Source organism: Hydra vulgaris, chromosome 02 (assembly GCF_038396675.1).
Source record: "Hydra vulgaris chromosome 02, alternate assembly HydraT2T_AEP".
NCBI lineage: Eukaryota > Metazoa > Cnidaria > Hydrozoa > Anthoathecata > Hydridae > Hydra > Hydra vulgaris.
The window spans coordinates 12,600,568-12,672,656 of NC_088921.1; the positions used below are offsets into that span (position 1 = coordinate 12,600,568).

Consider the following 72,089-nt stretch of genomic DNA (forward strand, 5'->3'; position numbering starts at 1 on the left):
GATCAAAAATATCAGTTTAGAAATCCAAACTAATAATTTTTACAAAACACGCATTAGACTATTTAATTCAAATTAACCCCCCCCCCCTCCTTCATCATTTATTATATTTAAAGGAATGTAAATTTGTTTTAGGGTTTTCTTAACTTTAAAAACCACCTGTTTATTGAATTTTAGAATTTTCTAGAAAATTTCTTGTTACTAAGATCCCCCTGCTTATTAGCATCAAAAACGTTTCTACTGCGTATTATTTACTCTAAACAATATGCAGTAAAAACATTTTTATTCCAGTTTTTAAGTAAAAATAGGATATAAAAATAAAGTGTACCTATGAATAATCAATGAGTAAGAAATAAACTTAAAAATACTATTAACCTTTTGACTATTCACCCCCTCCCTCTCCAAATCTATGCAAATTAAAACATATCTCCGCCCATCAAAACAATTACAACTTTCTAAAGCTATTTAAACACACTTTAAATAGGTAGGTGACATAGGCAAAGGAGAGGGAGTCAAAGCCATAGGTTTTCTATTATTCCTGATTTTAAAAATTATATAAAAAGCCCTTCCAAAAGAAAAACCCAAACATTTTAAAATTTACAAAAACTCTGTAAAATATATATTTCAAATGCATATTTAAAGTTAATGCTATTATAATAAGAAATTACATTTTTAATAATATGTGGCTATGAAAATAGCTGTTTTTAAAAGTTGCAATTAACTCAACATCATTCTTGATTTATGATAAAGTAAAAATAAAGATAATTATAGGTCTTATTACTATGACAATTTAATATAATAAAAAAAAACTTTTAAAACTAGTCTTGATGAATTTTCAATTGCTTTTTTTTTTTTTAATTGAGAAAATTTAAGGATTTCAAAAACAAGATTTACATAAACTAAAATAATAATTAAGAACGACTTTATTATATATTTAAAATAATAGTAACAAATACGTACATTATTTAAATAGTATACATTCTCCCAAATTAGTAAGAGCAGCACAAACCATGATAACTTTATCACAGCTTGCTTGAATCGAAGATAATTTTTCCTCTTTTATATTTTTAACAGTTCAAATTGGCAAAACACTTTTTAAGATAGTGTATCGATTTTTTATGAGTCCAATTACTCTCTCAATATGAATTCTAACTGAAGCTATTTTCCTAGATGATCTAACCTCATCTGAAGATATTCTGTAGTTTATTCTTTGTGAATGCTGGAATTAAAAGCTCAGAACTAGAATTTGCAGCAAAATCATCTTGTAGGGTAAAACCTCTATTAGCTAAAATTTGATCACCCGGACAATGGTATTTCAAAGATGTAAAACTTGATTCACGGACAATCTGATTGTCTGAAGCTCTTCCACCCCAACATATTGAAACAAAACTGATAACACCTAATGGTGTACATGAAATAAATACCTTTAAAGTACTTTGTTTTTTATAGTTGCTGTAACATTGAGCTTTTGCCAAAAATGGCCCAGGTATATATCTTAATATATATCTCAAAATAGTCAATAACACAAGTTAATCTAGGAAACTTTGACTTAAATACTGGTGGGATTGTTTCAAAAATATGCTCCCAGCACTCCATTTTAATTAAAAATAATAATTTCTCTACCATTACATCTAACCACTTCCAATAATATTTTATTGCTGAAGTTTTGCAAATATTACATATATGAGCTAACATTTTAAAAGTAATATTGAGGCGCAACTTAACAATAGCTAAAATTATTTGGTCCTCCATATTTTCTCTCCTAACCTTTGCAAAGATAGTCTGTTAAATGTATGAAAACTTTAATTTTAAGACCAGTCAACATAATACAATTTTGAGGGTTCGCTCTAAAGGCCTGAGAGGAACAGGAAGAATGTTATTAGATTGTTGTCTGTCATTTGATATTTTAATTTCAGCTCAATTTTCATTTTCATTTCAACATCAATACCTACACGCTCATTCTCCATTAATTGAGATTTTACAAAATTATTTGAAAGTGACGAGGAAACAAGTGGTATTTCATTAACTTCCATTAAGGAGCATTTTGATGTTGAATCCACTGAAAGGGAAGAAACAATTTTCTGCTTTTTATTAGACGAATAGTTATTTCAGGATTATTGAAAGCTGAAAATAATGTAGTAATGTAATCTGGATCATTTAATGCATTTTTCATTTCACTTAATAGAAATAGTTTATAAATTATATGTATATATATATATATATATATATATATATATATATATATATATATATATATATATATATATATATATATATATATATATATATATATATATATATATATATATATATATATATATTATATAAGTTGTTTCAAACATACCAGAAATAAAATGTTTCGAGCTTGCTTTTAATAATATTCTTTGTCAATATCATTACGACTGATTTCTTCAATCCAAAGTTCTCGACGTAATTAATCTTCTTGGTATCAAAGATTATTTTAGCTCTGGAGAAATTTTAATATTGCTTGAACATTCAAAAGCACAGTAACTCTTTTTAAAAAAATATTCTCAAAAACTTGACTCTAACACGTTTTGCTTAGTGTTTTTTTTTATTTTAGAGCCGGGTCAAGCCATTAAACAAAACGCGCTAATAAGAGTGGAATGCAAGAAGCGAACTTGAGTCAAGTTCGACTTGAACTTTACTTTGTGACCAATAGCGGCAGGGTATTTTTGGATAGGAAAACCCTTACTCTGCCGCTATTGGTTACAATTTAAAGTTCAAGTCGAACTTGAATCATGTACGCTTCTTGCATTCCACCCTAAATGGCTTGCTCAATGTTTTCCCCCTACAAAAATGGTAACACGTTTTGTGACGCGATCGCGACCTCAAGGATACATTCATAAGTTTTTATTAAGTTATATAATCATACATAAATGCAATATATATATATATATATATATATATATATATATATATATATATATATATATATATATATATATATATATATATATATATATATGTATGTATATATATATATATATATATATATATATATATATATATATTTATATATATATATATATATATATATATATATATATACAAGTATTTTTATATTTATTCTACAAAACAGAGAGCTCAATATTCTTAAAAAAACAGAGCAACTTTATTATGTGTTTTATTTAAAAACTCATTAGATACACAGTGTTGATAAAACACAGTTTTAGATGTAAAAAGTTTGATAAGTGGTGTGGTCTTCTCATTGAAGACTTTTTAAATATAATAAATATTTATTGACTTTAGTACGTACATAATAATAAGTATAGTTGAGTTAAGAACTAAGTTTTTTTTATAACCAATGACTGTTACTACTTATTTCAGTAGTAACAATAATTGATTATAAAAACTTGAAGAACATGTCTGTATAATAGGTAGACGAGTACAAAAATATTTACTTATTTATAATACGCTTTATTTTCTCAATATAAATTATACAAATAAATGTAATATATTATAATATATATACAAATAAATATAATATACAAATTATAAAAATAAATATAATATTGACAAAACTATACCTTGACTAAAGTATAATAGAAATGTGTGATATATGAATAAAGTTTGTTTCAAAACTTTAGAATCTTTGAGTTCAACTTATTCAAAAAACTTCAAGTTTTAAAAACAGTTTGTTTTATTTGTATTTAGTTCACATATATGCAAACTTATTGAAAAATTATATATATATATATATATATATATATATATATATATATATATATATATATATATATATATATATATATTTTTTTTTTTTCTGCCCTTTTTAGCGATGTATCATTTGATAGTATTGTCAAAGTATTTTTAGCGATGTATCATTTGAGAGTATCGACTAGTATTGATGCATCATTTGATAGTATTTGATAGTATTGATTAGTATGGATTAGTATTCGCGATTTCCCTTATTAGAATGTAAAAACCATCTCAAGCTGAGTTTTTTTACTGAAAATGGTTTTTAATTATATGACTAAACTTAAAATTATTCGCTTGATTAAAATAATATTTAAAAAAAAACATTTTTAGTTATTTTTAACTAATAGTTGATTCATTTAATAAATTATATTCCCAATTTTTGACTTTAAATCGTAAGGAAAACGATAAAAATAATTATTCCAATATATTTTTCACTCAAAACATTTTATGCAAGTTCAAGTTTATGGCAGTTAATTATGCTGTTATAATGCAATTGTCAATTATTTTATTGTTAAATAAATCATAACTATTATAACTAAAAATATATTATTCGTAATTGGTTATAAACTATTACCGGTTAGGCTTCTTAATATGAATTTAATAAGCTGAATATAACTTTTGGGAAATATTTCAAATTCTTCAGCTTAAATGAGTTTTGACATAATTTTATGTCTGAATTATTATCTGCTGACATAAAATATGTCAGACATATTTTCCATTGACATATTTTGACATTTTTTTATGCATGAATTATTTAATTTGGCACGAATTTTTTGAAATTCTGTGAACCGTTTTTTTCATAGAATCTTTTGAATTCAATTTTTCATAATGAAATTTTTTTCAGGACCAACTAATAATTAAAAATAACTGAAAAGGTTTTTTTTTCATTATTATTTTAATCAAAGAAATAATTTTAAGTTTAGTCATACTAATAAAAACCACTTTCAGTAATAAAAACTGAGCTTGAGATGGTTTTTACATTCTAATACGGGAAAGCGCCAATACTAATCAATACTATCAAATACTATCAAATGATGCCTCAATACTAGTCAATATTAGTCAATACTATCAAATGTCAAAATTAGTCAATACTATCAATGTCAATACTATCAATATTAGTCATAATATATAAATAAGTCATAATCAATAAATAAGTCAATAAATGCAAAATATTAGTCAATACTATCAAATGATACATCGCTAAAAAGGGCTGAAAAAGACCTTTATGAAACAACTGATGTTTGCTTACAGGGTTTAAAGTAAAAGTTTTATGAAGCATAATTGATTGCAAAAAAGCAACAAATTTGTTAAATTATTTTCACTTAACTCTGTAAATTAAGTTGAAATGCGCAATAAATTTGTTAGATTGATTTTTTTCTTCAAGAATATCAAACAGCAAATAATTCAGATATAAAATTATGTCAAAATATGTCGATAGAAAATATGTCTGACATATTTTATGTCAGCAGAAAATAATTCAGACATAAAATATGTCAAAAAATGACGACAGAAATTATGTCTGACATATTTTATGTCAGCAGAAAATAATTCAGACATAAAATTATGTCAAAATATGTCATTAGAAAATATGTCTGACATATTTTGTCAGCAGAAAATAATTCAGACATAAAATTATGTCAAAATATGTCGATAGAAAATATGTCTGACATATTTTATGTCAGTAGAAAATAATTCAGACATAAAATTATGTTAAAATATGTTGATAGAAAATATGTGGGACATATTTTATGTCGGCAGAAAATATGTCTCAGACATATTTGACAGATAACAACCCTGAATTTAAAAATATTTTTGAGAATAACGGTTTATCTAATATATAGTGGGAAACCATTACTTTGAGGTGTCAGTTAAGACATTCCTTTAATTTTGTTGTGTTGAGAAATTATATAAACATAATATGAATTAAGACAAATAAATTAACTTAAAGACATTCATTAAAATTTATTGTTTTGAGGAAATTTAAAATACGTAATATAATTTGTGAAAATTAGGAAATAAAAATATTTTGTTTATACCTAGTATTGCCCCACATTTTCTTTTATTGAATTAAATAAAAATTGGTTTGTTAGTAAAACAACTCCGCCAAAAACAGCTGATATTTTATACCGAATACATAATTAGTTATTAGCATTTTAACAATAATTTAAAAAAAAACAAAATTAAGAGTTGAACAAGATATATATTCAATTACACAATATAGAAATATTAAAAAACATTAATTGCGTAACAAATTGTTACGCAATTAATGTTTTTTATTGATTCTATATTGTGTAATTGTTACTAAAAATTACAATCATATTGTCGTCACTGTAAAAACTGCGTTTTATGAGTGTAAAACCAAATAAATTAGGTATTATTACCTCAAAAAATGATTGCTGGTATTATATAAAAGAAATCCGAAAAAGCTTCTGCATACAACACCTTTCAAAAATATGGCACCATTTTTCTTTCTAATAGTTTATTATTCATTTTAATTAGAAATTGAAAAAATCCAGATTTAAACCGCTTTTCATTGAAAGTTAAAAAAAGTATTTAGTAATAAGGGGGGAGTAACTGGATACAGTTTTTTTACTATTACAAAACTCCAAGTGTATATCTCGCAAACTTTAGAAAAAAATGTTTTCTCCAAAAACTTGAAAAACTCTGAAAATCAACTTTGAAAAAGATGCCATGGAGATCTAAATTGTAACTTACAGCAATTTGTTATTAAAATAATGGCGCTCAAACCACTTCACAACTAACACATAACAAGATTTAAAAAAAGTATTTTTTGGGTAAAAGTAACAATATATTTTTCGCAAATTAAAAACTTAGTCGACTAAATTTAGTTAGACTAAAAAGTTAGTCGACTAAATTTAGTTAGACTAAAAAGTTAGTCGACTAAATTCAGTTAGACTAAAAAGTTAGTCGACTAATTTTAGCTACGCTAAAAAGTTAGTCGACTAATTTATTTACGCTAAAAAGTTAGTCGACTAATTTTAGTTACGCTAAAAAGTTAGTCGACTAATTTTCATTAGACTAAAAACTTAGTCGACTAAATTTAGTTACGCTAAAAAGTTAGTCGACTAAATTTAGTTAGACTAAAAAGTTAGTCGACTAAATTTAGTGAGACTAAAAAGTTAGTCGACTAAATTCAGTTAGACTAAAAAGTTAATCGACTAATTTTAGCTACGATAAAAAGTTAGTCGACTAAATTTAGTGAGACTAAAAAGTTAGTCGACTAATTTATTTACGCTAAAAAGTTAGTCGACTAAATTTAGTTAGACTAAAAAGTTAGTCGACTAATTTATTTACGCTAAAAAGTTAATCGACTAATTTTAGTTACGCTAAAAAGTTAGTCGACTAAATTTAGTTAGACTAAAAAGTTAGTCAAGTAATTTTAGTTACGGTTTTTTTAGTTAAGTTAGTTACAATTTTAAGTTTTGGTCACAACACTATAAGAGATATGATTGTTTTAAGACGTAATAAAGAAAAAAAGAAAATACAAAAAAGGTATTTAACAAAAAATATAAGTGATAATTGTTGGAATAATCTTTATGAAGCTTGTAAGGACGGAAAGTTATTTCTCAAAACATACCAATTAGATGAAAAAAACCACGATAAATAAATTACCTGGTACCTTTAGGAGAAAGTTACGCAACTTAACGGAACTAAGTACCTCGAAAAAGCAATAAAAAAAAGACAAAGCCATAATTTTGTATAACAATGTTTGCAAAATGCTCCCCAAATTTCTTTTGCATTATTTTATAAAAGGAAAACAATGAATGAGTTATGAAAATAAAAAAAAGTTTGGAAAAGCAATCTTGATTCAGTTTTGTTACAAGTTGACTTTGCAGAAAACTTCTCTACTTTCTGGCAGGATGAAGTTCAGTCAGCACATTGGAACAAAAAAATAGTAACATTATTTAATGCTGTTAGCTGGCATGGTGACTCTTGTAAATCTGCCGTTTTTATTTCTGATGATTTGAGCGATTCAAGAAGTTCAGTTATTTATCTTAGGGCCTGTTTATATGGAAAAGGGCTGGCCCGTTTGCCGAGCTAGCGCGGAAAACGAGCCAGTTTTAAAATTGCGTTTATATGAACTTTTGCCAAAAAATAAAAAACGATATCGAGGTTAGCCTAGCTTTTTCTAGCAGGGCTAGCCTCTTTATCGGTAAAATAATAACTTTAAAGATGGCGGCTATCGACAAAAAAACACATTGCATTTTAACAATATGTTTAACCGGTGTTATAACACAAATAATGCTTCTTAAAAGCCTAATAGTATTATACAAGCTTCACAAATTTAAATTTGATAATTTTTTAAATATTATTCTTTTACGAAAACGGTCTCAACCACTTCAAAAGATGAAACAAGCAAGAGAGAGGCGCTTTAAAAGAAAAAATCGTAGTTGCTGGTTTAAAACTGGCAGAACTGATTTATGGTGGGATAATATAATAACTGGTGTTGCTCCAATTGATGTATGGAAAACAAATTTTAGGCTTTCACGGTTTCTTTTCATGAATTTGGTTTCAGAGTTAAGCCCTTATTTATCTCCTGACCCTTTTTCGCCTAACTCTAGAGCTCTATCAGCAGATAAAAAAGTAGCTATTACTTTATATTACTTAAAAGATACTGGATCTTTGGGAATGACTGCAAATACTTTTGGAATTGCAGTATGCACTGCTTCTGCCGTTATAATTTCAGTTTGTAAGGCAATATCAAAGTATCTTGGGCCAAAGTATCTATTTCTTCCAAGAAATCAAACTGAAATGCGAAATAAAGTATCAGAATTTGAAAGTAAATTTGGAATGACACAAGCCTTTGGATGCATCGATGGTACCCATATCCCTATTCGTCGTCCATTAACTAACTCACAAGATTTTTTTTGCTATAAGCAATATTTTTCTCTTAGTGTTCAAGCTGTATGCGATTACAAAGGCTATTTCATGGATGTCGAGTGCATGTGGCCAGGAAGTGTACATGATGCTAAAGTGTTTGCAAACTCATCAATAAATATGAAGTTAAGAAATGCTATTCTTCCTCAAACGTTTCAAAAACCAACAAAAAAAGCAGAGAAGATACCTAATTATCTTATTGGTGATCCAGCCTGTATGAAATGATCCAGTCTGTATGAAAGAATATGAACATTGTTCAAATAATGAAGAGGTAATTTTTAACAACATGCTTAGAGCAGCACGAAATCCTATTAAGTGCGCTTTTGGTCGCCTTAAAGCTAGATGGGGTATTTTAACAAGAAAGGTTGACCTTAAACTAGAAGCTGTTCCTACTGTTATTTATGCTTGTTTTGTATTGCATAACATATGTGAAAAAACAAATTCTTATGTTGACGACGACCTAGCTAAATTACAAACAGATCTCATTAAAAAAAACGAAAAAGAATACAAAAATGTACCAAACTCAATATATTCTATAAATGAAGCTGAAGGATTAGTTATACGAAGAACTCTTACAGACTTGATAAATTAAACATACACACAAACACACACATATTTATGTATATGTATATATATATATATATATATATATATATATATATATATATATATATATATATATATATATATATATATATATATATATATATATATATATATATATACATATAATAAACATCTTAAACATTATATTTATTAGACTCTTTATAAAATTATTTGTTTTTATAAAATTATTTTTTCTCAATATTTTCGAAAGTGTTTTTATCTAGACAAGTATTTGTTGGTAACACTAAGGGACTAAATTGCATTGGTGAATATACGTTAGGTGAATGTTGATAGAACTGATTTTGGTTTGATGATTGTTGTTGAGTTTGTACTATCATAGCTTGTGCCAAAAGCTCAATAGAACGACTTATGCCATTTCCCAGGTCAGTCATTGATTTACTTACAGTGTTAATACTTTCTGTGAAGCACTTTGTCGATTCTCGCATTGCTTCTGCCATTTCTTTTCTAAATTGAGCATCGTCTCTAGCTTCTTTAAGCAGTAGTTGGTCGCGTTGGGCGGCGCTTAAATTTCGTTCCATGTGCTTTCTTTTGTTGTCAATAAGTTGTGGTACACAGCTTTTTCTTTTTTTAGGGTTATTAATACTTTCAGCAGTATCACTGTTGTTGACTAACTCTACCTCTTCTGATAAGTCTTGATCAATTGAAAAATGAGTTTCTTCGGTTTCAATAAAATCATCCCCTTTAACACCAAATATAAGTGGTTCAATATTGGCTGAACTACCCCACAAGGAGATGAGCTGGTCGTAAAACTCAAATATAATTTTACCACTTCCACTTCGACTTCCACTAACAACTGCTTTCGAAAACTTTTGTCGAATTTCCTTCAATTTTTCTTGAACTCGTTTAATTCCTCGTTTTATTACTTCTTTTGAGTCCTTTTCATTTAAAGTATCAATGGCAACAGGTCCAAAATACAACTCTTCATTTTTATTATAGATCTCTGCCATAGATAAGCGAACTTCTCTATATAAACAAACTTTATCGGCATCAAAGTCAAGGTTTTTATAAAGCATCCTTGCTTTATAGCTGATAGCACAGTTTATAAGGTTCTCTACCATATTATGATCCCATTTGAAGTTTTTTCTTTTTGTTTTATCAATAAAATCAGCCATTTTGAGTGAGAGTTGCAGCAATATAAATAAAACTGCAACTAATAAAATCGAAAATTAATTGTAAATTATAAAAGCAAGACAACTAAATTTTTAAGTACACGGAAATTGCCAGTTTTATTATTAAATTTATCATTTTATGCGGAAGCTTATAAATTTAAAAAATGTAAGAATTTGTACGCATGCGTACAAGTTTATATATGAAATAAACCAGCCCGTTTGCCGAGATCTCGGCAAAAAACAGTGAGATATCGCTATCCGGGCTAGCTCGTTTATTCATATAAACGCAAAATAAAATTAAGTTAAAATATTGATGAGGTCGATATCTCGGCAAACGGGCTGGCTCGGCAAACGAGCCAGCCCGTCTTCCATATAAACAGGCCCTTATTGACTTGTTACCCAGTAGGCACGCAACGTTTTATTCACGTTTCAATCACGTGTATTTTAGGTGACTTCGTCCAGGTTACTATTTTACGTGAAAGTCACGTGAAAGTTACGTGCCAAAATATCTCGTCTTTCGGAACTTTTTGTATTCTCAAAAAAACCTGGCATAAGAAATGTGAAATAATATTTTTTATTATATTAATTATTTTTTTATATAGTATAGCTTTTGTATTCATTATATTAGTTATAATTATTTACTCCTATGATAATATAATTAATTTTTATTGTAGTATTATCATAATTAAAAAAAAAAATTGGTCTATATAATATCTTATAACGCAATGCATTTAAAACAGAACTAAAAAGAACAATATATTTTAAGTTGTAATATCTAATATCCAAATTATATCAAATTAAGTTAAATAAATTAGTACCAAGCGTCCCTATTTGCCACACAAATAAGATTAAACTCAAATACAAGGTATGCTTTTTTTTCTACTCTATGATATAATATTTTAGACTGGCGAATTTGTCCATTTTGCTTACTTAATTTAGTACGAAATAAGTTTTGTTATAAATTTAATATTAAACTAAGTAAGCTACGTGGACTAATTATAGATATAATTATAGCAGAACTTATTCTTGATTCTTGAGCAATAATAATGTCTCTAGAACTTCTGCATATATTATTACTCAAGAGTCGTTTAGATAAAAACTCAAAATAAATTTTCTTTCTTTATTTGGTTTTTATCAACAAGGTTAAAGAATTTATCCAAGATAATATCAATAAATAAATGTGTTATGTTATTTATTATTGATATATGTATATATTATTATTAAATACTATATCTTTTTATAATATATGACATCTTGATCTTGTGCTTTACTTGTTAAAAAAGGTTAATACTTATTTATTTTCTTTTTTTATATTATTTAAATATTATATGATTAATATATATATATATTTGAGTTATATGAAATTATTATTATATATATTGTATGACTTTTATTACTATTGGTTATTAACGCAGATTTGTTCGATGTTTTTCCCACAAAAAGATGATTATGATGCTATTGTATTTGAAACTGCATTTTACTTATCTTTCAATGTTGACGACCTTCCAATATGTAAAGCAAGTTTCTCTCAAGTATAGCATTGCTTTTTTAAAAAATTGTTTAATGATTTAGATCAAAGAAAGAGCAACACCAGAAAATCTTGTTGCCAAAACAGTTGGTGACTCACCATGTAAGATTTGTGTTAAAAATTTGTGATTTAAGATGATTATTTAATAATCATATTATTATTTAAGTTTTTATTTGTTTCTTTTTAGCTAAATTTGGTGTTGTGAGCTATTATTGGAAAAAATATAGACTTATTCATTAGATAAAGTTTGATGTGTGCTTTTACCCCATTTCCTTCTTCACGTTTCAATCATGTATATTTTAGGTGACCTTGTCCAGGTGACAATTTTACTTGATTAAAACGTGAAAGTTACGTTGTTAAAATATTGTGTATTTTGGAACTTTTTTTATTCATAATAAAAACCTGTGATTAGAAACTTGGAAAGATATTCTTTATTTTACTTACTATTTTTTTATAATTGAGTTTCAGGGATTATCTTATTCGGGATATTCCCGGAATACCAGATATTTTTCTGAAATTTATCTTTCTCCAAATATCCGAAAAGTTTTCCATACATACAACTTATATTACAATATATAACAAGTATATATTATTCATCTATTTGTTTTTATGTTGTTTTAGTCATCATTCATACAAAAATTAAGAAAAGTTTTTAAAAAATTGAGAAACAATTTGGCTGAATGCAAAATTAAGAAAAAAATGAGGGGGAAAATATTCTGAATTTTTTCAGGATATTTTCCGTAAACAATTTTCCAGACATTTTAAATATAATGATTACATGAAATATGTAGTTTATATATTCATTATTGTAATTACTTTTTATTTTACTTTTATAATAATGTAATTATTTTGCATTGTAATTTTATAATAATTAATTAAAAATGTAGGGCGTAAGATATCTTATAACGTCGCAATGCATTTTTGACAAAAATAAAATGTCACATATATAATATTTTATCTAAACGTATTATATTATCTTATAACTAAGTTTTATCAATTTAGGTCTAATAAATATATTATAAAGCTTAGTTCAAAATTGTGTAACGTTATGGCAGATAATTCTCATATTGCAACACGCAAAAGATCAAACCCTACTACAAGGTATACTTTTTTTTCTACCATATTGTATATTATTTTAGACTGTCAAATTTGTCGATGTAATTAATTTGATAATAAATAAGTTATTATAACTTATTTAATATTAAATTTATTAAGCTACATGACAAATGATAAGTTCTGCATAAAATATTATTGACTAGGAAGACCCAATGGTATTGTTATGTTATTGCCTAGGAATATCATTCTGTAGTAAAACCCAATAACCTTTTAACTTTTAAAGTTTGAGAAATTTCACTTTTCCCTCTATTTGTCTTCTTTTGTGATCGCACTCTGTAGTAAGAATTTGATTTAATTCATATCTTGTTGGAGAATGCAACTTGATTCTGAGTTGAATTTTCAGCACTCTGTATTTATTGGTGACCTAATTTGACAGTACTTTATTATACATATTTTTAGTTTTATACTTAATAGATGAGGCTCCTTAGCCGTGGTGAATGTTTCCACAGCAAAAGAAGCCTCAAGGTGAAATCTCACCATGGGTAAGGAAAATCATGATATAAAATCCCCACTATAATGCTGTGTGGTTATGTGATAACTATTACATTTTTATAAATTGTTTTAATTTTTGTGTGCATTCTAAAATGACATTTAATACTGTTCAAAACTTTGTAGATTACTCATTTAAAGCAACTTTTTGGGCTGTCACCTTTGCATCTAGTGAGTTAATGTATGAACAAGTTAATGCAGAAACAGATGCAAATATAAGAAGATGGAAAACAAAGAAAACAAGTTATCATGTTATCACATAGTACACAGATGTTATCACATAAGGTGAGTACAGATCTTTTTCTAATCGCGCCCATCAGTTATTAACTTTATATATAGATATAGATATAGATAAATCTATGGATAAATATTAGATATAGATATATAGATAAAAAATATTTTTTTAAACTTGTATTTTTTATTTTGTACTTCTTTTTTTTAATCATCTGTCGACTTTTTTGTTACATCTTTTTTTATTAAATACTTATTTACTTTTTTAGCAATCAGAGTATAAAATTAGAAGGCAAATGACTTTTATTTTTTTACACTGTATGTAGTATTGTTTTCTTAAATTATTTAATGATTTAGATAAAAGAAAACAAATAACACACTAGAAAATCTAGTTGCCAAAAGTAGTTAGCAACTCTCAAAGTAAGATTTGTTTTAAAAGCTTGTGATTCAAGATAATTATTAAATAATCATATTATTATTTAGGATTTTATTCGTTTCTTTTCAGCTAAATCTGATTCATTAGATAAAGTTTGATGCGTGCTCTTATAGAAGAAAATATCGACTGATTCGTTAGATTATGTTTGAAGCGTGCTTTTATGGGAGAATAGGTATATAAGTTTGAAGTGTTCTCTTTGTGGATTGAAGCGTGCTCTTCGTAAGTTGCAGATCTACGACTTTGTACTTATTACTTATTGGATATAAGGAGGATATTTTCACAAAAGTGCAGCTTTTATTACAAATTAAAAATTTTTATGTCGAGAACTAATATACTGACTTATAAAACCATGTAATTTAATACGTATTAAATATTTCCTCGACGATGAGTTTTTTTTCTTTACACGAATCCAAACACTTAAAATTGTAATTATAAAGCATAATTATTGCTTAAATATTACGTGCCAAAATTAACGTCAAAAGCACGTCTTTTGGACAGTTTATGGGGACCAAAAAGTCACCTAAATATCACGTGCCAAAAGTAACGTGAAAAACACGTCCATAAATCACGTGAATTGGTCATTTCATGGGGACCAAAAAGTCACCTAATTGTCACGTGCCAAAATAGCGTGAAATTCACGTTTTTGTCACGTCGCTGTGCCTACTGGGTAATAACTAACCTTATTAGAAAGGATGTAAAATACTTGCAAGTTTGGTCTGATGGTCCTAGAAGTCAATTTAAAAATTGATATATAGTAGCTTCAATTCCATGGCTTGAAAGCAAGTACATAATTAAAACTTGCTGGAATTACTTTGCAACCTCTCATGGTAAAGGATCATGCGATGGTATAGGAGCAACCATAAAATCATTAGCAACACAAAAAACTGTTCGAAGAGAAGGTCTGATAAATAACGCAGCAGCATTTTATAAAGCCGTCAGAGATGAAAGTCAAGTAAACGTTTTCAAGGTTGCTGCTGAAAAAATTAAAACTGCTTTTGATGACACATCATTAATAATGCTTGCAAAACGCCTGGAATATTTAGTGCCCATTGCTTAAAACAGTTTAATGATAAGATGGAAATGTATACTTAGTTAACTAGATAAAATTTTATAAAAAAAAGTAGCTGAAGTTTACAAGAGTTTTTTTGAAATTGTTGTAAATAAACTGTTTTGTTAAACGTTATTGTTATACCAATCTTATAAAAATCCGAATAAATTGGTTTCTTTTGTTTCAACTTTTGATGATGATATTATCTTAATATTCAATAAATTTTGTACTGGTAACAACGTGACGTCACGGTGTGACTTAAACTCCGTTGATATATATATGTGGTGTCTCCATTTAAATTTATAAAACATTTTAAAAGTGTTATGAAACTATTATAACACCTTTTAATTATCCAAGGCATAACAAAAAATATTTCAAAATATCCACTAGAGCTGAACTACTGTCATTTCTTCTAATGACGGAAAATGCTAGATAATTATTGTCACGTCGTGACGCAACCTTTAAATGCGTTTACCTAAAAGTCTATAAAATATTAAAGTTAAATAATTTTGTTTTTAGAAACCGTAATGTATATGAAAATTTTTTAGTATCTTTAGCTTTTAAATTTTTAGATTTAAATGCGCTCAAATCTAATGTTTTTCCAAAAAAAAAGTCAAATGTCACGGCGTGACAACGTGGAATAGCCATTGTTTACTTTTAAACATTTGTTTTTTGTAAATAAAAGGTAATACATTCCATTTGTTTTTTAATATTGAATTTTTTTCAGTTTTTTTAATTTGAAATGTTCAGTATATAAAAATCATTACTCGTAATCAAAAGAACTAAACAGTATTTATAAATATATCGTTTTTTGTAAAGATAAGTAACAAATATGGAATATTTTATAACAAATATGGAGTATTTTATTGCTTCTGATGCTGATAATCCGATTTTAATAGTGTTGGAGCCTAACCACCAAATGGAGGAAGAAACTCCTAAATATTTAGTGGAAGACCCTACTAATTCATCTTTTTTTTTTCTACTATCATTTCTCCTAACAATGAAAAGTAAATATAAAATACTTGTGTACAAATATTTGATTACAGTACGCCTTGTGCTCGAATAGTTTTAAAGAGATCATTATTTTTACATTCACAATAAGTTCTTGAAATTTCTTTTGTTATCATTATCTTTTATTTATTTATTTTTACATCAACTGTATTTATGCATTATTTTTTTATAATAGTCTAAATTATAGTTTTAATAACATTAACTTTTCTACTTTTAATAGGCAGTTTAATAAATAGTTTCCAATACAATTTTTGTTCTTTTTTGTTCTTCTTGATTTATTGTTACTTTAATTATATTTCGCAGAAAACCCACAAGAAAAAGACAAAGAAGTGTTAACAAGTGGAAAATAAATGTCAGAAAAAAGCAAAGGCAGTGTGGCAAGGCCTAAATAGAGAGAAATGGTCAAGAGAGACCAGAGAGAAAAGTAGGAGAAGCTTGTTTATCAGTGTGTAAACTAAAATGTTTTGAAGTTTTTAGTACTAATGAGACAGTTGAAATCCATTCTTATTTCTGGAACTTAAGTGACACTAAAAAACTTAATTTTTGTACTCAAAATTAAGAAAGATGGGATTATAAAAGAAAAAGTAAAAGTGGAGGAATTGAAAAACATAAGAAGTATGTTTAGAATATCATTTTGAAAAGAACGATGTTAGAAGCAAAGTTTGTAAATCATTTTTTCTTAAAACATTAGATATCAGTGATAGAATAATTTACTAACGGGTGACAACAAAAAATCTGGACAAAAAGAAATTGTGTGCAAGTCATATTCAGTTGTTAAACTTTTCCACTTCGTTACATTATCGAATAGTGTATGATTCACGTAACAATTTTACATAGTTTTTGTTTGACAATTGTCAATTTAGTTGTCATAAAATGTCGTCTAAAGAGACGCTTCTTCGAGAACGTAATGTACATTTTTATGAACGCCATAAAAGTGATGGCAAAATGTTTACTGTAGAACATTTTTTGAAAGAAGGTATATCAAAAAGTAAAATTTACGATATTTTAAAACGTGGTACTGTTGAAAGAAAGCAAGGATCCGGACGAAAACCCACAATAATGACCAAGAAAAATTTGAAGAAGTTAAAAACTCGATTTAACAACAAAGGTGGCATTAGCCAGCGCAATGCTGCTAGAATATTTGAGTGTTCCCAGCAGTATATCAGAAGGGCACTCAAAAAGCTTCAAGTTAAACCAAGGAAAAAACATAAATCGCCATCCTACACCGAAAGTCAAATTACTAAAGTAAAAAGAGATTGTCGTTATCTTGTGAGACAATTTGGTAACAAAAATTTCATTTTGGATGATAAAAGTTATTTTACTTTAAATAAGCCCCAAATGCCTGGTAACAAAATTTATTACACAGACGATTTTTCTGATTCACCACCTGATGTTAAATTCAAAATGCGAAGCAAATTTGAGAAGAAAGTAATGTTATATATTGTTGTCTCCGACAGAGGAATTTCAGAGCCATTTTTCAAGGAAAGTGGTCTAGCTGTCAACCAAGAAGTTTACAAAAACCAATGTTTAACTAAAACTTTAATCCCATTTATTAATAAATATCATTGAGATGATAACTACTTATTTTGGCCCAATAAAGCATCGTCACACTATATGAAAAGTGTTACTGAGTTCCTCTAAAGCGAAAATATTCCTTTTGTACCGAAGAATGTTAACCCCATCAATCTTCCTCAATGTAGACCAATTGAAGATTTTTTTTGGAGAACTAAGTTCTTTAGTGTATAAGGGTGGTTGGAAAGCTCGAAATATTTCACAACTCAAGCGTAGAATTAAAAAATCCTTGAGAGAAATGGACACAAGTGGTGTAAAAACAGCTTGCGAAAACATTAAAACAAAGTTGCGCAGAGTAGCGGATAAAGGATCCTTTGTGGAAAACCTTAAAGTTATTGTATATTTTAAGTTGTCATCAATTATATATCAACCATATGAAATTGTTATAAATAAATTATTTCATAAAAATTAACATTTCTTTTAATTCCGGATTTTTAGTTGTCACCCGTTATAATTTTAATAACGTGGTAAATAAAGTAAGTGGACTACCAAGGTCCCCGAAGAAAGGAAAAATAGAAAAACTCTTAAACAAGTCTTAGATAAGATCAGAGAACATATAAATAGTCTTCCAACAGTTGATTCACACTATTGCAGACAGATATTTAGAGCTGTCATTAAGTAAAATTAAAATGTACAGGTTGTTTACACAAGCTTACCCAGAGTTCAATGTAAAAAATGGTATTTATTAATACAGAGTTTAATTTGGCATTCATAAGCCACAGAAAGATTTGTGTGATTTATGTCAGGAGTATAAAAACAAAGAAGATGATCAAAAATTACTGCTGCATAGAGAGTAAGCTATCAACTAGACAAGAAAGAAAATGTGACGTAACTAATGTTGCAAATGGAGAATACAAAACCACAGCAGTTATAACTTTTGATTTAGAAAAAGTATTTCCCCTTCCAATTGCTAATATTTCTGCACTCTATTATAAAAGAAATTAAATGGTTATAATTTCACAGCCAAATATTCATTGAATAACAAAACTTGTTGTGCACTTTGGAATGAGTCTATGGCTGGTATAGGTGCAAATGAACTTGCAAGTTGTCTGTATAAACTTTTAAAGTTATTTATTCAAGACTGTCCTAATACATCAACTAATCAAATTATTTTGTAGTCTGATTCTTGTGTTACCCAGAATAAGAACTCAATTGTGTCTAGGGCAATAAAAAAATTTCAAAAAGAATGCGGAATATCACTCACTGAACAGAAGTATAGTGAACGTGGTCATAGTTCAGTAAAGAATATTGACACTGTGCATAGTGTGATTGAGATAAAATTAAGACATTTTGAAACTTACAGTCCTCCTACCTTATTCAAATTACTATCATCTATTAAAAAAACTTCTGGAGTAGAATCAAAAGTCATACAAATGTACAAAGACTTCAAAAACTTCAAACTTGCTTCCAATTCTTTATTTCCATAAAGTACCTTTTGCAAAGGTAAAACTAATGTGTCATGAAAAACATCTGCCTTTTCATATTAACTTCAAAAAATCGTTCTCTGGTCCGTTAATTGAAGAAAGATTGACACAAGGTACCCCTCAGAGAAAGAATAAACTGATAGTTAAAGTTCTGAAAGAATTTCCTTCATTAAAAAGTGATTCAACACGTTTTTTGCTCTCAGATAAAAAAATTAATGACCTTAAGTCAATGGTAAAATATTTTTGGTGATGATCTTGAATTTTATAATACTTTTAAAGTCACAAAGTCTGAATAATTAAATATATCATTTTGTAAAATGCTTTAATAAACGTATATATTTATTTTTTTATTGTTAAAAAAAGGAACAATAATGGAAATGGTTGTTTTTTATATTTAAGGTTTAACTTATTTATATCATTTTTCACAGACAAATCAAAAGATATGTGTGATAAATTAGTTATTTTATTTTTAATTATTCGAAAATAAATAATATAAATAAAAATTGATTAATGTAAAAAAAGAAGTATAAAAAGCTTATTAATTTCTATATAAGAAGGTTGAAGATTAAAAACTGTTTCCAAATAGAATGCCGATAAATTGGTTACCGGGAATGAATTAGAGAAAAAAAAATGTGAAGGACAGTGAAAATAAAATTATACTAAAGTTATAAGTCATTGTTAGTTATAACATAAGCAAATTTAACCTTAATTCACCTATCAAATTAATTGCATATATTTCAACAAAATGTTCTTATTTCGAAATACATTTTTCGTATTTGAAAAACTGTGCTCTTAGTTACGGGGGAAGTTTTTATTTTTTTATATTTTTAACAAGTTAAGCAAAAATTTATATTGATTTCAGTCAACTTTGTTAAATTTCAACATGTAAATAAATTTACATAGAGATTTTGTACTTTAAACTTTGAATGAAAATTTCTCAATTCAAACACCACGTCCCTGGTAGTACCGCGTCAACTTGTTTCTCCGCGCAGCGACCTTGTTTGTCAAGGTTCGTGTTTTGAAGTCATAGAGTTAAGGGAGGGTTATAACTACTATTAAGTAGCCTCCTCATCTGTAGTGGCCTTCTCGGCCTTGAGGAGGTGAATAGCAAAAAACAAAACAAACAAGAAAACAAATCAAAAAAACACAATTTCGTATACGACACTTGTAATCCAGGCTGACGAACTGACGAATACGCAACTATACTTACGTAATTGCGTATCCGATAGTAATGCTGGTTGCATAATTATTGCGTGAAGCATGAAAAAGCCGCACCCAAATGGTCAACGTTCTTTAGGATAATTCAAAATATAATTTTGGAAACTCAATAAAACGCAGACCAGAATTGTTATTGAATTAGAATCTTAGGATAATTAATTCGGTAGTCTGCGTTTTATGTAAAAGTTAAAATCTAACTTGTGCAACCAAAATGCAACCAAAAGTTAGTAATATACCATAATTAGTAATATACCATAATATACCATTGCCTCGAAAGTATAATAAAAATTATAAACATTCTTTTAACGCAAATAAAAAAAAGAAGGGGTGTTGAATGAGTGTTATATGAATGATACGAATGTAAGTTTATTTTTATCAATAACATTGATTGTCAATGTCAATTATAACATTGTCAATGATTGACAATGTTTAGCTTGTTATTAGCTCAATATTGTTAGATATATTTGTTACTAGCTTATTATTGTTTAGTCAAACATATTTATAATATCTTAAATATAATATTTTACTCAATTTTCAAATAAAAATATTATTTAACATATTTATTTGACTCGAACAGCTTTAAAATTATAATAGAAATTTTTATTTATTTTTTGACAATAGATCCGACCTGATATCTCTCAAATTTTTATTCTAGAAATTATAGTAATAGCATTTAATTTTTAAAGTTGAACTTTATGAATTTTGGTTTTAAGTTTTTAATTTTAAGCTAATCAGCTATATCAGCTAACACATATTTTGGAAACTCTTCTACCTACTTTCTGAAGGTAGCCATTCCAGAGGATTTTTTCTTGTCAATATATAAATATAAATATGATTAACATAGTTGTAAAGAGCTTAATAGTTTTTTTTTTTAATAAACCGACCTTAAAGTTTTTAAACGCTGAGAACTTGGAAATTATGTATAAATGTTAAAAAGGTTCCCCGTTCCATTAGATTTCTTATCCCTTTTCACTCTATATGTAAATTTTAAAACAAATTTGATGTGTTTTGGTTCTTAGGAAATCTTAACTTCTAAAACTACCCTAAAAAAAATGTGTCCTGTGGCAAGTTTTTTCATTAATAGTGGTCTTAACCCTTTCGCCACTGAATTAAAAACAGCTATATGACTGCGCGTAAAATAACAAACTAGGATCATGATGAATTAAAAGAGTATAAAATAAAAACTACTAGTCAGAATTTTACAAATAAGACCTTGTTTTTTTTGTCGTAGAATTGGCTTTCAGAATAATAAAAAGCTTTAAAATTTTTTTATTATCTTAATAACATGATCAAAATATATCATGTTAAAATTAACAAAAATGTATAGTTTCTTTATGTAACCTTGAACAAATAAAAAAGAAGTACATAAACATATTGTTTTCGAATTAAAAAAAAAAGAGGCATTTAAAGTGGCGAATCAAAACAAAAAATCTTGACCACTATCATTGAAAAAAGTATCAATGGATCTTGTTTTTATCAGTATAATTTAATCTATTTTTAGTCATTTCTTAAAATTGATTTTTAAGCGATCTATAAATGCAATTAAAAAACAGTTTAAAGCATTAACTTAAGAATTTATTCACATTTCAAAGATAAGTTTAAAGTTTTCTTCAATTGCTATAGATGTTTTGAAATATTTAAAATTGTTTATGGACCTCCGTGCAGGTCACTTGTCATTTAGAAACAAATTTTATGAACCGCCATATGGGCCACTTGTCATGAAAAAGTTAAGATTAAATAGTTTAAAAAATCCCTATGTTTAAATAGTCAGTGGAGACTATTTAAACATAAGAAATATTTATTGGAATAATAAAAGAAAAAAGATTGCTTGTAATGCAAAAGATCAATGTAATTATTTTCTGATTTATTTGCATTTATAAATAAGAAATTCATAAAGGTGATACAAGTAATTTCAAAATTACCCTTATGTAAGACAAAGTGGACAAGTAATCAATATATTCAGGTAGCGAATTCCATATCTTGATAAATCTTTCACAGTAGAAAAATCTTTGTGTATTATTTTTACATTTAATACGTGAATTAAGTTTTTGGGCATGACATCTTGTAGGATATAATAAAACAAAATATTTCTAACAAATTGCAGAAGCATTTTAATCTTTATAATGGTATCCAGATGCCTTGTGGCTTTTCTGTAAATCAATTTCTTTGAGTTAGGGTTTTTGCTCAGGTTAGTCTATATCATAGTTCATTACATTAGAAGGACAATTTCCTTAATCAAGTTGTGCAGATTGTTGAAAATAAACAACTGTTCTTTGCTAACAGCTTCTTGTCTCATTAAAATTTCCTCAAAAATTCTCTGTAAAAATAGGCTGTGGTGCCTTTTAAAAAATCGGTAAGCCTTGCCCAGAGAAGTTTACTTTTGTTTGTGAAGAATACATTTGATGAAATGTTTAAATGCAGCCAGATCCCAAAGCTCTTCATCCTTGTGATGAAGTGCTTTGTCATTGCTCAGATTTGAGTAACGACAAGCTCTTACTCAGCAGAAATAGCAACAAGGTGTCTGCATACTTTTGATCTTACCACATAATTTCTATTTAATTTCTGAGAATAGAAATTACTAAGAATTTCTAGATAATTTCTAAGAGTTGATCTAAAAATCTCAGATAATGTTATCTCAGATTCTGTTAATCTCAGAGACCCTTTTAATTGGAATACCACCACCAATAACCTTCATAGCCTTATCCACTTGCTCTTCGGGGTAGTTACTGTGTGCGTAACCTTTCTTTATTTTGTATGTGTATGACATATTGCAACTGATTTTTTAAAAAAACAATTGACAAATTTATCAACTAAATCAATAAGTGGCCATATTATCCCAATTTATAAAATAGCCAATTTACCCCGCTTACCTTTATTATCTTAATTATCTACTTTGAAGTTAAAAATGCCTTTACCTTAGTATCTAATAGAGGTCTGGTTAAAATTTTGGTCGAATTGTCCCTCAAATATTTGCTTGACAATAGTTTTTAAAATCTGAAAAGACATACAAAATGACACGCGAAAAACATTCAACAACAAGAGTACTATTATTTAAGTTTTTTGGAACAGAAATTAAAATATCTGGTTAACATTGGGCTTTAAAAATTATGTAAAGAGGGACACTGCATCTTTGAAACTTTATCACATTTTAGCAAAAAACTGGTAAATATGCCCAACTGGCCATATTACCCTATCTGGCGGTATATGTATATGTATATGTATATATATATATATATATATATATATATATATATATATATATATATATATATATATATATTTTATTTTATGTTATTCACCTCCTCAAGGCCGAGAAGGCCACTACAGATGAGGAGGCTACTTAATAGTGGTTATAACCCTCTCTCAGCTCTATAACTCCGAAACACGAACCTTGACGAACAAGGCCGCTGCGCGGAGAAACAAGTTTATATATATATATATATGTATGGGTCAAACTATTATATTTCAACCAATCGCCTGTGGGTCACCATCTCTGATTTTCCTGATTTTTACATATTGTTATGTGCATTATGTAGATAGGTTAAATTTAAAATTTCAGACTTCCAAGTACAACGGTTCAGAAATTATAGCCTTAGAAACATGACACAGTGGCCCCCCTCAATTTGCAAATGGTCAAAACAGACTAATTTAGAGCTGTATAACTTTTTTCTCACTTTCAACAAGTATCTCATTTTTTCTAGAACTAATTTCTGGATAGTTCTCTCTACAAAAAAGTGGTTTTTATTAACTTGTTTGAATTTAGAAAAAAATTATGACCTTCTCAACTTTGGAAAAAATCCTAAAATTGCTAAAATATACTAAAATGAAACTAACTGTAGCATTATTCTATTTATCCACAAGTCTTTACAGATAAGTTTTTTGATTAGCTACTACTGTCTGCAATAAATGGGCAAAATATAGGCAGCTTGTTGCAGTTTAGAACTTAAATATATCTAAAAGCAAAATGTCCACTTGCCGTTTTGAGATGCTTGTAAATTTTTCTATCACTTTGTTTTGATCTAAGATTAACAGCATATAAGACCATTAGACCCAACTATCTGAAAATGCAAGCATTGTAAATTTGTTGAATCCACACCAAAAATGCCAGCATTTTAAATTAACCCTATTTTTCAATCTGATCTTTATCTTGATCTGGTCTTTATAGTAGATAGTGGCACAAATAAAGGGGGCAGTAACTTTTTAGAGACTTCCATTATGGTTCAAATTAAGGTCTCTAAATTAATTTAGATTTTTTTTTTTATTATTTTATTGGTACTGTTTGCCGTATATTAAAATTTACAATGAAATAAATCGTGTTAATAAATAAGAGAGCTGGAGCAAGCAGAAGGCATAAACTGTCTTATCATCAAGTCCCATTTACATTGAAAAAATCGTCAGTTTATATACAAAAATGAAAAGTAGCTAAGTACATAATAAGAATTTTACACACGTTAGTTACAATATAAATATAAATATAATATAAATATTAGTGTTGAAATATAACGTAATATATCAAAGATTAACAACAATATAAAAGTATTATAGTTTTTTAACAAAAAAAAAAAATTAAATCAAAATAAAACTGCAACAAAAGAGTAGTGTCAATAACTATTTTTTTAGATAATTTATATTATTTATGTATTTATTTTAAAAGAGATATTTAAATCAAAGGCATTTAGTAATAAGAGACTCTTAGATTCTTTCCTGAATTGTTCTAAAGAGATGTTTTAAATATTATTTTTTTTGTAATAAATTTTGAAAAGTGTTTCCATAGAAATGGTCCATGGTATTGGATTTGGTAAGAACTTAGTTTTAAATTAGTTTTTGGTACTATAAAGTTGTTAATTGAAAATTTAGTGGGATACTTGTGCGAGATTTCATTAAAGTAAGACTGAAATACAATAGAAGAAAGACCATGTTTTATTTTTAACATGAATTGTAGAACTTGGTGTATATTAAGTTTGTAGATACTTAGGGCACCAAGTTTCCTTAAAAAAGGTTTGCAAGGAAAAGTTCTGTGCGCACCAAATACAATCCTGCATGCGTGTTTTTTCTTACTATAAAGTTTTTTTAATTTACTATAATTAGTACTACCCCAAAAAATATTACAGTAAGAGATAAAACTATGAATAAATAAAAAATTTAAGAATAAGAAAAATTTACAAGCATCTCAAAATGGCTGAAAGTTGGACTTTTTAGGCAAGAGGACATTTTGCTTTTAGATATATTTAAGCTCTAAACTGCAACAAGCTGCCTATATTTTGCCCATTTATTGCAGACAGTAGTAGCTAATCAGAATACTTATCTGTAAAGACTTGTGGATAAATAGAATAATGCTACAGTTAGTTTCTTTTTGGCATATTTTAGCAATTTTAGGATTTTTTCCAAAGTTGTAGTCATAATTTTTTTCTAATTTAACCACTTTTTTGTAGAGAGAACTCTCCAGAAATTAGTTCTAGATAAAATGAGACACTTGTTGAAAGTGAGAAAAAAGTTATACAGCTCTAAATAAGTCTGTTTTGACCATTTGTAAATCAAGGGGGGCCACTGTGTCATGTTTCTAAGGCTATAATTTCTGAACCGTTGTACTTAGAAGTCTGAAATTTCAAATTTAACCTATCTACATAATGCACATAACAATATGTAAAAATCATGAAAGTCAGAGATGGTGACCCACGGGTGATTGGTTGAAATAAAATAATTTGACTCAAATATATATGTATATATATATATATTTATATATATATATATATATATATATTTATGTGTATATATATATATATATATTTATGTTTATATATATATATATATATATATATATATATATATATATGTATATATACATATATATATATATGTATATATATTTATATACATACAACCCTTGATATTAAGGTCAGCATTCGGCAATGTCAACCTAACTACCGATCTAAAAGATGTTTTATGGTAAGACCTTTGGATCAATTTTTTTTGCCGACCTTATACTTTCTTCTAAAAGGTTGAGGTTGGCAAATTATTGCTGAACTAAATTTTTTTAATTCCAAGGGTTGTATATATATATACAAAGCTCAATTTAACAATCGAACATCATGGCGGCTTGGACCATTCTTGAGACCTGCTAGAGGAGGGTAACAAACCACCGACATTTTCGGTAAAAATGAACAATGGTTGGTTGCCCCCATAATTCAGATCTCCAAAACAGTCTGGGAACGGTGATGTCCGACCGTTAAAATGAGCCCTGTATATACGTATATATATATATATATATATATATATATATATATATATATATATATATATATATATATATATATATATATATATTTCTATACTTTACTGCTAAGAAATCGTGTTTGGTAAAAAATGGCTCATCGCTTGTTTGTGGATTTAAAGCTGACAAAATTAAGGTTAGATTATGTCAAAAAACATAAATTTAATTGCAGGAACCATGGTTCATCGCTTGTTTGTGGATTTAAAGCTGACAAAATTAAGGTTAGATTATGTCAAAAAACATAAATTTAATTGCAGGAACCACAAAACCTCAAATTAAAAGAGAAATTTTAAAAACATTCTGAATGTTTTTATATTTATTTATTAACTGTAAAACATGCGTGGAATGTTGCTATATCGATTATCTTATAGCCTGACTTGCTATGGAGTTCTGCTACATTGACTTACAAATAGCCTGACTCACGAGGGACTGCTTCTACATCGACTGAGGGTTTGGTTTGGGCAGGCAGGTTTATCAAATAATTATTAAAAAAAAAAGTTTTTCCTGTGTTTATAATTAAAAAAAACCTAAAACTGACATTTTAAAAAAAGTAATTATCTCAACCATAAAAAACGAAAGACAATAATAAATTTTTACTATCTCTAAAAAAGTGAACGATACTTTTTTTTGAAAAAACTTTCGCTCTTGAAATAACAAAATAAAGCTCCACGGAGAATAACTTTAGAAAAACGCTCTTTTCTTAATAAAAAGCTGCATCTCATCTTGAGTGTTTAAAAACTTATCATCTTAAGCAACTTCACCAAGTACTATCATAATTTAAATAGCATGACAACAGCTTATGTTTTATCTCATATAACATATGGATTTATCAGTAGATAAGCATAAAAAATTGAGGATGTAATAAATTTTTGGTCTTAAGTCGTTCTGACGTAATTACAAAATATTAAATAATAAAAAATTATAACAGGGGGTGGTAGATTTTTTTAACCGTAAAACAAAATAACAGTAAATCAATGAATATTAACTATACAACCAAGAAATTAAAATAAGTAACACCGTCAAGCTTGTTTGAATATCCTTAACCAAAAAAGTTTGCAAAAAATTTTTCAGCCTATCTGTAAAAGAGGTTATACCATCTTAGGAACCTGCTCATCTTACTCAACCTTCCCTAATATATTAAAAAGTATATATATTTTTAATCATAAAGTATAATTTAAAAAATTATGTTTAATAAATAAATTACATTTACAATATTTTAAACAGACCTTAATAAAACTTTTATTAAGTTATTGTAATTGTTATTTTTATTATTTTAAAAGTCAAAATGAACATTGAGAAGAAACAATGTTTCATTTTTTCGTTTTCCTCATGTAAACTAAAATACCAAGCTAAAGATCCAAAGTTTATTCATTCAAAAATTAAATTTGCGCGATAGTTATTAGGACTGAAATTTTTTACTTATGTTCATTTATTATCAAAAGCAGTTTACTTTTAATTTCCAAAGTATAAAAGTTAACTTTACTCTGAATGGATGTTTCAAAATCGCTTTATCTTTAGAAAAAGCTAATTTTTTATATATTCCATTGTTATAAAGTTTTGCAACAAGTTTTTAAAATGAAGTTTTGTAACAACATTTATTTTTTTTAAACATTCGGTTAGTAACAGAAGGGCAGTACGTAATTACATAAAACAGCAATTTCTTTTTAATTTATTTTATTGTCCTGTAAAAAAAATGATGTGGCTAAAATAAACTGAAAATTATTAATTTAAAACTGAAATTTTTTTTTCTAAAGCAAAAGAAAAATTAAAATATAGAAATAATTTTTGAGCGCTTTTTTTTGGTGCCCGTACTGCTACAGAGGTTTCTAAAACAGGTCTAGGTTCATCCCTGATATTAGTAAATATTTATATTATGTTAGTAAACTGGTATTATATTAGTATACAATATATTATTTATATTATGAAACAGTTATGTTATTATGGTAATAATAATATTATTACATAATTAGTTAACTAATTAGTTATTATCATGTTATTATGTTATTTATAATATTCTTATATTATGAAATGTGAAAGTATTTAAAATGTTGTATAAATTTTAGATTATTATTTTAAAGAAATGGATAATGAGAAACATAGAGATATTTTGCTGAGGATTGCAGATAATCTTTTGGATAAGGATGTTGAAGCAATTAAGTTTTTATATTTAAAAGAAATTGGCGATGGTCATCTTGAAAGAATTAAAACTCCTATTGAATTAATTCAAACTTTAGAACGTCGTACACTTTTAGGGATTGATAACTATGATGCTTTTGTTAAGGTACTTATTAGAATCGGAAGGATTGACCTGGCAAATCATTTTTCTAGTGAGTTTTAGATTAGTATTGTACTTTTTATATCTGGTTTTTACAGGAGGCACATGCAGTTGCACGTCTTGCCTGACCACATATATTATGTTTTGTTTTAAAAATTTGGCCATGCTCAAATTATTACAATAATAATAATTACCGCAAAACAAGTTAAATGTCAGTTAATTTTTTTTGTATTATTAAGTAATGTTAATACTAAATAATTAAAGTAATGTTAATATTAAATAATTAAAGTTAAAAAGACATTCTTAAAAATGTTTAGTAATAACAAATTTCTTTCTTTTATTGACATTTGCATAAATGAATTAAAGTATGTTAAATTTGTTAATTTTTAAATGATTATTTCTACTGCAAATGATTTTTTATTTTAAAAAAATTAGCGAGTAACAAATAAAAAAATGGCGTTAATTAAATTACTTTATTTATTATATATTTATTATTTGTTATTTGTAAAACCAACAATTATTTTTCCAAACATAAGTTTTTAAAATTATATCGCTGTATATATTGTTTATTAAAAAATAATCGCTGCTTCTTTTATTTTGGCCAAAGAAATACAACCATTCTTAATTATAATCAATACTTACATGAAAATCCAAACATACAGTTGCAAAATATATAGCAATCATGTGTTGCGCAGTTGATTGTGTAGTACAGTGTTTCATATTTTACCAATTTTTGAAATTGAACTCGCAAATCGATTTATAAATTGACCGTTTATATATAAAAATAAATTTAAGCGTTAAAAAAAAAAAAGTTATAATTTTTAGGATACTCGCCTGTTTAATTTTAGGCCAAAAATGTTGGGTGTTTTAAAAGGAAGGAACCTTAAAATTTATCCTATAAAATTTTTTATTCTTTTAAATATGAGAAGTTGGATTGAATATTAGTCACATAAATAGAGCATGTTGAAAAAATTAAAAAATTAATCTTTAGAATCTTCTGAAATTGGTGAAAAATCCAAACTTTCCTTAACAAAAACCTATTTTATTACTCATTGGCGTATAAAAAAGTTTTTGATTTTTTAATAAACTGTTTCCAGACACGGAAAAAACTATAAACTGGATAGTTTTTAAAATAGTGTCAAATCAAGTCTAAAAAAAACTAGTTTGATCCCAAGACATCAGTATCAAAAAATATTTCATCAAGAGATCTAATGCATGTATGTATGAATTAATTGTAAGTTCAGATGGAAATGTGGCTGGATTTTCATTGTCCCATTCAACTATTTGGTGAACTCAAAAAAATTCTCTTTGGGAAAATGCCAAACAATATAAGAAAAATGTTAAAAGCTATTTTTCCCATAATAGCACATTTTAATGGGAAAATTATCCAAGATATCCCCGAAAGTAAAAATCAAAAAGAGATTGATTTGCAGTCTCAGTAAATATTGATGGTAAAATGAAGCTTCTTGGCGTTCCAGCTATTGATCGTGGTACTGGACAAGCTCAATATGATGCTTTAGTTAAAGTACTGGATGTATATGGAATATGTGATGACGTAAAAGGTTTATGTTTTGATACAATTGCTACAAATACAGGTAGACTTTCTGATACAAATTTCAGATTTAGTTATAAACAAAATTCAATTGAACTAGAGCTGGCTTTGAGGAGGCATGTTTATGAATAACATCTAACAAACATCTTTGAAAAACAATGCAGTGGAAAAACTAAATCTCCAGAAAACTTAATGTTCAAACGGTTTCAATTAAACTGGAACTTTCCCCTATAAATTTTTTATTTAATAATATTTAAACATTTCATTCTTTTTTTTTTACTTTTTTACAAAAACAACTATCATTTAAAGTTAAAGATCTACATAATCTTGATCTTGAGGCAACAAAACTAACAACTTTAACCACTTTTAACCTTGTTTTTAAGATAAAAAGTCTTAATAAGTTCATTATGACTTTTTATCTTAAAAGCAACTAAAATGAATTATTATTAGGCTATTAAGGTTAGCGTAAGGGTCAGGTTACCTCCAAGGATAAAAGAAATTTTTTTAAAGGCCTATATAAACCTCATTTGACACTATTATAAAAACTATCCAGGTTATTGTTTTTTCAGCGTCTGAAAATAGTTTATTAGGAAATCAAAAAGATTTTTTATACGCCAACTGGTTATAAAATAAATTTTCGTAAAGAAAAATTTGGATTTTTCACCAATTTTAGAAGATTCTGTAGACTAATTTCTTAATTTTTTCAACATGCTCCTTTTATGTGAATAATATTCAATCCAACATCTACTATATAAAAGAATAAAAAATTAGGATAAATTTTAAGGTCCTTGCCAGGCCTTTAAAACACCCAACATTTTTGGCCCAAAATCAAACTGGCGGGGACCCTATAAATTAACTATTTATATAAAAACTTATTTTCATATAAATAATCAATTTATAAATTGATTCTCGAGTTCAATTTCAAAAGTTGATAAAATATGAAACACCCTATTGTGTAGTCAATTCTTATAATACTGCATTGAGTATTGTTTCTCATTTTCTTTTTTTTGTAAACAAACAAATTTTTTTTTAACATAAGCATATGAAATTTCCTTAAAGGTGTGATTTTCATTCATGCACATTTTTAAGAGTTCCATTATTTGTAAAATTGTTCTTAATGACATGCGTAATTTTGAATACGGCCCAGTATATTTAGCAATATAGAAACTCTACTGTTTAATTAAACATATTTTGACTTCAGTAAAATAATTTTACCAAAAATATTTTCTATAAAATCAACTTACAATTTTCTCCTTTTGCAGGTTCTTCAGGCAAGTATAATTTTTCACTCTTGTAACGAAGTTAGCGAGTGCTATTTGTTGTGCCCTGAAGATCATTTATGGGCAAATTTCACTTGTACGGAGCAATCGCTCCTGCTTCGTCACAAGACCTGAGATTCCTTTAATAAATTATATAATGAAGTTAAACATAGGAGAAATTAAAGTAAAAAGTCCATCCATGGATTAGTCTAGGAAGTTATTATAATTTCAGCAAAAATTTGGAATATACTTTAGATATATTAATACGGAGTTAACCAAAGTAAATAGGGTAAATAAACTTTCACTTAATGTTGAGAAAACAAATTAAACTTTATTTCATAAAAAAACACAATAACTAAACATTCCACATAAGCTGCCCGAACTCTTCTTAAAGGATAAAAACAAGTAGACATAAAAACTTTAGATATTGACTATAAGTTTAAATTTAAATTTTAGATTTAAATTCTCTAAATAGATTAGATAAAGAAGTTAAACATAAAGCAAATGTAATTAAAGATTTTTGATATTTTTCATCTCTAATAGTTTCCTTCATGATATAAATATGATATATATGATAAAGTTAACAATTGAACATATTAAAATATTTCTAAGCAAATAGAAGCTATTAATTGCTTTTCAGATGGGTTTGCTGGCTATTAAAATCACAAAGATTTGTTCTAAGACAAAATTAAAAGGTTTTACAAGATCTCTATATTTACTTATTTGTAGCTCTTTATAATATGTATTCCATGAGAGGGTTTTATTGGTATTTTCAGATGTTAATTGTGAATTTTAAATAATTTTTTTGTTTAGACATCACAAAGTAATTTTTTTTACATTCTAAAAAATTTAATTCAATTTTTTTTTTGTCATAAAACAAAAAATTTTTAAATTGTGTTTTTTGTCAATAATCTTGCTCTACAATTGCAACTACTTGCAAAAAATTCTAACTAGAAGCAAGAAATCTAGTCTAAACTACTTTTAAAATATTCAACTTCATTAGTGATATGTAGAAGACAGTGAACATTGTAGACACAATGTGTCACAAAAATGTTCATGAATGATTGACACAATTTATCCTTTTTTATTTTTTACCCATTTAATCTTTTTCATGGCATAAATGTTTTCCTGTTAATAAAATTGTTTTTCTACTACGTGAAAATTGTCAATAATAAGCAGTAGAGTGGCTCTTAAAAACCCATGCAGGATTTTCTAAAAAGACCTATTTGGGTGGTATTTTACCATAATTGTCATAATACATAATTGTCATGCAAACTTTTTTACATAATCGCCATTCAAACTTTGTAAGTGGTTTTTATAATGTTAATTACTTGTTATATTTTACGCTTTCTTTAAATATTAAAAAATCATAAAACTGCTTATGTAAAATGGCTTACAGCGTACTTAAATGGCTTGCCAGTTTATGCTTTTTTAAATTTTCCATCAAAAATTTTAACAAAAAAGATGTTATAGACGTGTACAATAAAAAATCATAAAATAAACTTAATAAAAAGTAATATTTTGCAACAAGTAATATTTTTTGATTGCTAATAACTTTTTAAAAGTAAAAAATCATTTATTTGTGAAGCATCAATTTTAAATTATTGATATAATATATATACAATGAAAAAAAAAACGACACAAATAATATAAATGTCAAGAAAAGAAAGAAATTAATTTATGTTAAATTATAATAAAAAAAGTAAATTTAATTATTTAATATTTAAAAAAAAAAAAAAAATTGTAACAAAATAGACATTTCACAAGATATACATTTACAAAAATTGTTTTTTCTTAACTAGTAAAATAAACTTGTTTTTCAATAATTTATTTTATTGAGGTAGTTTTAAAAATGCATATATGGTAAAATCACCATTTATATAATTATTGACAATGTGATACAAGTTAATGGATAATTTTAATCACCTGACAGTTTTTTTCCTAAAACAATATATTGTGTTGAAAAGTATTTTTATAATGTTAACTGAACAATAAATAATCAGGAATTGTAAATACTTTACTGATAGTTTAAATGTTTACCAAGTTTTGAAATAAAAATATGCTTAATAACTTGTAAAAGTATACTTGTAAAAGTATAAAAAATATTTTATTTTATTTATTGAAATGTTGATAACTAGCCTTGGCAATGAGAATGAAACCGCGAAAAACAGCCTCGGCAAAAATTAATCATTGCAGACATATAGACAATAGAGAAGAAATTTTCTTTGCCAGTGCTGAAGTATGAGTTTACTCATAACACCGTAATGAGTATAACTCTATTTGCGGTGACTGCACCTTATCAAGATGTAATTGAGAACTTGAAAGTTGTAATTAAGAAACGTTAGATGTAATTTAGTACATGAAAGTTGTAATTGAGAAACTTAAGATGTAATTTAGAACATGAAAGTTGTAAATAAGAAATCGCAAGATGTAATTGAGAAGATAAAAGTTGTAATTGAGAAATGTTTATAATATAGATTATCAGAAAGAAGTTATTTGTATTTTTAATTTTGTTGCTTTAGTTTACCTTGTATTATTAGGTTTGATCCTAATTTGGCCAAAGTGGCCATATGGGTTTGTTTTCAATAAATAACAATATATTATCAATAAGTTTGCGCCAGAGTCACAAAATGATGATTGGGTCGTCATTTCGCTCAGCACATTCAATAACTCTTTCGATGAAGATAAAACATGTTTTCTTTCAACTTATTTGGTTGTATGTATTTCATGTCTACAAATTGGACAAGGTGGTTCTGGTTGTTCTAAGTGGATGTAAACAAATTTAGTTAATAAATGGACGGATGCAATTTAATAACAGACTTTCTGTTTATAGTGTATTGACAAATAACACAATGACCTTTCAATTCCATTACTGTATTACTGTATTGCTGGTGCATACAAATACTAAATTAGATATTATTAACTTATTAAAATGCATGTACAAGAAGATTTTTTATAATGACCTTTAAGGTAACATTGTGAATTTGCAATTACAAATAATTTATTCTTATATCCATAATACGGTTTCTTAATTAGAACTTTTGTTTTTCCAATTACGTATTGTGATTTCTTATTTACATGTTGGGTTTCTTAATTAGATTTTAAAATTTCTTAATTACATTTTGTGTTTCTTAATTACATATTGTGACTTCTAAATTACATATTGTATTTCTCAATTGCATCTTACTTTTCTTAATTACAACTTTCAAGTTCTCAATTACATCTTGAAAAGGTATAGTAATGTAGCTTATTTGATGCAATATTATTATACATGCACATTGGGAGATGTGAGTGATGTCAATCAGTTTTCAGATGTTCATCTAGCAGCCACTGCAGAAAATTTTTTAATGCGGCCGAAAAGAGCTAGAACAACGGGTGGTCTTGCTTATAGACAAAATCAAAACAAAGCTCAACAGGTAGATCTTATAAGTAATATTTTGCCTGACAAAACAACTTCTGAAACAAATCCATCTAGAAACTCAAACCAATGGAAAGATGAGCCGAATATTATAAAACAAATTCAATTTACTGCCAATCCTGGTTTAAAGATAAACATGGAGAGCAAGAAACCATTAGATTTCTTTAGACTTTTTGTTACAGAAGAGCTTATAAATACTATGGTAGTTAAAACTAATCGTTACGCAACGCAAGAAATAAATAAGCAGCGTCCCCTCAGATGAAGCCCACATTTTAAAGATTGGAAATCAATAAATTCAGAAGGTATGCGGCAGTTTCTTGGTGTTCTTCTTCATATGGGGTGTGTCAAAATGCCATCTTTAGAACACTATTGGTCTAAGAACAGTCTCTATAGAGTTCCCTTATTGTCTGGAATAATGCCACGAAATAAATTCCAACTAATGTTATGGTTTTGGCATTTTATTAACAATGCAGGTTCAGGTAGTTGGCGCTTGTGTAAAACTATTGGACTTCTTGATCACTTAAATAATTCAATGGATAACATCTACTGTCCTAATAAAAATATATCAATTGATGAGTCAATGATGCTTTGGACGTCTTGTATTCAGGCAGTATCTGAAAAATAAAAGACAGTATGGTATCAAATTCTATGAGCTTTGCGAATCAGATGATATTGTACTAAAAGTAAAAATCTACTCTGGCGAGACAACTCTCGATAAACATTTGTTGGGTCAAATGGCGAGATTTATTGTTTTAGACTTATTGGAATTAAATTTATTGAAAAAGGTGTACACCGATAACTTTTACAATTCCTTTGAAACCCAAAAGAATGTACCAAAGCAAAACTGAAACAGGGAGACATAAGCAGAAGCAGAGGGGGTGTAGTGGTTGCTAAATCGAAAGACAAAAGATACATGCTAATGATTAGCGAATTGCATTTATTGCAAATGATTGAAGTGACAAACAGGAGAGGAGAGAAGAAAATAAAACCCAATATTATTAAAGATTACAATCAATGTATCTCAGGAGTAGATAGGGCAGAACAAATGGTATCATATTATGATTGCCCAAGAAAGACAATTAGATGGTATAAAAAAGTAGCATTTCATCTCTTTGATTTGACTTTTTTGTTTAATGCTTACTGTCTAAACAGCAAATATAGACTAGATAAAACAATTTCGCTTAAGTTTAGAGAATTAATTGTTACGGATTTATTGGGTGAACGTTTGAATGAAACTGTGCCTCGAATCACCACTAATAGCTTCCACTACTTGTCTTCAATACCACCTAATGAAAAGAAAAAATTCCCAACAAAACCATGTTGAGTCTGCTCTAAAATAAAAGGTAAAGAAACACAATATGAATGTGCCTTTTGTGAAAATAGACCTTCGTTATGTATTGGCAAATGTTTCAGAATGTATTATTCAAAAGAATAGATGTACACTTTAATTTTCATTAAATAAAATTAAAGAAAAAAAAAAATTTTGAAACAAGTTAGTATAACTACGAGTTTACTTGTTGGAAAGTAGTTTACTCATTGGCAAACTCATGGCGCCGGCTTACTACGAGTATACTCGTAGTTGGCAAATAAATGACACCAACCTACTACGAGTATACTCGTAGTTGGCAGCCAACGTGTTAATAAGCTAAATTTTACCCTTTGCGTGTTTTCTTTAATTTATTCTTAAAAAGGGGATTTATGTGATGTAGTAAACATTTTTCACAATTATAATTTCAAAAATAATGTTTTATTATGTAAAATACTATTTTACTAGCACTCAAAGTTAAATAATTTAAATCAGATAATTAAGGAGTTTATTTAGTAATATTGCTGATGGTTTTTTACAATAGTAATTTCAATACTTTTTTTTAACTTATTATTACCCCAGGTAAATATATTTAATTATCTAGTAAAGATTGAGTTTCATCACTGATTTTTACAATGGTACTAATTATTGCAATGTGCAGAAATTAAAGAGGTTGTTCTTTAAGTGGTATTATTTAAAAAAGTTGCAACAAGTGTATGTTGCACCAGATATAGGCAAAATTACTGGTGTATTTTTTGATACTTTTTACTTTCACTGAGTTTGTCTTTAAATACTTCAAACATACATTTACCAGTTGAAAACGTGCAGTTTGCAATGCATATCAGTCACTCATGAACTTTTTCTGTGAAATCCTATAATTATTGCATTCAATGAAGCACATCTGATGTAATTTCCATTAAAATAGTTTTCTTTATATTATTTTTCATTGCATCAATAATAATATACATTTATTTTTTTTTGGTTTAAGAATAATCAAATTTTCCAAGTTAAATGGATTATAAGTGCATCAATATATTTTATTTATTCAGTCAAATTGAGACAAGATAAGTATTCTTAGATAAATATTGAGTCAAATTTAGACAAAATAAATAATATATCTGAGATTTTTCCATAATCAATTGTATTGTTTAATTAGCAGCAGCATTTTTTGACCCATAACTAAAACGTTTATCAATTAATTTTAGAATTTTGACTACTCTCTCTCCAGCAACTTTTTTTTTTCATGAACTTGTTGGTAACTTTATGGTAAATTTTATTTTCTTAAAAAAACAACATACTATGAATGTTTTTAGATAATTTCTGTTTTCATGTTACTCTATTCTTTGATGCCTGTGCTTTTAGAATTTTGTTTCTGTTACTTTTGTAAAACCGAGTTTTCAATTCTTTACAATATAGTATCCAATTCTTTTTGAAATTATTCTTTCTAAAAATAAATACCTGATGTTCATTTGTTAATGTTAGATCAGTTTTACTTTTACTTGGTTGTATTAGGTAAAAATTATAGATGATTGCAAGGAAGTTTCTGAATCGTCATTTTTCTAAATTTAGATCTGCTACAGTCATACCTATTTTTGTAAATATTGTATTGTTGGCAATGACATTTAACTCTCAATGTTAGGGTGAAATCAGGATTGGTGTCACTACCTGTGACACCAATCCTGATTTCAATCACATGATGCTGAGTGTTGGTATTAGTTTGATTTTTATCAGGTTGTTTACTTTGATACAGTATCTTACGTTTGAAAAAAATAGCATTAAATCAGATTTTATCATTTTTATCTTTATCAAGAACATTCCTCCTTTGAATTTAGGTTATGTAGGTTTCAATTTTGTTCAAAGCAATAACTTAATTTTTATTTAATATTAGTAAGTATAACTTTAAAAAGCCTTATCAAATCTTATAAACATCAATGTTATAAATAAAATATTTAAGTGTTTGGAGTAAACTAACATTAATATTATTTACTAATGAATAAATAAAAAAATTTGATTTGTTGAAAAAAATTCACTACGTCTTTAATGGTGCTACAAAATATTGTTAAAAAAATAGTGTAGTTTTTTTGAAGTCGGTTTGTTAATAAAGTTTTAATGTTCTTTAAATGAAAGTTGTTATTGCTTGTAATATGTAAATATCTACTTGTAATATAAGATTGTTATTGCTTGTAATAGAAGATTGTTTTTGCTTGTAATAAAAGATTGTTATTGCTTGTAATAGAAGATTGTTATTGCTTGTAATAGAAGATTGTTTAGAACTTTGTTTTTTACTTTTATTCTTTTGTAAGTTTTGTGATCTTTTGTGCTCACAAAAATCATTTTTTTTGAAACTTTTAAATTAAATCATTTAGAAACTCCAGGTTCACCAGAAATAACTTCAAGATTTTCTGCCAACAAAGGTAATTATGTTTTTTTCAATTACTTTACATTTAGTTTATTCCAAAATTTGTATGATTTGTAGCCATAAGGTTTTAATATTCTTTTTTTTGCTTAAAAAGTAAAAGGTAAAGCTAATGTAAAAAGGTAAAAAAAAGCAACTGATTTTAGTTATTTTGGTGGTTTTTTGTTTTAAGTATAAATTGTATTACAGTGTTGTAATACCAGAATTTATCCTTTATTTTTTTTTAAATTAAAAATTTGGACCAAGACCCAACCATATCACTAGTAATACTTAGCTCAATATGTTTATTTGTGCAGTGGTCTTGTTTGAGTTTCTTGAGTTTGTATTTTAGAGCTATAGTTTTAAGAGAAGGGGTTGTATCAACAAAAAAAAAATTTATTTTTAAAAAATTATATGGAGAGAGTTTTTTTTAAAAATACATATCTATATAAAAAAAACTTATTTAAAGTTCATAATTTTTAATTTGCAAAATGTGAATTTTCAAAAGTTGGCATTTTTTCTTAACATTTTTGTTGTTTACAAAGTTAACACTTACATTTTTTACTGTAACTCAAACAGGTTTAGAGTAAATGAAAAACTCAACACAAATAAAACGTGATTTTAATTTGTGTTTACTTATTTGTTTGATCTGTGTTTCTTTATAATAAGGCACACATCTGAATATAATTCAAACGTCTTATGAACGTGCCACGCTGATCAAAAGAAAATTTTTGTTTCAAGAAGGTCTTGGACGTTCAGGACGTAAACTGAACATACATTATACGTATGCCCTATGTTTGCTCGGTATTTGATAATTTAAAAGTATTTTGATTAAAATGCTTTGATAAAAATCATAAGAAAAATAAAAATGCTAAAGTGTGCAAAACTGCAACAACAAAAAAAAATAGGACCATTAATAATTGTAAACATGGACCGACCTGTCAAAGTTTTAAATCTTTGGTTTCAATATAAGATTGCTTGTATGGAGAAAAAATTTGTTGAATGTATAATGAAATAAAATGAATTATTGACTGTAAAACATGGTGTTTTACAGTCAATGGGAAGCCATTTATTTATTTAGAAGAAAATGACTTGAATCTAAAACATGTTTTTCAAAAAATTGTATGTGTTATTTGACTGAGTTCGAAAACAATCAAATTTTGAATAGAATGATTTAGCCTCCTTAATCACAAAATCTCTCTCCAATTGGATTTATATGGGAGGAATTAAAAGTAATGTCATAAACTAATGACTAATGATGCATAACATGTGGAAAAAACTTATTAATTGGTGGCATACAATTGACTTTGACAAATTGAATTAGTTGTTATTGTTCAAAAATATGTACGTTGTTATTGTCGCTAAAGGTGAATAAAAAGCAAGTAAATTATAAACTAATCTAATGGGACCTAATATTGATTTTTTTGTAAACCTAATAAATAGGAAGATAACATATAATTCTGGTAGACTTTGCTTTAATTTTCTCTCCCAATAGTATGTAAAGCTTTGATATCTTATTTTGAAAAGTACAACCGTTCAAATAATTATGGATGTTAGTGTATATATGTGTGTGTGTGTATATATATACATGATTCAGCAAGTGTATATATATTTTTCTTACAATTTAAAAAAAACTTTTGATATTAAAAGTCGTTGAGAAGTTTATTAAAAAGGTTTTTAAAGACACAGCGGATTTAAGAGATGAAGTTGTGAAATACTGGATTGCAATATTGGAGGTTGAATGCAGCCTACTAATTATAAATTATTTAACAATTTTTTGAGTTAAAAGAGTTTGCAATTCTACTTACGATTGTAAAAATGGTTGAGACATCGGACACTATATAAGTTTGGAGAACTATGCAGAATATTTATAGAAGTCGAACAACTCAACCATTTACTGAAAACACAACAACTACTAAGTACAAAAAAATAAATTAGTGCAAGGCATCAAAGGACCAAGCAGGTTTAGGTTATTTCAACTTTTTTGCAAAAATTATGGTTTTAGGGTAGATCATGCTACGATGCTAGCCAACAGAAGAAATAAATCAAAAATAGGAATTTTGATTACTATTATTTTTAATAATATATATGTTGTTGGCAGGAAATAAACTTGGGTTTTAAACATGGGGTCAGCTAACCTGTCCAATGTCAGTTTAAATCAAATCAGTTAGTTCTTATAGACAGAAAGAAATATGTTTTAAAGACTTATAATGTTAAACTACATTTCAAAAATAGACAACTTAAAGATCTCTTTTCAAAATGATATCAACTATAACATTATATATAATCAATTATGCCATCATATTTTATATTCTTTTTATGAATTCAAATCAAATAAAAGGTATTAATTGAAAGTTATTTCAAATGTTAAAGCCAATGCTCCTGTCAAGCTTCTATGGTAAATTTAACTCATAACTAGATTAAAAAATATGTTTCTAAGTTAAAAAAATATTTTTATAATTAATTCTAGATGTGTTCTACTGGAATGCAAAAATTTAAGTGTAAGGTAAAGAGTAAGTGTAAGGTAACATTGACACATCTTTAGAAAATATTTATTTTTAGCTGTGACTAAATCAGGTTTGCAGTATTTCTATGTGTTTACCAATGATAATGCTGCCAGAAACTGATGATTGTTAAACTACAAATAATAAGTATAAATAATAAACTACATATATTTCAAAAATAGAGAACTTAAAGATCACTTTTCAAAATGAAATTAACTATAACATCATATATAATCAATTATGTCATCAATATTTTATCTTGTTTCTTTAAATCCAAATCAAATAAAAGTTATTAATTAAAATTTATTTCAAAAGTCAAAACCAATCTTTTGTCAAGCTTTTATAGTAAATTTAACTCATAACTTGATTAAAAAATATTTTTTTAAGTAATTTCTATAAATAATGCTAGATGTTTTCTACTGGAATACAAGAATTTAAGATTTAAGGTAAAGTGATGTAAGGTAAACATTGGTGTAAGGTAAACATTAGGATGTTAGGTAAACATTGACACATCTTTATAAAATACTTTTTTTAGCTGTGACAAACTAAATTTGGTATGCAATATTTTCATGTGTTTACCAATGATAATGCTGCCATAAACTGATGAAGAATTTAATCAGTTATCTATTTTTGATAGATAATTAATTTTGTTTTTAGGGTTCAAGTGTTAATGTTACCCTTATATGGGTAAAATTGACAGTATTATGTTATATGCTTTAAATGTTAATGTTCCATCTTGAGGGGTAGCATTATTAATGGATTATTGAAAAACAAAATAGGGAAAACATTTTAATGTATAGTAGTAAAATTGCAATAAAAATGTAATGTTATATTATTTTTTGAAAGATATCAACTAGCTTCAGTTCTGATAGTGCCTACTCATTAATATAAAAAAGTATGTTAATTTATGTTTAAAATTTTTTCCTCTAAAAATTGTCAAATTCTTAAATTCTACATCACATTAATGACTCAATAACTGGTTATGATGAAATTCTGCCATGCTGTAATTTTTGTTGGATTTCTTTGTTACAACTTTTCAAGTGTTTGGTTTAATTTCAGAAACAGTAAGGTAATTTTTACATTTGCAGGTTTTGATGTTTTGTTCTTACCAACACTAAGCAACATTATTAGGTGTGGATTTTAACTTTTTACAAGTGTCGGTTTTTAGATCTGTTAAAATTTAATGTATTGGTACATTTCTTTTCTTTTTTTTAAGAATTACTCTTTTAATTTAGGGTTTGTTTGATTCCATTTCATGGAACTGTGAAAGATTCATCAGATGTAAGACATTCCACCGACTTTTGCTTGATTCTTTGCCCATGGAATGACTTAAGCATTTCTGACAATGTTATCTCAAAACTGAAATATATGTTTAAATTAAAAATGTAACAAAAAAATTTAAAATCCTTAGTATTTTGAAACAACATCATAGAAACACATGTAAAAAAATTATGCCCTCTGTATTGTGTTGTTGTTTACACTTACTATTATGTGGGTAAAAAAGTTATATTTATTCATTTTACATCTTTTAAATGAACATCTGGCTTGAACATCTGTTAAATTAATTTAAACAATAGGTAACAAGTGACTGGTAAAAACATTTAATCTAATACATGTGGATGTTACCCACATGTCAAAGTAACCCTTAAACCCTTAAACCCTAAAACCTTACCTTATTCTATCTTTAGTAAGCATATAGACAAAACATATATTTATAGATATAGACTATTTATAGTAAGTTATTAAAAAATAAACATGTAGAAAATAAATTGCGATTTAAAACTTTGCTTGAAAACTTTTTTTCTTCTCAAAACATGTAAAATGTGACTAAGCTTCTTTTAGAAAAACAATCTTCAATAGCAATAATAACATTAAAAAATTTATGATGTTTATTTAATAATATTTTAATAATTTAATAACAATAATAAATTTAAGAGTAAATTTTAATAGGGTCAAGAAGGTAGAATAAGTTATTTTTCAGAATATTATTGTCAAGGACCCTGCAAGAAAATTGCTGAATGTTACCAAACTGTATGTCAATGATACAAAAATGCTTTTACAACTATCCTCAAAACTATACCCTGCTTAATTCAAATTACTTAAATCAGGTCTTAACTTTATCTTAACTTCTTCAATACAACATATCAAAATGTGTAGTTGTGCATTATGACCATAACAACAAAGAGTATGTCATATTATAAAAACAGTATACAGTTGAAAGAGTCAGATACAGAATGAGAAGTATTTTTTAGTACAAATCTAAAGTATAAAAATCAAGTTTTTATTGCTTCTAACAAAACAGGTCAAATGTTTGGTTGAATCAAGAAAGACTTGGACTGCTTTATATAACTTTTATTTGATACTACAGTTTGCAACTTCAATTTCTATCTCCATTTAGTATTTACTTAACAGTCATTAGCTGATAAGTCATTACTTTCTGGAAATTGCTGGATTGACGTTCAAATTGTCAAAATATGATCAGAATAAAATTTTTGTTGTAAATACAAAGCATTTTAGTGAAGCTGCACCGAGCAGTGAACGCCTTAGGGATGAATAATAAGTTAAAAAGAGTTGAGCAGAGTGAGATATAAGTACAAAAGGACAGATGTCCAGTGGAAAACAAAGAGCCACAAAGTAAAAAATTACTAAAAAAATGATAAGTATAATGTTGTAAAAATAAACAATAACAATAAACAATAGTCGAGACACATAAGAGTCATTTACTGTTGTTTTACTAGATTATTGTTAGTGTCAAGCGTAAGTATAATGTGTAGACAGTATCAGTGATGGACCAGAATTATTCGTTTTATAAGTAGTTATCATGTGGTCTGTATTATTAGGGTGGTAAACATACATTATCGATTTAAGTGTGTCATGGACGTCTCGAGTACAGTATGGATTCGCGCCTTATGGTACAGTATGAACACAAGAAGACCTCCAACTTTCGTCCGAGACAGGCATCCCAAAAGAAGTTCCACTCTGGGTATACACCAGGGTATCTCGTCAAGGTATCCCATTGTGTTATCCCAAAAGGACTATTCTCAGAGTATCCTGTCAGGACGTTTGCCACAGACTTCTGAATTGACACAGGGATCAGAGGACACTTTGTGGGACTCAGCACGACTTGCATACAATTGTTAGTCACTTTGTTGACATGAGTGTCGATAAGTGTGGTTTTGTTGCAGTATCACGAGTGTCAGTAAGAGTTGTGAACTGTTTCAAGTCTTGCAGATGCGTATGTAATGGAGACAGTCAATGCTGTGTACTTGTGTGTCTCTACTGTAATAAAATGTCTTGATGGTATGAGTTGTAAGTATAAAATTGGTTGAAAGTCATTCAAACTGTTGTAACGTAAGTTAGGCGTGAATACTAGAAGTCCAATAACATGTATTTTAAAATAACAGTCTATTGCAACTAGATAATCTGGAAAATTTAAACAGAATTCCACTAATATAGTAACACAAACTCTTATATATCTATTTAACAACTAATAATCTATATATATATATATATATATATATATATATATATATATATATATATATATATATATATATATTTTACAAATAATAATCTAAGTTTATATGGAATTATGTATAAGTTATAAGAGTAACTGTGAAAATGTCATGTGGCTGTTATGTTAACAGGAGTATCTGAAGTGGAGAAGAATTATTCGTTTTATAAAATAGGTAGCAGGTAGCCTCTTGTTAATTAAACAAACTGTATGTATAGTATGGTTAAGATAGTGTTTACTTATATTCATGGTGACTTGTGTCTTTAGTATGAGTTTTTAGTTTCAAAACAATATTAGTGTTTAGAAGCTGGTTATCAAAATTAAGTTATTTAGTATCTAGTAATAATGTGAGTTTGTGTTTTTTTATTTCTCATTATTTTAACAGTGTGAGAATGATACATTAACAATAACATGTGTGTACATTTAGATATAATTTAAGTGTTATTACTCATTTTTTATAGAGGGATGTGTATGGGTGTATGTCACAGAGTTGGAGTAGAATTATTCGTTTTTAAAGTAGTTATCAGATGGTGTATGTAACAGAGCTCTAGTAGAATATTTGGAGTGGAATGATTCGTTTTATATATAGTTAGTGTGGTGTGGCTTCAGTTATAGGTATGATAAATATATATAGTGAGAAGATGCAGTGACTATAAAAACAATAATAGATGTAGTACCTTTAGTGTATTTGACAGTAATTATGTATTAAATATCATGTATATTTATAGTAACATTACACATATTATGTATAGCCTGATATGCACAAGCGCATTATGTAGTACTGGACACCTAATGTGAAACTAGGTCGTACTGGGCAGTGGTTATGCATTTTGGCTGTACACAAGCAACCACTAAATGTATATATATACATACCCTTCAACATATATATATATATATACCCACAAACATACATACATATACATAAAAATAGGTATGTATCTGTCTACAAATATATACATAAATACATACATATGCACAAACACTAACTGATAAAAAATAGTTACGTGTATATTCATACAAACACATGCGTATATATGTGCTCACGCATGTTTATGCACACACATATACCCCATGGACATACATATATATTCCAAGACATCCATAAATTATTTATATGTATTATATACATTACACTGGCTATTTCACACATTTATTGTGTTAAATAGGTGTTAGAGTAATGTTTTAATGACTCAGTTTGGGTTAAGTATAACTCTATAGGCATAAATTAGCAAATATAAATTCTAGAAATATTAGTACAAATCTTAGAATGACAATCATCGGTGTATTGAGTGGTATATGATTAAAATATAGGTGTTTTATTATCCAATTACCCATGTAGTGTCAAGATGACATTCTCATCAGGACCATTAATTGTCATCAGGGAGTTTCGAAGGTCTGGCGCCTGACCAATGGTCAACACCCTGTGGACACTACTTTGCTAAAAACAAGCACGTCCTCAAAATTTGTAAAACAACAGTACTTTGTGATGGGATGGTTTGTCTTAGACTTAGTTTGTTCTTTTCTTGGTCAACTCTGACCAGGGCCTTTGTGTATCTACTTGTGAATGTCAATGTAGGCATTTACATAGATATCATATGACATTTATTATGTACCACAGACACGCAACACAAATTGATAGTCATTTTGGTACATATTTATAAATTATAACTGTATATTTAAAACCTTAGTAAAATGAGAAAAAACAAAGACATAAGTCCCCTTACATATAAATATTATTACATATAAATTGTCTACAAATATAATTGCAAATAGAATAAAAGAGAGTTAAGTAATAAGAACATGTGTGCTTACCATTTTAAAAGTAAATATTATCTTTGGTTTAAATCGTGACGAGGATGTAAAATGTGTTCTTGATGATGAATATTCGCTTGTCGTTGTTATAAAAGTTAAATTTAGAATTATCAATAAACAGTGGTATTCAGGGAATGTTTAAATGTTTAAAGATTGATAGGAATCTTAATCCGCCTAAATACCCAAAGAATGTAAATAAATTGAAGTAATTTTAAACTCGCCGCTCTGTATCAGAGTTCAAACAGAATAGCATGCGGTTTTAGAAATGGCTTTTATGCTGAATAAGAGACTGAGGCAAGCGAGGCCTGGAATTAGTAAGTCTTTATTAGATTTTAAGTTTGTATGTACTGATAGTGGTTTGTGTGGAAATATGTCCTGTAGTTGTAAGTCTGGGTCAATCATGTTCCAGTTATTAAGAATAATGCTGTTGATTTGTTGTCCAATGGGAGTATATGGTGTAATTATCGTTAGTCAATCTGTATTTTCCTGCGCTCGCCTGTTGTTGATGAGTTCGTGTTGCGTTTTATAAAGCGCTTTTTTAATGTTATTGTTGATGATGTGCAGAGGATAGTCCCTAAGTACTAAAAGAAATAACTAACTAATGCAACTTGATAATCTGGAAAATTGAAATAAAATTACACCAATATAGTCACAATAACTTGTGTATATATTTAACAAACTAATAATCTGTATTCATATTTTACAACTCATAATCTAGGATTGTATAGAATTTGAATGACTTTCAACCAATTTTATACTTACAACTCATACCATCAAGACATTTTATTACAGTAGAGACACACAAGTACACAGCATTGACTGTCTCCATTACATACGCATCTGCAAGACTTGAAACAGTTCACAACTCTTACTGACACTCGTGATACTGCAACAAAACCACACTTATCGACACTCATGTCAACAAAGTGACTAACAATTGTATGCAAGTCGTGCTGAGTCCCACAAAGTGTCCTCTGATCCCTGTGTCAATTCAGAAGTCTGTGGCAAACGTCCTGACAGGATACTCTGAGAATAGTCCTTTTGGGATAACACAATGGGATACCTTGACGAGATACCCTGGTGTATACCCAGAGTGGAACTTCTTTTGGGATGCCTGTCTCGGACGAAAGTTGGAGGTCTTCTTGTGTTCATACTGTACCATAAGGCGCGAATCCATACTGTACTCGAGACGTCCATGACACACTTAAATCGATAATGTATGTTTACCACCCTAATAATACAGACCACATGATAACTACTTATAAAACGAATAATTCTGGTCCATCACTGATACTGTCTACACATTATACTTACGCTTGACACTAACAATAATCTAGTAAAACAACAGTAAATGACTCTTATGTGTCTCGACTATTGTTTATTGTTATTGTTTATTTTTACAACATTATACTTATCATTTTTTTAGTAATTTTTTACTTTGTGGCTCTTTGTTTTCCACTGGACATCTGTCCTTTTGTACTTATATCTCACTCTGCTCAACTCTTTTTAACTTATTATTCATCCCTAAGGCGTTCACTGCTTGGTGCAGCTTCACTAAAATGCTTTGCATTTACAACAAAAATTTTAAAAATTTACTATCAAAGTTATACAAATTTAAAAACATTCTTGTTTAAAGGCTTAAAGCGTTTATGTACTTACATAAAAATTGTGCTTTAAAGTTTTTAAAAAAGCAAAAATTGGTTTTTAAAGTTAAGGAATCTCATGTCTAACTTTGAGAATGAGATTCCTTAACCTTTCTTTTAAATAAAAAATTATACCTTTAAATAAATATGTAAGATAAGAAAATAACTACAATAATAAATAAACTTAAATGAGAAGTTTTTCAGAATTAATAATTTTATTAATGTTTAATAAGTTAGTTAGAATTAATAACTTTTTTTTTCTATTAGTTACTTCAAATCCACCAGATACTGATAGCAAGTAGGGTAGAGGTATATAACCTCTTTTTATGTATGGTTGGCTATTTTTCTTTAAAATTCTCTAAAATCACAATATTCAAACATATGGTTGGTGTAATGAATAATAAAATCACAACATTTAAACATATGGTTGGTGTAATAAATAATAAAATCACAACATTCAAACATGGTTGGTGTAATAAATAATAAAATCACAATATTCAAACATATGGTTGGTGTAACGAATAATAAAATCACAACATTTAAACATATGGTTGGTGTAATAAATAATAAAATCACAACATTCAAACATATGGTTGGTGTAATAAATAATAAAATCACAACATGCAAACATATGGTTGGTGTAATAAATAATAAAATCACAGTATTTTAAACATATTGTTGGTGTAATAATGAGTGATAAGAGGCGTATGGTAAATAAAATTATTTAAAAAAGAATCTAAAAAACCACAAGTATTTTTTACTCAATTATTTTACTAGAATAATTGAAACAAAATATACTAACTCACTCGGACATAAGAATGTAAAATAAAGTGCATTGATTTTTTTTATCATTGCTTTTTTTGTAGTGTTTTGACATTAAAAGAAAAGTAATCATTGGCTATCCAGCCTTTTTATTGCTTCTTGCTTAAACAGAACTCATCGCAAAACGTAAAAAGAAGTCTTTACTCAAAATAATAAAACGAAAATCTAAATAAACACTTGGTTAAGAATTCAAATTAATTGAAAATTTAAATTTCAGAATTAAAATGTAAAATTTGTATTGTTTCTGAATTCAAAACTCTGATACCTGTGCATGTTAATATATTTGTATATAATATAGATGTATATAATATATAATATAGATGAGATAATGATGATGATGATGATGATGATGATGATGATGATGATGATGATGATGATGATGATGATGATGATGATGATGATGATGATGATGATGATGATGATGATGATGATGATGATGATGATGATGATAGCAATGATAAATTGTTTATATTTAGATACATCAGAGATGTGCACAGCACTGAAAAATTATTATCATGAAAACTATGGCAAAATAAACGAAGTACAACCACCGTTAAAAGTACCTGCAAACGTTGATCTGATGGATAACTTTGTTGATCTATGTATTGTTGATGCAGTTAATACTCAAATGGATATTGTTTTTAATTTTGAACGAAAAAATTTTCTTGAAAAGCAAATGAACTATAAATCTATTCCATATAATGAAATTTTTATGAAAGAAAAGTCTGTAATATTAATATCTGGAGTAGCTGGTATTGGAAAAACATGGTTGCTTCGAAAATGTTTGCTTGATTGGTCAAATGATTTAGTTTGGAAAAGTGTTGAACTTGTGTTTTATTTGGAATGCAGAAGGCTTAATCAATATCCAAATATTCCTAATATTAAAGAATTACTAAATGTTTTCTACAAAGATATTATAAATGATTTCAAAATTAGTAATCATCTTGCACTGTTTATAATTGATGGATTAGACGAGTTTAAATATTTAAATGAGTTAATAAATTGCAATTCAAGTTGCAAGTATCCAATTGTTAATGCTTTAAAAGAAATTCAAAAATACAAATATGTAGTTGCTGGTAGAGTATATGCAATTGATCAATACCAAAGTATATCTACAGAGCATAGTAATAAGTTAACCATTCAAATAATGGGATTTAACCAAAAAGGAATACATAATTATATAGAAAATAAAGTTAGAGAAGAAAAAAAAGATGTTGTAAAAGAAACTTTAAACAGCTCTCCAATTGCAAAAGCTATGGCATCTGTTCCATTTTACTTATGTTCCATGTGTAAAATTATTAGTGATTCAAAAGAAATAAATAAAAACTCTTTCTTAACAATGACAAATTTATATGCAAGTATTTTTTTATACTTTTTTCAAAATCACATCATAAAAACGAATAAATTGATGGATAAGATAATTGAAGACGATTGCAATAAAAAATATATTTTAAATATTTGTAAAATTGCATATGAATTGTTTGTTAAAAATAAAGTAATTTTTTCAGAAGAAGAAATTCAAACTTTTATCATTGATTTTGATAACAATGAATTTAATCTTTTTGGATTTATAGAAAAGATTGAAACAAATCTGGAATGTTATTATCAGTTTGCACACTTAACGATAATGGAGTTTTGTGCATCTGTATATGTATATAATTGTTTAAGTATTGAAGAGATTATAGCCAATGAAAAGCTGGAGAGTTGCTTATCAATGATTTGTGGATTAACTAATAAAAGCCAAAATAGTTTATTAAAATTTCTTGTTAACTTAAATCCTGAAAAAAATGGTTCTGAAGAACTTTTGTATTCTATTTTAGGTAAGTTCTAATACACATTAATATGAATCATTGAATAGAAACATGAAGTTGCTTAATAAGATATGAAAAATATATAAATTTTTACTTTATTTAAATAAAAAAAAGATATTTCTGTTAATGCAAATTATTTTGGGGTAAGTAGAGTATTTCTGTCATTTCTAAATTTTTCTTGTTTTATAATGTTATCATGTATATAATTTATATTTATTTATTTTTATACTATTACAAAAACTTGATTAAAATCAATTAAATTGTTTTTAAAACAAAAGAAAAGCAAAAAATGGTTTTAAAATAAATATTGAGTTATTTATCAAATTTGTAAGCTTTTTAACTTTATGACAAGTGTTTTTAACTAAACTAAAAATAAGCTAAAATTGTCTTCAGTAATTATAGTTAATAATCAAAGATTATCAACAAAAAATTATATATCAATCTGATAACAGATTGCATATTAATAATATTAAATCTTTTTTAATATTAGTGATTTTAAATTTTAACCAGAGTTAAGGCAGTTCATAGCAAGCGTTGTTTTTTTACCTAAATTCTCAAGTTTTATTTTATAGGTAATTATATTGTTTTTTAATTTGTTATGTGAGTTATTTTTTAGTTTATTTTGTTCCTTAATAGGTATTACTTTGGTAAACTAAAAATAATATACAAGTTTTTTTTTTAGTAGTCCACTTAGTAACTCACATATTTCACTTTTCTTCAAGTGAATTTAAATATGACGTCAAAGAAAGATAATATAAACGATAGCCGCAACTAATTTTTTGTTCCAATTTTTATTTTCTATAATATTTTATACAGAAACTTATTTGTTTATGTTCTCTAGCACAGTTTAAATTAAAAATCACATTTTCAAGTCTTAAACTTGGTTTATAGTCATTTTATAAAATGTGATTAAAAAAATCTCGAAAATTTACTGTTCGCAATTCGCTAGATTCTCATTTTATAAAAATTGTTTCGATAGTTACAATTGTTGCGATAGTTACAAAACTATTAGCAAAACGGTTGTTTACAATTTGATTATAATTTTGTTCGAATTTTCTGAAAGATTTTTTTGAAGTTCGATGATCGAGTTTTTGATATTTAAAATCTCACAATTTAGTTTTTTTTCTTAAAATGTTTCAAGGAATCATTTTGATTTTCACCATCGTTTATTGAAATTAACATTGATAGCTAAACTTTTTAAACTTAGTAAGTTGTAAGTATACTTCAGTTTTAATTGTCGTAATTAATTTTTAATTTAAAAAATCATATTTTGAAATTAAATTTAAATTGTTACAAGGTCATAGAAACAATGAAACAATTTTTTTTTTTATAGAGCATATCTTCTTCTTTTTTTTGATACATTAAATTATTTCATAAAAATTTAAGAATAAACAGATCTTTTGATTTAGTTTAATTAGAGTGAACAGTATAATTTCGTAGAGAAAACTAAACGTTTGATATCAATTAAACATTTTTGAAGTAATATTGATTTTAATTTAAAGCTCATTTTTTTTAATATAAACATCAAAATCAAGCTTGCCGTATTGATTTTTAAACATTTTGAGATCTTAATCGATTTTAATTTTAATTGACTTTCTTTTCAATCTATTTAATTACTATATATTTCCACGATTTTGCACTTATTTTTTTGTTAATTAACAGTCGGTCCAAGTTTTAATCGTCCAATATTACTTACCGGAATAATGATATAATTCCTGTAAATAATTTTTTTCTGCTTACAACGTATGTTTAATTTTCGCCGAGAACGTCTGTAATTTTAGCTTAAAAAGAATACAGAGAAATATCAAATATATATTAAATATGTATTTATAAAATGATTGTGTGAAATAAAGATTTTAACGAATTTTAATATTTGTTTTATAAATACTTCTAAAACAAAATTTTTCCATTTTATCAGCGAAAAACGTTTTGGTAGAAAGCAATAGAGTCGTTGTTAGTTTTTATTTTTATTTTTTAACCTTAAATTGATTTAAAGATTTGTTTTTTATTTGTTTTCATTCTTTTATTTAGTATACCATTTTATCTGGTTTGCCTTGAAAAGTTATTGATATTTATTTTACCCTAAAATATGAATATTTGTGTTCGGTTTGAAAATGCCACTTATATATACGTTTATTTGAATTTTATTTGGGAATCTTGAATAGACGTGTTTAGTAAAATGTATTTGATGCCAACCCTGGTAGCTGTGCTTTAACAAATCTGGTAGCGATGCTTTAACATCCCTGGTAGCTATGCTTCAACAACCCTGGAAGCCATGAAATTATTCTTAACTATGATTTTGACTATTAATTAATTTGCAATAAGTTTTAATCTTTCGTTTTAAAAATTTTTTAAAAAGTTATAAAAATCTTTTGTTTTTCGTGACCTGTTCTTATTTCTTTTTATAAGTATTTCTTATTTCTCTGTGAAATTTTATTGTTTATTCTAATTAAAATGTATCACAATATATTTCATATTAGAAAATATACAAGTTATAAACAGATTATATTTTGTATTATAAAACATAAATTCTCAGAGGTTTTTTTTTTTTTTTGAGTTTCAAATCAACGTCGAAATTGAATATTTAATCTCTCACTCTTTGAGTTTTTTATCGTTTTATTTACATATTTCAAAAAAAGATAGTCGAAGAGATTTTCTATTTCTAAATTTAATTTTTTAATACGAATTCGATTTACAAACTTTTATTTAAAATCTGTGTGTGAATGAAGAACGATTTTCTTGTGTTATATTAAAACAACTGAACGATGTTATTTTTGTAAAATTAAATAAATTTCTACGTTGGTTTGCAATGAATGACGAAGTTTTTTTTTTGTTCATATAAATTAATTTGGTATATATTATTTTAAGCATGCTACATTTATAATAAAATTATTTTAATTAAAATTATAGTATATTATTACAATTTATATAATATTATAATTACGATTATTATTTTAACGTTTTTTTATTTGTTATTTTATTTTTGTTTTTTTCTTTAGATCGTCTGCTTAAATTAGAGCGTCAATCAGAAATTTATACCTATTACGTTGATTTATTCATTGAATGTTTTTATGAAAGTCAATCATCATTTACTGATGAAATAAAATTAATCGTCGATGAACGAGAGTGGTGGATAATTTCGATTCACGATGGAAAAACTTCTTACAAAACTTCTTGTGAAAATTATTTCGTAACTCATTACATTAACTCTGGAAGAAAGTTATCGAAGTTAGGTGTTGATTTGATTTCTATGGGTTTATCGAGAAGTGTTCATAATTGTATTTTGAGTGATGAAGAAAAAAATCTTATAATTCAATGCTCAACAAATGTTTGCGAAGTTCACTTTTATCATCCAATTAAATTCGAAGGATGGAAACCGAAAGATAAGATTGAAAGGTTAATCATCAGATTTTATTTAATATCAAAAAAAGATTTTGAAGAAAATTTTCTTCCGTGGATTAATCTTTGTGAAAAATTAGATCTTGTACTTCGCGACGACATCGATTTCATTGAAGAGATTTGTGAATGGATTCGTTGTTCGAATGTCAAGGAGTTGAGAATCGAGTACCGTAGAAAATATTTTTATAACCTCGATGAATTAAAAAACTTTATAATGTTTAATATCTTAATAAAATATAAACAATAATTATAAAGTAATAAATGAAATATTTAATATATTATTTTATAATTAAAATATACGAAATAGTTTTAATAATATTTTAGTTTTATATTTTTAATGTTTAAAAATTTAAATTAATAAAATATAATTTTATTTTAAAATATTAGTGAAAGTAAAATTATAAATTATGTTGATATATTATTATTGTTATTATTATTATTATTGTTATTATTATTATTGCTATTATTATTGTTATGCAACATAGTTATCACTTTCAATATATATTTATAGTAAATAGTATAGTTTTATAGTAATGCTGTTGCATTACTATAAATTACTAAATACTATATATACTAATAAGTTTCTATAAATTACTAAATACTATATATACTAAAAAGTTTTTACACTTTTTCAGCAACCTCTTAAATAAATGTTTAAAATTTTAGTTTAACATTAATTTTAATTTTTATTAAATGGATATAATAAGATATATAGTTATAAATGAATAAATAAAACTAGAATTATTTTCGTTTTCTTTTTTTATTAATTGATTTTAAATAACATAGACGTAGAGTAAATTTTTTTTGAGGTTTTTAAAAATTTGAAAATATTAATAACGTTATGTGGAAATTTTGTTTAATATTTTATATATTTAACATTTTTAAAATAAAATATTAAATATATTTTTGAATATTGAATAAATTGAATTATTTTAATTTTTGATTTACTCATTATATTTATGTTCATGAACAACTATTTTAAAAATTTAAGGATTTCGCCATTTGTTTCTTCAAACGATTTTTGTTGTCAAAATAAAAAAGTTCGAAAGTTTTGTAGAATTTTTCTTCGAAGTTATTTTGTTAGGAAATAAAAGTTCCATTTAAGTTACAAATAACGTTGTTTACTTAATTCTAAATTAATAATTAGATATTAATTTTAAAATGTTAACATCTTAAAAAGTTTCTTTTGTAATAAAATTAAATTAAACATGTTAATTGTAGAAAACTGTTTCTTAACTAAATAAATTTTAAAAATATTTCTAAGAGATAAATAAAGATGTACCATGTTTTGTTTTAATCATGAATAGTAAAACTTGGTGTATATTAAGTTTATAAAGATTAAGGGCATTAAACATTTTGTAAAAAAAAAAATAGTCCTGTGGACATTTTTTTGTTTACTGTTTATTTTTTTGATTTCTTTAGTTAACTTAAATAAGTTGTTTCTCAAGCAATATTGCAGTAGGTAAGACAAACATTAATAAATAAAATATATCGTCAGCCCGGAATACAAGTGTCGTATACGACACTGTGTTTAAATTGAGAAATTTGCATTCAAAGTTTAAAGTACAAAACCTCTTTATGTAAATTTAGTTACATGTTGAAATTTAACAAAGTTAAAAGTTAACTAAAATCAATATAAGTTGTTTGAATTGTTAAAAAAAAAAAAACTTTTTCCGTAACTAAGAGCACTGTTTTTCAAATACGACAAATGTATTTCGAAATCAGAACGTTTTGTCGGAATACAATTGTCATAGATGCAATTAATTTGATAGTAGGTGAATTAAGGTTAAATTTTCTTATGTTGTAACTTACAATGACTTATATCTTTAGTATAACTATATTTTCACTGTCCTTCACATTTTTTTCCTCTAATTCTTTCTCGGTAACCAATTTATCGGCATTATATTCAGAAATATACAGTTTTTAATCTCCAAGCTTCTTATATAAAAATTAATAAGCTTCTATTACTTTTTTTTTTTTTTACATTAAGCAATTTTTTTTAATATTATTTATTTTCGAATAATTAAAAATAAAATAACTAATTTATCATACATCTTTCAATTTCGCGACGTTAGAATTATTGTTATAAGTCCATGTTTTTGCAAACTGAGAAAATCGATGTCAAAGTTTGAGTTTGTTTGCTGCTAAGTTGAAAAAATTATTTGGGAATTAAAGATTTTTTTTAGATTTATGATTGTTCCGTTGTTTTTTTTTTAAATAAAAAAAACTTATGAAAATTTCGCTAACCCCCATATTTTCCCACCCACTTTTGGAGAACAAAATAACTTTGGTATTTTGCGAAATACAAAAATGTTATTTTGTTACATCTTATATATTAAATATATTAACTACATTTTTTAACAAAGACATGTTGAAAATCGATGAAGTTTTGTTCTAGGTAGTCATTCTTCTTACGCATTGCTGTTGCACCCCCACGCCCCTAAATTAGGGTTGGTTGGGACCCGGCGAATCTATGGGAACTCTTTTTAAAGTAAAAGGAGTTTTTTTTTTGTAATACCTAAAAATGGAATTTTTTAAAATTTATTTTGGGAGGGGCTCCGACCCACTAACTATTGCACTGTTCTTACAAGTTTGTTTGATACCTGTTCGCGCCGGCTCTGAACAAGACTAAGACATCTAATTTAAAACAGAACACTTTGCCACATAATAAAAAAAGGGTAATATATAGCGTATAGGAAAAAGATGATAAATATTTATCAAAGAAATAGCTTTTTTAAAATTTTCTATCAATTATTTAAGTCTTACAGATATTAACACAACAATTAAACTTAGCTAATTACAAACAACATGCAAGATGAACTTGATTTTATTTTTTGTATACCTGTGATTCTATTACAAGAGTTTAAGTATTTATTAAAAACTATTATAAATAATAAGCTAAATAAGAAATTTTATCAAGATTTCTAAATAATAATAATAATTATATGTTTTATATATCAATACTAAATAAATAACAGAGAAAGTCATATATAAAATCACTTTATTAATGCTTTGTAAAATGCAATATCAACAGCAGGCATGTATGAATACATGGAAATGATATCATTGGCTTTTTCAGCAGATAAAAACTGATAAGGAGCACGTAAGCAAGCTGCCATTGATATATTTGTCTTTAATGGTTTGGTAATAATGCTTGATGCTGCTCGCTTGACAAACTTATTAATACGAACTTGTGAATAATTGTCTGAAAATGAGGTTTTAAAAAAAACATGGTATGGCAGTCCGTTTCGATAAACAAGATTTTTAACTCTTGTATAAGGCACTAACTTATAACTTGAAAAACCAGCAACAACTGAAAAATTCTTCACACCTATTAATTGCATTTGGTAAACAGAGAATGGTTTTTTACGGTTTACATTTTTAATAGCTCTTTCTAGTCCAAGCGGACTAAATATTTCTGCAACAGAGAGAGATTTTTCGATTTGACTATGAATGTTATCACATTCTTGAATGCTGGAGTGACCTGGCTAGCAGAACTTTTGCTCAATGACTATAATTTGTGGGTATCGTATAATAAATTCACATAAAGCTGCTGACATGAAACTATTGCGGTTTTGTGGTACACATGAATCGAACCAAAGTATGAACTTATTTATGTCAAGGTCATCAATGATTTTCAGAAGCAGACATGTTACAGCACTGGCAAGATCATTTCCTCCACGACCAGCCATAGCTTCATGCCAAAGGACGCAATAACCTTTCTTGTTAAGCGAACAATGACCAGTTAAGTTATAATTTGAAAGTTTCCGTTTGAAATAAAAGTTTCCAACATTAGCCCGAGGCAAACTTAAAACATTTTCAAGATCAATACAAACAACTGCAGTTTTAGGATCAGCATTTTGACGATCTTTTTCACTTTCAGTTTTGGTATCATTCCTTGATGTTATGTGCTTATTATAACTATCTGTAAGCTCATTGCTTGCATTAACAATGTTGCAATATTTATAGCATGTGTCACATAAATCTTTCTTTGGTTTTTGAAATTCTATGTTGAACTCGTGATTGAAGATATAACGATACATATGTTCTTTTACTGGTATATAGTCATTTTCATCACAATGTATTTTAAAACGATCATACAGTTTACCTATATTGAGTGATCCTTCCATATACTCTTTAAATGTCTTTTTCCTGCAATAATGGGTCTCAATTCTTGGGAAAAGGTTTATATGGTCTCGTACAACTTTTTTAGAATCTTCCGGTAAGCTTTTTTTTACATGTCTTCTAAATTTTGATTGCATTGGCGTTCCAGTAGTTAAGCATTTATTAAATTTGTGAAAGTAAAATATTCTTTGGCTACTAATATTCAATGTTGAAAGATAGTAGGATTTACAAACTCTATATTGTGTAGTAGAAACAAAGAAGCCATAATAATAAGACATTTTTCTTTTCGAATTTTCACCAGCAGCTGTCCGACAGCGTTTTTTCTCTAGTTTTTCTATAATTTTTGAATAAAAATGTTTTTTACCGTCATCATCTAAGGTCCACAACTTATCAAATATAACTTGACGCTCGATCTCAGTTATATTAGTAGAGCATTTGAACTTACAATTTCTGCAACTTTTTAGCGTTGCAATAGATCTTTCAGGCACTTGTTTACCTTTTGAATTTTTATAAGCTTTACCCGACTGACGTTGCGTTTTTCTTAAATTTTGTTTCCAATTACTCGTATCAGCTTTACGTTTTCTAGATATTTCACCATGGAGTGACCTACGAGAAGGTGTAATACCAAGCGACTCTAAAGATTAAAAAACTCCATTACCTTTTTTACTTGATTATCTAGGATGCATAAATAATAAATTATTTTATTTTTTATGCATTCTGGATAATCAAAATAAAAAATTGGCAAAATTATAACGCTAACTAAGTGAAAAATACCTTCCTTTTGATTTAGAGCATGTTCTATTTTATGGTCAGTATTTTTAGTTGCCATTTTGAAAATTACAATAACAACAAAATTATTCCGTACAAATATGTAATTGTAAATGTATGATTGGTTGATCGGAGTTAAAATAAGATAACATTTTCAAATTTGCTTATTTAGGAGATAGAACAATGCAATACGGCATGCAACACCGTATTAAAAGTTTTATATGTTTTCAATATAAATAAAATAGTAAAACGTAGTGCAAAACTATTCAAAAACTATACAAACTCGATTTTTTCAAAAAGTTGAGATAGAACAAGATAATTCTAATGTCGCGATTTGTCTGTGAAAAATGCCATAAATAACTTAAACCTTTAATATAAAAAACAACCATTTCCATTATTGTTCCCTTTTTTTACAATAAAGAAATAAATATATACGTTTATTAAAACATTTTACAAAGTGATGTGTTTAAATGTTCAGACTATGTGACTTAAAAAGAGTATTACAAAATTCAAGATCATCACAAACAAAATATTTTACCATTGACTTAAGGTCATTTATTTTTTTATCTCAGAACAAAAAACGTGTTGAATCACTTTTTAATGGAGGAAATTCTTTCAGAACTTAAACCATCTGTTTATTTTTTCTCTGAGGGGTACCTTTTACCAATTTTTCTTCAATTAACGGACCAGAGAACGATTTTTTGAATTTAATATGAAAAGGTAGATGTTTTTCATGACACATTAGTTTTACCTTTGCAAAAGGCACTTTATGGAAATATAAAGACTTGGAAGCAAGTTTGAAGTTTTTGAAATCATCTTTGTACATTTGTATGACTTTCGACTCTACTCCAGAAGTTTTTTCAACAGATGACAGCAACATGAATAATGTAGGAGGACTGTAAATCTCAAAATGTCTTAATTTTTTCTCAATCACACTATGTGCAGTGTCAATATTCTGTACTGAACTATGACCAGGTTCACTATACTTCTGTTCAATGAGTGGTATTCTGCTTTCATTTTGAAAATTTTTTATTGCCATAGACACAATTGAGTTCTTATTCCGGGGAACAAAAGAATCAGACCACAAAATAATTTTATTAATTGATATATTAGGGCAATCTTGAATAATTAACTTTAATAGTTTTTACAGACAACTTGCAAGTTCATTTGCATCTCTACCAGCCATAGATTCATTCCAAAGTGCACAATAAGTTTTGTTATTCAATGAACAGTGGGCTGTGAAATTATAACAATTTAATTTTCTTTTATAATAGAATGCAGAAATATTAGCAAAAGTTATAACTGCTGTGGTTTTGTATTCTCCATTTGCAACATTACCTACGTAATGAAGAAAGAAAATGCGACGTAACAAAGCTACGTCACATTTTCTTTCTTGTCTAGTTAATAACTTACTCTCTCTATGCTGCAGTATTTTTTGATCATCTTCTTTGTTTTTATACTTTTGACATAAATCACACAAATCTTTCTTTGGTTTATGAAATGCCAAATTAAACTCTGTATTAAAAGTTGAATAATAAACATCTTTTTTTTCATTGAACTCTGGGTAAGCTTGTGTAAACAACCTGTACATTTTAATTGTACTTAATGCCGGCTCTAAATATTTTTTGTTACTATTCTGTCTGCAATAGTGTAAATCAACTGTTGGAAAACTATTTGCATGTTCTCTGATCTTATCTAAGACTTGTTTAGAAGTTTTTCTACAAACCGTTTTTCTATTCTTCGGGACCTTCGTAGTCCACTTACTTTATTTACCACGTTATCAAAGTTATTGGAAATTCTTCTTTCACTGATATCTAATGTTTTTAGAAAAAATAATTTACAAACTCTGCTTCTAACATCGTTCTTTTCAAAACGATATTTATAAACACACTTCTTATGTTTACCAATTCCTGAACATTTACTTTTTCTTTCACAATCCCACTTTTCTAAATTTTGAGTATAAAAGTTAAGTTTTTTAGTGTCACTTAAGTTCCAGAAATAAGAATGAATTTCAACTCTCTTATTAGCACTAAAAACTTCAAAACATTTTAGTTTACACACTGAAGAACAAGCTTCTCCTACTTTTCTCTCTGGTCTCTTTTGACCATTTCTATCTATGTCGGTCTTGCCACACTGCCTTTGCTTTTTTCTGACATTTATTTTCCACTTGATAACATTTCTTTGTCTTTTTCTTGTGAGTTTTCTGCAAAATATAATTAAAATAACAATAAATCTATTGTATTGGAAACTATTTATTAAACTGCCTATTAAAAGAAAAATTAATGTTATTAAAACTATAATTAAGAATATTATAAAAAAACAATGCATAAATAAAGTTGATGTAAAAATAAATAAATAAAAGGTAATAATAATAAAAAAAATTTCAAGAACGTATTTTGAATGTAAAAATAATGATCTCTTTAAAACTATTCGAGCACAAGACGTATTGTAATCAAATCTATGTACACAAGTATTTTATATTTACTTGTCATTGTTCGGAGAAATGATAGTAAATTCTTTTGTTTCTTATTTATATAAACGATCTTCCAAACGCCTCTAATATCTTTAAAACTATAATGTTTGCCGACGATACAAACTTATTTTACTCGTCAAAAACAATCAAAGACCTCTATGAAAAAACAAATGCTGAACTAAAAAAAGTTAACATATGGTTTAAATCAAATAAACTGTCACTCAATATAGAAAAAACTAAGTATATACTATTTCACTCTAATCAACAAATTAAAAAAATACTCCTGAACCTCCCAACAATTAATATAGAAAATATAACCATCAAAAGAGCTCTGAATACAAAGTTTTTAGGAGTTCTAAATGATGAACACATCTCCTAGAAACCCCTCATAAACTACATAAACACAAAAATATCAAAGAACATAGGTTTAATTTACAAGGCAAGACCATTTTTGTCACAAAAAAGTCTCAAACTTATCTACTATTCATTCATACATAGCTATCTCATGTATGCCAATATAGCATGGGGCAGTACCCACAAATCTAAATTACAACCACTTTACTTACGTCAAAAACACGCTTCAAGACTAGTATACAACAAAAACAAATTTACTCATGCTCAACCCTTACTGGAACAAATGAACGCACTAAATATATTCCAAATAAATATTTTTCAAAGTATACTTTTCATGTTCAAATATAAACTAAGTCTGGTTCCAGAACATTTTACAGCACACTTTTTTAAAAACAATATAAATAAATACAATACAAGAGCAACAGGTAACTTTAAGATACCTTTTGAAACAACAAGACTCTCAAAATTCTCAATTACATATCGTGGTCCCTATTTATTTAACAAATTAGTTTCCAGAAACGAATCACTATTAAACTTAAACAACGAACACTCTCTGAAAAAAAAGCTAAAAACTGCAATAATCAAATTAAATAACTGTAAGGAATTTTTTTAAATTTGAATAAATAAATGTAATTTAACTTTTAATAAAAATCGATAATATAAATTATATTAACAACAAGGTATATATGTAACACGTAAATATATACCACATATGCAACTGATTTTTTAAGTGTATTACACGTCTAAGAAATAGGTACTCGATGGCAAATCTGACTTGAGTCTTCTGCGAGCTTCCAATGACTACAAATAAGTACTTCGTTTTATCAATCTTACACAAATTTTGTTTTTATACACTAACATTATTTTGAAATGTGGTAAATAAACTTATAGTGAAACATCTAAACTCTCCTCCAAAAAATTAGCAGATTTATTTTTATTTATTGTATTTTTTATTTCAATTGGAGTAATGTATTTTTTATTTCAATTGGAGATATATTTCTCGGATTAATTTTACTTATACGCTATTATAGTATTGAAATTGGTATTTATTTTATTCATATCTCGGAGTTGTAAGCAACTATATTTTGATTTACCTCGTATATTTGAAACTTTATATTTAAGATTTAAATTTGTATATCTTTACTGCCAATCAGTAATTGGTCCTTGTAATTACTTTGTAGTTGTAAAATAAAACATGTATAAAAAAAAAAAAAAAAATTGTTTTAAAGTTGAAATAAGTCTTTAAAAAAGTGGCTGTTTAGCTGTATCGTGTTTATTTTGTACTAATGAAATTGAAATTTGAACGCAAATCATCTGTCTGTCAACATTTACATTTTAAATAGTTACAAAGAACTGCCTTTGTTTTATCAGATTGTATTTGTTTTAATACCTCATTATTTGATTTAATTATACTTCACATAGATAATGCTAAAATTGAAAACATTGGCTTCTAAATCAATAAAATCATAGAAGATTCAAATGATAGTAATACTTTAAGAAAAATTACACTTTCAAAAATAGTACCAAAAGTGTCACTAATATCATTCTAAATAACACTGAAAATACTTATATACAATGCACTTGTAACGGTTTAAAAGGCATACCATATTTCTCTTTAATAGAGAGCGTTTTGACACTGGTATTGTGAATATTGATCTTAGTAACCGCATGACTCCAAAAGAAGCCATGTGGTTACTAAGGTAATAAACTTAGAAAAAAACACAAAATAGTGGCATGATTTTAGAAAACATAAAATTACAGCTTGTTGACTTTCTGATTTACTTGGTTTTTTTGGGAAACTTTTTAAGTGTTATATTATGTTGGGTTGTTTTTAAATATAAAACCAGGCTTCTACACCAGGCCTAGGCCATTTAGAAAATATTCAAAAAAAGAAATTATTTGAAAACTTCGTTCTAAAGCAAAAGTTAAAAAATGCCTATACTTTATTAGCCTAATGAACAATAAATATGGTTGTAGCCCTGATAAAAATAAGTGACCCTGATAGAAGAAGTTTGTTAGACTAGAAAACTCAAAGCTGTGTTGGGTTATGAACAATAAGAAGAAAATGTTCCTCAATGTTATGTTCAATGCCAGCTCCAGATAGAGTGTGCTGATGCAAAACTTTATGTTTTTTAATCATACCTGCTAGAGACCAATACACTGCTCAATTTAAGAGGTTTTAAGTTGAAGTTATTTTTACTTCAGATTTTTTTTAACAACACTTTTGAGCAGGTTGACATGAAATAGAAACCGTTGAAAACGAATTAAAAATCATCTTTTATTATTTTTTGACCATTTTTCTAAATATTTAAAACCTTCAAATAATGAGGGGGTCCTAAACTTTATGTGGCTATATCTTTTGAGCGTCAAAATATATTTTGATAAAATTTGAAGCCTAATTACAATTTATGATGGGATTCAAGATAATATTTTGTTTCTTTTCAAAAATTACTTGCCCTAAACCAGGGGGATGCAGGGGGCGTTTTTCAAGGGTCTTTTTACTCTTGTTTGCAAATCACGTGGTTTGTGTCTGAAATTGAAGTTAATTTTATTTAGAGACTAAATAAAAGCAAGATCTCAATCAGAAAGTAGGAGATGGATATGTTTTTGTTGTGTCAATAAAGACAAAAAACGTCTATCTTTGGAGAAGAATGATTCATTGATTTATCTAATCAAAGACTTTGTGGACCCTGGATTCAGTCTGAGCCTAAGTTCTCATCCGTCAGGAATATGCGGAAGTTGCAATACAAACTTATATTTAAAACAGAAAGGTAAAGCTACCAGTAAGAGACTTCCTGGATAAATGGTCGTGATCAAATTAAAAAGTTGGGAAGAATTAAACAAAAAGATGGCAACTGCAATTGTGCTATTTGCTGGTTAGGGCAATGTACTTAAAGTAGTAGTACACTTAATCTTTCTGAATTCACCTACGTAGAATCTGAAAACATAATATTCGTAAAAAGAAGGTCATTTTGCTCAGAATGCTGTCAAATTCTTGTCCTGGTATTCCACATCCTTGCAGCAAAAAAAAAAACTGTTTAAAATCTTCACGCCTTAATTACTTCAAAAAATCAAAATATCGCTGACAGAGTTGTTTCTTGTACGCTAAAAAAAATATCTGTTGTTGGTGATTGTAAAAAAATAAAACTTGCAACAGAAGGAAAAGCTCTTCCTGTTAAAGTATACAGAGACCGATCACCTATAAGGCATATAAGAAGTGAAACAATCATGAACTTGAAGATAAACCATGATCTTCCAAATTGTGCAGTGTTAGGAATAATGAAGGAGATAAGAAAGGATGTTGGACGATCAGGAAAACAGGAGAACACTTATGTTGAATTTATAAAAATGTCACGCTACTTGAATAGGTTTTACAATGTGAAAAAATGTCAGCTCAAGATCTGTAAAAACTTTTTTGAAAAAGATATTGTTTATTGTACTGACCTATCTATGCTTGTAACTGAAGTTTGTTCCTTCAGAATAGATATTTTTAGTTCTGTTGTACGCATTGATATTGATGGAGGGCAGGGATCTCTAAAAATTGTCATGAACGTGTTTGACACATCAGTATTAGATTTTCAATCAAGAAACCAGAAGTACACAGGGGTCATCAAAGTAATTATCTTAGACATAGTTCAAAACGTAGAAGAGAATCATCACAATCTGAAAACACTTTTCCAACTCCTTCAACTCAATCAATTGAAGTTTACCTTGACTTCTGACCTCAAATTGATCAACATCATTATTGTATTATCAGCAAGTATCTAATTTCATTTATATTTTATATTTTAAGTAAGCAATATCTATAAATTATTTTCTATAATCAAGGGTCACGGTGGAAAATGCTCGTGTTGTTATTGTGATGGATGAAAAAGGAGTTCTAAAGACTTTCGAATCACTTGCAGATGAATTATCAAAAATTGTATAAAGATGCAATATTATAAAAATGTTACTTATCCATATCTGTTGGATGAGAAATTGACTGAAGAAATCATCAACATAATTCCACCACTTAAATATTATATTTATGAACGCCATGTTAGTAAAATTATTGATATTCTTTTCACTGTTATCAGGTATGGATATAATGGTGGTGGTTTTGATGGACCTAAATGTGTCAAAGTTTTAAGATCATTGGACGAAATGACACTTTATTCTCCATTTAAATGTCTGGAATGTATTGAAACCTGAGGAGGTTTAAAGAAGGTACTTTTTTAAACCTCCTTAGGGTTTCAATACATTAGATCGTTTTTAATTCAATTAGTACAGATAGGGGACTATTGACCTACCAGTCTAAATAAAATTAGAAGACACGAATATGTTAATACTATTATTTTCAGCAAGTTAATATTTGCTTAAATTTTGTTTGATTTAGTAGCTGAATGCTGTTTTGGGATGAAACTCAATATATCCTACAAAGAAAAAATAGAAAGGTTTATGGAGTCCATGCTTCACTTAAAAGTATATGTCCATGATGCATTTGCAATGAAGATTTCACTTGAATGGAAGTTTCGCATAATCAGGTTCCATCTCAAGGAGTATCTCGAAAGGCAAAAAATCCTGCAAATCCAAGGTATTACATCAGAACAAACATCTGAAGCATTGCATAAAAACTTAAACAAGATAGTGAAAAGATTTGTTCTATCTGAGATAAACGTCCATCACGGTGAAAAGCTAAGAGCTATGGTTGTTGAATACAGTTCAACGAGAAGAAGAATTTTCAAGAACATATTTAGACTGAAAAAATAACTATTACTTTTTCATTTTTGTAACATATTATAATTTTTAAAATACTGTTTGTGGCATTTTATTTGTCTGATTTTGTTATCGAGATTTATTGATGTTTTGTGTGTGTCAGTAGAGATGGAAAATTTGTTACATTCCTAATAGATTTTTGACAAGAAGATAATTGCAACTATTATTTTGCTAATATTCATTAAAATGATAATTTTTTGCTAAAAATCACGGCAGTCAGATCACAGGGGCAGAAATACCCTTGAAAAATGACTCCTGCATCCCCCTGGTTGAGGGAAGTTATTTTTTGAAATTAAAAATTCTTTATCTTGAATTCAAACATATATTGTAATTAGGTTTCAAATTTTATCAAAATATATTTTGGCGCTCAAAAGATACAGCCACATAAAGTTTAGGACCCCCTCGTCATTTAAAGGTTTTAAATATTTAAAAAAATGGTCAAAAAATGAAAAAAGATGCGGTTTTTAATTCTTTTTTAACGATTTCTATTTCATGTCAACCTGCTCAAAAGTGTGGTCAAAAAAAATCTAAAGTAAAAGTAACTTCAACTTAAAATCTCTAAAAATGAGTAGTGAATACATCAAACGTTTTTAAATTTACCAAAATAATACTTTATTAGTCATTGTTGAAAAAACAGTAAATTCGATATATAGTTAAAAGAAAATGAAAAACTGAAATTTTCTTGAAATCAAGTTTTGCAATCTAATTTCGTTATGTTGAAAGTCAAATTTGGCAATTTGGTTTTGTTATGTTAAAACCATTTAGAAAATTAAAAAAAAAAACTTAAAGTTTGTTACCGTTGTAATTTTTTTAAGATAAAAGCAATTTAAATATTTTAAAAATTTTATTTTTGAACTTGTACCCGCTAAAAAATGATGCGTTGATTTGATGTTGATTCAATGTTTCTTGTCAACATTGATTCCATATTGATTTTTTGTCCAAAATGTTAGCCACTTATCAACGTTGATTTGATGTTTACAAAAAACGTTGATCGAATGTTGCCTTTCAACGTTTAATAACAAACATTTTTTCTGGTGATTCAACACTGATTTTTATAATAGTCGACGGCTATTTAAACAACTTTAAAATGTATTCTTCAAAATAAAGTGCTTAATGTTCTTAAAAGAACAGAGCAATTATAAATTAGTAGGAAATCACTAAACAAAATTTTTTTTCATTTAACGCAGTGTTTCATCAATAAAAAGACTCATCAGAAATGCTCTCATCAATAAAAAAAACTCATTATTTCTGATGAGTCTTTTTATTGATGAAACACTGTGTTAATTGAAAAAAATTTTTGTTAAGTGATTTTCTACTAATTTATAATTGATATATATATGATGTATATATGTACATATATAAAATCTTTATATTTTAAATTTATACATATCTTTATTTGTTTTGTAAAAAACAGGCTGTAAATAAAGGATTTAGCAAAAAATTTATTGATAGAGCAATTCAAAGCTAACTCAAAAGAATAATAAAAGAAAGTAGGCATTGCGTTAAGTAAGAAAGTTTTTTATTGAATTTAACACAAAATTTACATTTTCAAACAATTTATTTAGCGTTTGCAGGATTGTTCATTTTAAAAACTTTTCGATTGAGTCGTGTTCCTGATTGCCTTAAAAATTTCGAAATGCCTGAATAACATTCTCAAATTTTTGCATCATGATGCTGTCGTGTAATCGTATCTAAATCAAAAATTCAAATCAAATTTAAAAAAAATCAAACTGCAGAAATTATAGCAAATAGTTACATAAATAACTGACTAGGATAAACAAAATATATTTCCTGTAGAAAAAAAAATCTAAGAAAATGCATAAAACCATTCTAACCCACTATCATATGATACAGGGTGTATGTTTTAAAATTTATCTTCAATGAACCACCAGAGACATTAAAACAAGCCCCAGCGTCCTCGCTCATCAACAACTTTCCAAAAGCAAAAGCCGATTTATATGGAGTATTACTTCCACAACGACTAAGAGAACTCATCTATTATTAAAAAAATAAAAATTACTTAAGGGTCAGAATACATATTATGTTCATTCTATATGAATAAAATTCATATTTATTTTCATTGAATATTAATCTTAATTTCAATACATGGATTTTTAAAATTGACTATTGAATCAATTTTCTGATTTGATTCAAAATTTTGAAAATTTTTGGGTTACATATGCAATAAATGATATTAAAATAAAAAGCAACAGTAGTACCTTTTTATCTATTTTTGCCAACGCAAATTTTTGAAATGTAGTAAAATAAATAATTTATTATTATTTATGTAAAATATTTTGTACCATTAATTAACCATGAAAAATTATCTAAATGGAAAAAATAAATTAAAAACTTTGATTAACACATTAAAATGTACATTCTTAAAAATTTAATTTACCCTGACAATTTTCTCTGCTATCCTTTTTATACAAAACACGATTTTTAGAGCCATTTTCTACCTAGGTATAGATAAATTATACCTACAAAAATTAAACACAATTTTTAAACATTATATAGTGATTTTTATTTAAACTTGTTAACAAACATATATTTATAAAATATTTGTCAACAAAATTATATTCTATAACATATAGTTCTGATTTCTATTAATTTTTTTACTGCACACACACACAGATTTTAATTAGATCAAAGCAACATTAGGACTTTTTTTTACCAATATATTTGAAGACAACATCATTTTCCCTTGAGATAGATTAGTTTCTTTCGAGAAGTCAATGTTATTTTCAGCAACTGAAAAGCTTGCTATTTAACTGTGTAAATGGGGAGTTGATATAGATTTAAAAACATCTATAATTCAGTAAAAAAATAAGCATGTTTATTTTAACAAACCATTATTTTACTTTTACAAAAATAGTTAACCTGCTATATTTAGAATCACGTTAGATGTTCTTTGGCTATTTGAACTATCAAAATAATATCTTCTGTATAGTTCTTCATCACCAACCACAATATCTTCATCACTTTCACATAATGTCATTGCCGTCTTTCTCCTTTAATATAAACTTTACTTTTTAAACAAAAAAAGTGCATGATTTGTGTAATTCTTTATTGCAAAATTTTTTATTTATTAAAAAGCTAATTTTGGTAAAATTTAGTTTTGCTTTGTCCCTTTATTCTCTTCGGTGTTAGTTTCAATATTTAAAGTATCTGCTGCTTTCTCTAAGCGTGACTGAGCTTCTTCATAAAAATCTAAACACAAATCTATGTACGTAAAATCATTTATCAATATCTAATAAAAATGTAATTGAAATGTTTGCGGCAAAAGCAGGCGCTATGAGAATGGAGTGCAGCTGGTGCACCGCATAAAAAATAATGAATTTTAATGAAAAACCCATGAAAATTAATAAATTTTTTAGTTTTTAAAAAACACTAAAAGTTTAAAAAAAACTAAAAACATTGTTAAAAATTTTTTTTTTATAAAGACTCCAAAATAAAAATGTTTTTGTCAACAATTAAAAAAATTGTTGGGAATCTTCTTTAAACATTCTAATGACATTCAGAACATATAATTTAAACAAATGCCCGTTTGAATATTGGATTTAAAATAAGTGATAAAAATAAATGAGAGAATAGTCATATTGTAAAGGGGGGCCAAAAATAAATTTGCACCAGCACATGTTTATCCTCTCCAGTGCCCTGGTCAAAACATATAGTTCAGTATCTAATTTAATTATTTTACATTTTCTTATAATAATATGCAAACCTGTAGTGTATAAAATCCTAGCTGGGTATATCTTCCAATCAGAGGTTAATGCCTGCAAGGTTGTGACAGCTTTACGAATCACAGCGGAACTTTTAAATAAAGGCCAGAAGCTTTTCCCATCATTTTTCATCCAACTTTTAGCAATAACTACCGCTACTTTAATTTTTCCATTTAAAAATTCAACAATGGCAAATGACATTTCAATATTCTGGTGCAATTTAATTCTAAACAATCTTACATAAGTTACAAAATAAAATTAAAAATATATTAGAGATTAAAAACAATGAACTTTGTAAAACGCTTTTTATATTTATTAATGTAAAACACCAGCGTAAACATTTTTGTTATTTCTATAAACATACCAGATATTTGTTTCACACACAAAAATTATAAATTAAAATGCATTAAACTCACTTTAAAATTATTCAATGAACTAATATTTGACAAATTTATAACAAATTTTACATAATGACACATGCACAGACATTCTTTAAAAATTGATGGTCTGCAAGTATAATCAAAATTTGTGTTTTAATTCAAGAAATCAGTGATCATAAACAATATCACAATGTCTAAGCAGAAAAAAAAGCATAACCACCTTTTTGAACAGGTTTCATCTAGCCTTTTTTCAAAAGTTCTTTTTTTTTTCAGAAAAATTGTTTTTAGGTTGGCTAATGAATTTACATAACAAACATCTAAATAAGATGTTTCAAAACAATCAGGAAAAAACTTTCGAACTGAATCAGGATTTAGAGTGTTGCATTTTACAAGATCTACCAAAACCTTTTCTACTAAAATAAACCCTTTGTCTTGAATGAAATAAACTCTGTCTTGTAGATTTGATGTGATCTTTTTATTTACCACTTGGAGAGAAATTTCTTTACCATTCCTTTCTCTAAGAAAAATATTTTGTTGATTCACTTTTTGGGCAACAGTCTGATGTGATTTTCACACCATTTTTTTAATTCAACCCAAAAAGTTTTCAAAAGGAAAAGCTGATAGATGATCAAGACTTTCTCCAAAGTTAACACAATCATCAGCTAAATGAATCATGCTATGAACATTGTATGTTACCAAGATCTCCCCATACAAAATTTGTACTCTAATTAAACCATATAAGCAACTATTTAGCAAATGCCACTAACAATTCATTTTTCACCATTTTATCAGAAAGCAGTATGTGCATAGCAATTGAACGAGAAATAAAAAAGTCATAGTTAGTTTTATTTATTTTCCCTTTTTGAAACAACAGGTCCAGCATAAAGCAGAAAGAATCGAAACTCTGTTGCTTTTCACTTCTCAAGTTCATTTAAAGAGCGTGGTCTACATTGAAGATTGGATGGTGTATAACTTCGTAAATTTATGAGTTCATTTGAAATACTGTCTTTAACAGATTGACTTATTCTAATACATCGGGGACCTTTACACCAGTTTATTAGAAGTTTTTTTAACTACCCTAAGACATATAAGGTGCATATAGTCCA

General features: G+C 27.0%; 2 protein-coding genes and 1 long non-coding RNA gene across 5 annotated transcripts; all 3 read left to right on the plus strand.

Annotated features, from left to right (window-relative positions):
* The first annotated feature begins 7,911 nt into the window (after positions 1 to 7,911).
* On the plus strand, positions 7,912 to 8,841 carry LOC136075850 (uncharacterized). The gene has a single exon (XM_065789287.1). The coding sequence runs from the start codon at positions 7,912 to 7,914 to the stop codon at positions 8,839 to 8,841; it is 930 nt and encodes a 309-aa protein (XP_065645359.1).
* A 3,989-nt stretch (positions 8,842 to 12,830) lies between these two features.
* On the plus strand, positions 12,831 to 14,522 carry LOC136076395 (uncharacterized). The gene is made up of 4 exons (XR_010636232.1): positions 12,831 to 12,981; positions 13,612 to 13,770; positions 14,074 to 14,136; positions 14,222 to 14,522. It is a non-coding gene; the product is annotated as an uncharacterized LOC136076395 (long non-coding RNA).
* Positions 14,523 to 20,634: 6,112 nt separating this feature from the next.
* Positions 20,635 to 54,705, plus strand: LOC136076748 (NACHT, LRR and PYD domains-containing protein 12-like). 3 transcript variants are annotated; one of them, XM_065790158.1, is made up of 5 exons: positions 20,635 to 20,785; positions 28,760 to 29,023; positions 38,873 to 38,920; positions 49,673 to 51,016; positions 54,007 to 54,705. In XM_065790158.1, exons 2-5 carry the CDS (start codon positions 28,777 to 28,779, stop codon positions 54,651 to 54,653), a joined length of 2,286 nt encoding a protein of 761 aa, XP_065646230.1. In that variant the 5' UTR covers positions 20,635 to 20,785; positions 28,760 to 28,776; the 3' UTR covers positions 54,654 to 54,705. The 3 variants fall into 3 exon arrangements, with proteins under 3 accessions (XP_065646230.1, XP_065646232.1, XP_065646231.1); XM_065790160.1 differs by lacking the exon at positions 54,007 to 54,705 and adding an exon at positions 53,039 to 53,123; XM_065790159.1 differs by having other exon boundaries at positions 20,681 to 20,785; positions 28,775 to 29,023.
* The last annotated feature ends 17,384 nt before the right edge of the window (positions 54,706 to 72,089 follow it).

Excerpts from the sequence above, each read along its gene's own strand:
- LOC136075850 (XM_065789287.1), top strand. The coding sequence starts at position 7,912 with ATGGCGGCTATCGACAAAAAAACACATTGCATTTTAACAATATGTTTA.
- LOC136076748 (XM_065790158.1), top strand. The coding sequence starts at position 28,777 with ATGGATAATGAGAAACATAGAGATATTTTGCTGAGGATTGCAGATAAT. Across the intron at positions 38,921-49,672 it reads AAGATTTTCTGCCAACAAAG|ATACATCAGAGATGTGCACA; the intron begins GTAATTATGTTT and ends GTTTATATTTAG. Across the intron at positions 51,017-54,006 it reads ACTTTTGTATTCTATTTTAG|ATCGTCTGCTTAAATTAGAG; the intron begins GTAAGTTCTAAT and ends TTTTTTCTTTAG.